At 42.3% G+C, this 69,468-nt stretch overlaps 2 protein-coding genes and 1 long non-coding RNA gene across 3 annotated transcripts; 1 reads left to right on the forward strand and 2 right to left on the reverse strand.

Moving 5' to 3' along the window:
• Window positions 1–6,129: 6,129 nt before the first annotated feature.
• arl14 (ADP-ribosylation factor-like 14) lies at window positions 6,130–7,075 on the reverse strand. Its single transcript, XM_035787782.2, has one exon. It carries the CDS (start codon window positions 6,972–6,974, stop codon window positions 6,360–6,362), a length of 615 nt encoding a protein of 204 aa, XP_035643675.1. The 5' UTR covers window positions 6,975–7,075; the 3' UTR covers window positions 6,130–6,359.
• A 6,120-nt stretch (window positions 7,076–13,195) lies between these two features.
• LOC118394531 (protein phosphatase 1L) lies at window positions 13,196–46,218 on the reverse strand. Its single transcript, XM_035787785.1, has 4 exons — window positions 45,336–46,218; window positions 18,240–18,414; window positions 16,087–16,248; window positions 13,196–15,410 (listed from the first exon to the last, which is right to left on the reverse strand). Exons 1-4 carry the CDS (start codon window positions 45,732–45,734, stop codon window positions 15,058–15,060), a joined length of 1,089 nt encoding a protein of 362 aa, XP_035643678.1. The 5' UTR covers window positions 45,735–46,218; the 3' UTR covers window positions 13,196–15,057.
• A 14,818-nt stretch (window positions 46,219–61,036) lies between these two features.
• Window positions 61,037–64,658, forward strand: LOC118394532 (uncharacterized). Its single transcript, XR_004827780.2, has 3 exons — window positions 61,037–61,188; window positions 62,349–62,440; window positions 63,322–64,658. It is a non-coding gene; the product is annotated as an uncharacterized LOC118394532 (long non-coding RNA).
• Window positions 64,659–69,468: the final 4,810 nt, after the last annotated feature.

Consider the following 69,468-nt stretch of genomic DNA (forward strand, 5'->3'; position numbering starts at 1 on the left):
TACGAAAGTATACGGACACCTCTTAAAATTAGTGGATTCGGCTATTTCAGCCACACCTGTTTGAGAGGTATAAGATCGAGCACACCGCCATACAATCTCCATAGACAAACATTGTCTGTAGAATGGCCTTACTGAAGAGCTCTGTGACTCAATGTTGCACCGTCATAGGATGCCACCTTTCCAACAACTCAATTAGTCAAATTGCTGCCCCGGTCAACTGTAAGTGCTGTTATTGTGAAGTGGTAATGTCTGGGAGCAACATTGGCTCAGCCACAAAGTGGTAGGCCACACAAGCTCACAGAACGGGACCACCGAGTGCTGAAGAGCGTAGTGTGTAAAAATCGTCTGTCCTCAGATGCAACACTCACTACTGAGTTCCAAACTGCCTCTGGAAGCAATGTAAGCACAATAATTGTTTGTTGGGAGCTTCATGAAATGGGTTTCCATGGCCGAGCGCTACTCTGGATCAATGGAAATGCGTTCTCTGGAGTGATGAATCATGCTTCACAATCTGGAAGTCTGACAGGCGAATCTGGGATTGGCAGATTCCAGGAGAACGCTACATGCCCCAATACAAAGTCCCAACTGTAAAGTTTGGTGTGGGAGGAATAATGGTATGGGGCTGTTTTTCATGGTTTGAGCTAGGCCCCTTAATTCCAGTGAAGGGAAATCTTAACGCTACAGCATACAATGACATTCCAGGCGATTCTGTGCTTCCAACTTTGTGGCAATAGTTTGGAGAAGGCCCTTTCCTGTTTCAGTAGTACAATGCCTCGGTGCACAAAGCAAGATCCGTACAGAAATGGTTTGTCGAGATCGGTGTGGAAGAACTTGAATGGCCTGCACAGAGCCCTGACCTTAACTCCATTGATGAGATGGTTTTGATTGAGCTGTTTTGTATAAACTGCTGTACATTGAGCTACAGTACCGCAAGAGTTTGGACTTCTGTTTTGAAGACATTGTTAATTTTTATAAAAGGTACCGATGATAGGTGTAGTGTTGCTTCATGTGTGGTATGCGTGAAGCAACACTAATACCCAGTAGGAAACACTTCCCGTCGGCAGGCAGGTTGATACATCACTGGTGCACTGGTTGCAGTTTTATTGACTTGTCGTGCAGCCCAATCAGTCACGCAAAACGGTCTTGAGTGGCAACAATTCTGCCCAATTAGCTGATTGATTTTCCATACATACATACACACACACACACACACACACACACACACACACACACACACACACACACACACACACACACACACACGAACACAGTTTGACACACCCACGAACACAGTTTGACACACCCACTCGCCCATATTCTGGTTGCCATATTGGGCCGCCTCTACCCATACTTGGAAGTAACGGGGCGTGTTTCTCTGCCAAGGCGTTGCTGACGCCTGCCAGATCTTACAACGCCTGGATAGAAGTTATTAATTATTATTATTATTAATCTGCGATTGCTACAGTCGTAGCCAAAATATGGGAACCCTTGCATTTTTTTCAAGTAACTGCAATCAAAATAACTGCAATCAAGCGCTTCCTATAGCCATCGATGAGCTTCCTGCACCTCTGTACTGGCAGTTTGGTCCACTCCAAACTGAGCAAACTGCTCTAGTTCTCACAGATTTTAAGGGTGCCTTCTCCCAACTGCTGTTTTCAGATCCCTCCATAAATGTAATAGATCTGGACTCAGTGATGACCACTTCAGAACAGTCCAGCGTTTTGTCTTAAACCATTCCTGGGTGCTTTTTGAAGTGTGTTCGGGGTCATTGTCCTGCTGGAAGACCCAATACCTTCAACTGAGACGCAGCTTTCTGACACTGGTTCTGACATTTCACTCCAAAATGCCTTGGTATTCTCCTGATTTCATGATGCCATGCACACGTTCAAGGCACCCAGAACATCTCTGATTTCATGATGCCATGCACACGTTCAAGGCACCCAGAACATCTCTGATTTCATGATGCCATGCACACGTTCAAGGCACCCAGAACATCTCTGATTTCATGATGCCATGCACACGTTCAAGGCACCCAGAACATCTCTGATTTCATGATGCCATGCACACGTTCAAGGCACCCAGAACATCTCTGATTTCATGATGCCATGCACACGTTCAAGGCACCCAGAACATCTCTGTTTTCATGATGCCATGCACACGTGAGAACATCTCTGTTTTCATGATGCCATGCACACGTTCAAGGCACCCAGAACATCTCTGATTTCATGATGCCATGCACACGTTCAAGGCACCCAGAACATCTCTGATTTCATGATGCCATGCACACGTTCAAGGCACCCAGAACATCTCTGATTTCATGATGCCATGCACACGTTCAAGGCACCCAGAACATCTCTGTTTTCATGATGCCATGCACACGTTCAAGGCCCCCAGAACATCTCTGTTTTCATGATGCCATGCACACGTTCAAGGCACCCAGAACATCTCTGATTTCATGATGCCATGCACACGTTCAAGGCCCCCAGAACATCTCTGATTTCATGATGCCATGCACACGTTCAAGGCCCCCAGAACATCTCTGATTTCATGATGCCATGCACATGTTCAAGGCACCCAGAACATCTCTGGACCTTCATGTCTGACTGTAGGGAAGGTGTTATTTTCTTTGAAGGCTTAATTTTGTTTGGTCTAAACAGAGAAGGTGTGCTTAACAATATAGCTCAAATTTGGTCTCATCTGTCCACATCAAGGTCTCTGGAGATGAACTTGTAGCCTTGAGATTGTCCATGCTTGGCTACAATCTTGTCTGACTTCTTCCTCAGATAATTCTCTGGTTTTATTTATTTTCTCTATGCTCATTGCGGTACATACAGTGACACAAAACAGGAGAATGAGTCCTTTTCTCTATTCAAACTGGTTGAATTAGTCATTTTATATTGCACCTGCAACTCACCACAACTGACAAAAATATTGTCCTGGCCATTTTAGGATTTCTTTGTGTAATTAGCTAACATTTAGAAAATTCAGTTTTTTTTGTTTTGTTGAACTGCAAACCAAAGATGTACGTACATACAGTATGTGGATACCAAAATATTGTTTTATTTCAACAGTTTTCCGAAAGAAATGGTGCATTATTTGAAAAAAGTGCAACGGTACCAATACTTTTGGCCATGACTGTACATTATTTTTTTTATTTTTTTTAACCTTTAATGAACTATATGTAGCCATTGATTCTTGGATAATATAGCTTATAAATAATAACGTATTAGTTCAACTGTATACACCATCAGAACCCTAAATATCATCTTGTTTTACTCCATTATTTGTAAACAATGAAATTGTAAACAAACACTGTAAAGCTTCAAACATTGTTTAAACTATCGTTTTGATCTCATGGATGGTCAGTCCTTGCATCCATAGCTTTATATTGGATTTCTCCAGCTTCAACCCTAAACTATTTACTCAAAAGGTGGCGCAGAATCTGTTTTGTTTGATGTGCAGAATGCACCATTAAATCCTTGTCATGCAGGTTGTTGATAGCCTACGAATGGAGACGCAGCATTACTTCTTCCCATCTTTTCTACATTGCATGGAAGACTGGCCTACGCTGTTTCTAATCTCTATAGAACATTGGCCTGCGCTGTTTCTAATCTCTATAGAACATTGGCCTGCGCTGTTTCTAATCTCTATAGAACATTGGCCTGCGCTGTTTCTAATCTCTATAGAACATTGGCCTGCGCTGTTTCTAATCCCTATAGAACATTGGCCTGCGCTGTTTCTAATCTCTATAGAACATTGGCCTACGATGTTTCTAATCTCTATAGAACATTGGCCTGCGCTGTTTCTAATCCCTATAGAACATTGGCCTGCGCTGTTTCTACTCCCTTTGGAACATTGGCCTGCGCTGTTTCTAATCCCTATGGAACATTGGCTTTAGCGGTTTCCACTCCCCTTTTAACATTGGCATGTGCTGTTTCTAATCCCTATAGAACATTGGCCTGAGCTGTTTCTAATCCCTATGGAACATTGGCCTGAGCTGTTTCTAAAACCTATGGAACATTGGCCTACACTGTTTTTAATCCCTATAGAACATTGGCCTGAGCTGTTTCTAATCCCTATGGAAAATTGGTTTTCACTGTTTCCACTCCCCATTTAATATTGGCCTGCACTGTTTCCACTCCCCATTTAATATTGGCCTGCACTGTTTCTAATCCCCATGGAACATTGGCCTGCGCTGTTTCCACTCCCCATTTAATATTGGATGCTAGAGTGCTTGTTCTAAACAGGTAGACAATTGTCAAGAATGAGAACGTAAAAACAACACACATGAAAATATACTTCTGGGTAACCAAGATTAGACTACTACTAAACGGGTGTCAGGACCGTGGAGAGCCAGCCAGTCACTCACGATCGCCGTCGTAGGCCTATATCGGATAGGCTTGTTGTAGTTGCACCAGAGTTATCACTCATCTACAACAAGACCGAACATAAACTGTAGCCTATCGATTTCTTGGTTTATCATTACTGATCTTGAGTACAACTCAGACAACAAATGGATCTCTCCGTCCGCCGGCGCCAACTGTTTACCTGTTACAGTTACTGTATCTAATGACAACCCTCCAACAATTGGCCATTGGGTGCTCGCTAACGATTTAATAGCAGGCAGATAATTGTTCATTTGGATTTAATGCCCTGAAAGTGGACACTGAAGTGCACTCTAAAGGCACTTAGTCTTCGGATGATGCAATGAGTTGACTATTTCAACCAAGCACATTTTTAAAAGGTCCGTAGCCTAGATATGTATTCCAGTCAATACTATCTACAATGGTCTGGCGATGGTTGTTTTGAACCAAAAGAGAAATTGACCAAAATAAACGCTCTATATGCATAAAAGGCCTAATTTGATAAACCACAACCAATTTTGTACCCTAGTGATGGAGGTCATCCGTTTATAATCAGACACAGAAATTAGATTACAAGCATTTGGCTCTGAGCTTGCTATGTAAACACGTTCGGAGAGACAATATGGATGACAATTCCAGATTCATTTTTCAACACCGCATGTTCAGATGCTACCGCTCACCCAGTGCCATCGATCTATGGTTTTGGCTCATTGCACATTGCCTCTAGTAAACTATAGCGTACGTCGTTCCAACCAACTTAACATGTTTACAATCAAAACAGAAGACTTCTAGCATTTTCTTTAAGAATAATGTGTCTTTATCTCAAAGGTCACACGCCGAGCTTGGCATTTTTCTCCTTATTTGTTATAAACATTGGACATGCGCTCCGAAACTGTGGAGAGATCCTTTGCAGAGACGACCAAATATGCTGCGCGCACGGTAACGACAGTGTCGTCGTCGGCTGTTGCAGACACACGGTTCACAGCACCTTCTACAACATCGCAATGGTTACGCGGAAACTCTCCGGGGTCCTCCTTTTGCTCCTTCTGTTTGCCCTGGGCTACTTCATCCAGCGGATTGCCTGCTCGAGACCCAGGCGACAGCTTGACAGCCATGATCCGCACCCGCTCCTGAACGGACGGATAACCGTATCTCAGGACCCGCTCCTGGAGAGCTACACATCGCATAGCCTTGCTACTGACCTAGCTCCCCCTGTCTCTCTACCCGCCTACGATGAGGTGAAGTACTTGCCAACATATGAGGAGACCGTGCGGGAGGGGGACAGAGGTCGGTTGGAGACCACGGAGCATTCGGGACAAGAACAGGAACCGGACACGTCCACCTGCGTCTCTCCAACAGTATGTCATCGCTGAGAGAACCAGGCTAACTGACCTTCACTGTCAGCATAATGACGTTTGATAACTCTCACAAGTGTTGTTTAGAGCCTATTATGTTAAAGATTAATCAAATCGGTCACTCCTGAGTGTTAGTACGCAAGAAGTGCCATATAGCCTTACGCAAAAATGTAATACGTGTGAAAGAGGCCTTACATGTTTAGGTGGGAAAAAGATATAGCGTGTAGGGAAGACATTTTATTAGATACAAGACATATATATTAGGTTATAGGTCTACATAAAAGATGAAAAGTGAATTTGACCATTTGGGGTGCGTTTTTACGCATTGCTCCCCAAAGTCCATAATGACATGTTCATTATTAGGTCTATAGGCGACTTAACATTATTTATGACCATATTTCTCAGAGGAAATAATCTGATACAAACGTATTAAACTTAGTTGGAAAAAATGTCATAGGCTGATTTAAAGTCAATTGAATAGCTTCGTGGATTGATTTTGTTTCCATGTAGTCTATTGCACTGTGACAACCTTTTCAAGAAACACATTGATCATAGTGAAATGTGATCTTCATCCGTAAACAATAAAAACAAATTATCATCATTTGTCAATAACTTTTGACATATCCTATCATTGCAAACATTACAAACCCCTTGACGTGACTGATTTTGATCGTAGATACTGCACTGTCTCTGTAATATTGTCTTGAACGTCCTCTGATGGTAGTTTGAGCAGGTGTGCCACCTTTTGGAAGCCCTCTATAAGCCCAGCACCGGTCACCGCAGAGCAGGGCTGAACGAACCAGTCCCGCTCAACGCTCATCGTCCTCAGGTGAAAGCGCTCTGTTATCTCCGTAACGGATACGGCCTCGGGAAGGTCCTGCTTGTTGGCGAGGATGACCACAGGCAGACCCCGTAAGAATTCACTCCTCAGGGCGTGATCTAGTTCCCGCCGGGCCTCGTCCAACCGGCGCCTGTCTGAGCTGTCCACCACGAACACCAGTCCAGCAGTGTCCTGATAGAAGCTCTTCCAGTAGTGCCTCATTGTATTCTGGCCGCCCACGTCCCACACGGTCAGAGCAACTGTCTCCCTCTTCTTCTTGGCTTCTATCATCTCCACATTGAAACCGATGGTGGGAACGGTATTGACCGATTCGTTATATTTCAGTTTGTAAAGAAGGGTTGATTTCCCCGCTGAGTCGAGACCCAATAGGAGAACTCGGGCCTCGGGTTGGGGTCTCGATCCCCGCTGTCCCATGTGTGGTAAAGCGTAACCCGACTACTTGGCAAAGACGCAAGTCAGGGAGAGGCAGTGATATCACTGTTCTCTGCCTCGAGCTGCGGTGTTTACCCAGTGCGTTGCCTTTCTGTTACCAGGTAAGCGATTACATGCTACCTATAAACCTTTCGTTCACCGATAAGCAAGGGTCAAAGTAGGTCCTATATGAAGCAAGATATGACTGTTGTTTGGTTAGGAACTTATCCACCAAATGAGCCAGTCTAGCGTGACTCAAATCAGTGTGCTGTTGACACAAACAATACAACAATGTGACACATGCGCAGGTTTGATAGCCTAATGTTTTTATCACACTTCACATGGTAAAATCCCCCATGTGCATGGTATTTAACCTGCTCTAAAGACACATTGAAGTGTCACCTCGAATGGTCTGACCTTTACGTAAAGTTGAACAAAGTGTACGCATGGAGACGAACGCACGCACCCTCTATATCATCAGATAACAGTATATCATTATGTCATTCAGATGTACTTAAGGCCAAGGCAACCATTGGTTATGTCATGTGTAGCCTAGCCTATAGCTAAAATAATATATCAAACAATGGAGAACAATTCCAAAGGTGTTTAGATGAAAGAGAGAGAAATAAAGAAATAACACATTTTTGCTTGGTTCTCAGTTGCTGCCTGTAGCCTTCAGGCCTAGTATTACATTTAAACTAACTGGTCATATTCAGTTGCAACACAATCTTACACTCAATTAGTGCAAATATGTACAAAAAGTATTTCAGCAGATTTTGTGCGTTTTTGTGTGGCTTAATAATTAGTGTGAAAATACAAAAAAAATTGTGTGACTTAATTCGTAGCAAAAGACACATTTTTCGACTTCATTCATAGGAAAATTCATTTTTTTAGGGGCAAACTTAGGAAAAATCTTTTGAAAGTTATTGGAGCAGTGCATTTGGGGCAGTGGTGTTCCACACTGCTTATTTTTGTCCCACATTTATATATATATATATATATATAACAATATTGGGTTGTTAACGTTTTATATATATATATATAGGCGAGGTTATCAGGTTATCACTGAAATACTTATAATAAAATAGTAGCTTAGCATTATGTTTTATTTATTTATGCCTATGATGTTTTCTATGCTTTGGGATACTGGTGCTATGTCAGATTTTATGAGGGTTGCCAGATTGGAGAGAAGCTGTATTTGCCGGTTTTTTTGTGGTATCGATAAAGGTATTTGATTGAAGATGGGGATACATTTTTATGATGGGAAATTAATTAATCAATAAATGTGGGGAAACATAATACCTGCAAAGAAAAACATGTTTGGTTTATATTCCCCTGGTGCAGCTGCATAGTATTTGCAACTATAACAAGTCTGGACTATGATCAATTAAGCCATATCATTGCAGTTGAACAGGTTCATGTAAAATAATGAATTATGTTGGTTTACACTTATGTCACTTCCAAGGCCGTTTCATGATGATTATTACCATCATGTCAATCATGGTATGTACTTAGGCTATTGTAACAAGGCATTATAGGCCTACTGCCTCTGCCCAGCGGAATACTAGGCTTTCATGGTAATGGCCGTTAGAGTTCACTTTGCCACGTATGAGCCCTGTCTAGAGTCCCTGTTGAAGCTTTCACTTTCTTCTGCTATATTGGTGGCAGCGGTGGGATCACGTCCAGCTCATGCCTATTTATGTGATCTAGTGTTGGGAAGCATTCTGTTTTTCAACATTGTGTTGGGTGTAATTACATTGATATACTTAGTGAACAATGGTTAAGAAACAATGGGTGTGACGGATAAAAGTAGTAATTACAGGTGTGATCAAGCCTTACATCAAAGTTGCCCGAAGCTGAATGGAAAGTGCTTTGCCCTGAACAGTTATTCATAAGAAAATCCCCTGTGACTGTCTCATTTAAATAAGTTAACTTACTAGTGTGGACCCAAAACAAACATATTTTACACATTTACAAATTACCTGTTTAAAGTGCTATTACAAACCATGGTGTTCTGTTGTTATTGAAGCTTATAGAGCTAACAACCTGACAATGATCCACATCATATGGATAGACAAATAATGTAAGTGTGTTATGCAGCAAAACACAACTATCCTTTTAATTGGATGCAAACCAGTAATATGAATCACTGTTGATCCATCCTGTTATGATCTAATGAGATGGCTGTAGGATTTGCTACGGCCTAGAATGGAGGCCTTTCCCAGTCAGGAAGGACAAAGCTAGGTCCCGTCTTGGTTTCTCATTGGTGAAGACTGAACTCAAGTTAGGGGTTATATGTCAAACTCCCCTATACCACTTTGCTCAACATCTTATACCCCTGAGGTTATAAATAAAACATTTTTTTAAGGTGATTTAATAACTTGTATCAGTATTATAGGCCTGTGAAACTCATATCCCAATAATGGCTTTCAGACTGAGAATTTCTCACTGGAAATAGCTGCTGACATTGAACATAGCCTAAAGTTAGGGTATTTAATTCATTTCATATTCTCCTATGCCTCTATTCCCAACAGGTTATACCCCATAGGTTGTAAATAAACCCTTTTTTAAAGTGATATAACTTGTATCATTATCATACTGTAGGGCTGTGAACCCCATAGCTTTTTTTATGGAGAGCAATTTCCGTGTTATAACAGGCTGTGTCCATTTATTTACAGTAGTGTTAGTTAATTATTGCTTTCTTCAGTGGAAATACAGAATGTGTATAAAAATGCCAAATATACCAAAAGCTAAATCAAGCAGAGATTTACGACTATTTAACCATGTTAATCATTACTGAAAATTGCAAACTACAAACATGTAACCAGTTATAGATAATGCATACATGACAACTAGATACAGATATTTGATAAATTATTCATACAAAATTCTAGGAGTTGGCTATAACATGAGTACAAACAATGTGAGTGTGTGTGAATGTGTGTAAATGTTCGTGTGTGTGTGTTTTATAATTTCCCATCATTAAAATGTATCCCCATTCTCCAATCAAGTATCTTCATCGATACACACAAAAAAACAATTAAAAAGTGGAGCCTTGTAACATAGAAAACAGTATTGGTATATAAAAGAAAAAATAAGAACATAAGGCTACTGTTATATTACAATTATTTTGGTGACAACCTGGTTGATTGTGTTGTTAACGCGTTACTATTGCGTTATATTGTGTTGTTAACGCGTTACTTTAAATATATAAATAAACGTGGGACACAAAAAAAGGCAGTGTAGAACACCATTGAACATCATCTCTCTAACAACTTTCAAAAGATATTTCCGAAGTTTGCCCTCCAAAAATGTATTTTCCTATGAATGAAGTCGCACAAAAATTTGTATTTTCCTAATAATTAATTTGCACAAAAAAGTGTATTTTCACACGAATTAACACACACAAAAACCCACAGAATCTCCTGAAATAGTTTTTGTACATATTTGCAAGAATTGAGTGTGAGATTGTGTTGCCAGATTACTTATGCTTGGTTTAAATATACACGTGATCTTTCCATACTCACTGGGCGCAGTTGTCAACTAATGTGAAATGTCAATGTGAAATCAACAAAAAATGTTCCCATGTCATTGGATTTAGGTTAAAAGATGTGTGAAAAAATACGAAATTCCCTTAAATCCAATCCGTTTCCCACGCTGATTCAATGTCATCACATTTCATTATTTGGTTGAAATGTCATGGAAACAATGTTAATTCAACCAGTTTTTGCACGGTGGAATTTCTATCTTCATATTACTGTAAATGCCAAACGGTCCCATCAAGTTGCTGACTACAAATACAGCCCACCACAAAACAGAAATAGATGAGTGTATTTCCAAACTCAGGCTGGAAAGAGAAAAAAAATATATCACAATCAAACCCTGGTTGTGTTGATTGATTTCGATGCAGTAGTAGGCTGGTAGCCTAAAAAGGTAAAGTCGAAGTTCATGCATGGGTGTGGCTCCTGCCCTTGGCATATCTCTTCAGTTTTACTGATACCATTGTTTCGCTTACAAAAAAAAGATTGCAGTCAGAGTGCAGTTTAACTGCAGTATGCTGAAAATACTGCATCCAAATAATACCACAGTCGACCGCAGTTACTGCACTTTTACAGTTTCAAAACTGCAATCTTTTGGTGTAAGGGTTGCGATGAGAAGACTAGTAACATAAATAAATAAATAATTACGTATCTTTGCTGTAGTCATTGTGGACATAAATGTTCTCATCCACATTACGGCGGCATTGTTCCTTTTTCTGCCAGCAGGTGGCATAGGACTGCATATGTGCCAAGATAATCCACTTTATCGAGCCTATTATGAAGTCCGTTCCACAGGGTTTTAAATAGTTGACACCTGAATTGTGGTTAAATATGTTTTCACTGAATAGGCAGGCCTATGAACATACTGGTTAAAATGAAACTTGCTCATGCTGGATAACACGTCAAAGAAAATGTAGGATAAATGTGCGCAAAGAACAATGGCACAATGAATGGACTAAGGCGACTCCAGAGTGGAGGCACCTGATTAGGCTGTGCTTCCAAGCATGCATTTTCATCCACAAGTGTTAGATTCATTAATGATAATACAACGTTTGGTGTATTAACCTTAGGACAGTGGATGATAACAATCTGCTGGATAACATACACCCAGAGAGTAATCAATCCAATGTAATCATTTTTCTCACTGGTCAGTGCAATGTGGTGCGGTCAAGCACATCCCCCTGAAACTTCTCTCAATCACTGATCTTCTGTCCCCTTGAGAGAAACACCGCACAAGTACGCCGCGGCGATTACACACGATTGCGCAGAAGCCGAGAAGCACCCTACTAGGGAATGCTAAACTTTCTCACGAGAGAAACCAATTTAAAACCATAGATGTCACTATGTTTCAGGATCTTGTCCATTTCTCTCGCGGCTTCATCCAAACTCCACCCGTCGGGTCATCCATTACATATACGAGTCCCGTGTCCCGGCGGCTGTAGTGCCATGAGTGGGGTCGCGTACTCCTCTCATGAATCCCGGCGTCATACGAGAGGTCCGGCCTCTTCACCGTCTCTTGGAACCGGATAGTAAGGGCACGCGTGGAGCTTTCGTTCATTTTTTGATACACTGAATTGCGTTTCACCGGCGCCTGAGCACCAAAGCACTGGAACAGCTCCCACACCTCTACTACAGTGGGCTTGGAACCGCGCTGACCCATTCTTCAAAACTAAGACCAAATTCACCTCAAAAGCAGATATGAGTCAGCTCCGAAAGAACCAAAGCTCAGATAGAGACCCTAATTGCAAACACCCTCAAAGGTCCTGTCTTTCCTCACTTGTGCTGTTGTTTGCTACACACTTGTCTCGCTTGGCCCAATGACCGAATACGTCTTATAGAGAGAGGCTCAGTATCCCAAATAATGAGCTTAGCTTTCCTGTAAGGCGGCGTTAAGTACAGTGACTTTGGTTTACGGAAAACCTGTTGAATGTTACCACACGTCTCTGGCATTTTGCACATTCGATAAGACTATTTTACAAATGTAGACCTACATGCTATTCTAAGGCCGGTTCCACCTGGCACCGGCCGTCAGTTTTGACTTGGCCCCTAGCTTGCGCGCTGTCTAGGCGAGGCACGCCAGCAACTGCCAAGCCTCTGTAGCTAGTGGTAGGGTGTTTGGTTACTAGAGTTATAGCGCAGACAGAACTATGTGTGCCTGTGTATAGCAGTCCCAGAAGTGTATCAACAACGTCATATGTTTTTTTTCTGGCTGTGATCTCACCAGCCCGAACATTCTTATGCTTGTTGTCATCATTGAGGATTTTCAAATAAAACCCAATCAATTGTTTAGTGTCATGACGTGACTGATGGGAAACGTATTCAATGTGTGACATTCCAGCACACTGGTGAAGCAAGAAACATGAATACAGAGATATGATTGTTCGTGCGTCATTGTGGTTTCTTACGGGCCCCAGAGAATAGTGCACAATACTGTTTCTTGGCGGCCATACTTGGTTTGTAGGCTACAGAAAGGTCACATACACATTGCCATACATGAATAAGCAACAGAGGTCAGACAAACCCGTTTATTAATCCCTTTTCTGTATTATATTTTCAATAAATTATTGGACCTATAATGTTAAAAAGTAATTTACTGTGTTAAATCACAGAGTGCAGTGGCAGCTAAATAGACTGTCTGCACAGTCTGTCAAATTGGCAGGAATAACAAACAGAAAAACAGCAACATTTGACATGGTAGCATTGGATTTTAATACTGACAGACAAATTCATACATTTTGTGTTTGGCAGATTATATGAGTGACTTGTTGGTGAACTGTCTACAAGTGATGCTTGTTTCATTATCAACATATGCATACTGTATGCACAGGTGAACAATAAACATCTGTGTATGTTTTGTTTTGACAAGATTAAAACAGAAAAAACAAGGCAATTAAGGTACATTGTTAAATGATAAACGGTTTGCCACATCATAGGGCTGCAGGTAACTTACCTGTTAGAGCGTTGTGCGAGTAAAGGTTGCTGGTTTGAATACCCGACCAGACAAAATAAAACATCTGTCGATATACCCTTGCGCAAGGCACTTAACCTTAATTTGCTACAAGGGCACCGTACTATGGTTAACCCTATAAATAACACCTATTCGGTGTATATGATAATATAACATATATATATATATATATATATATTTGAATTCAAATGATGTACCTATGAGATAAATACCAGGCAGGTCACCCCTTATACAAGTCAGTATTCAATGTCCATCCACGTCTGAGGACTCCGGGAGATAAAAGAGGAAACCAGCCACTAAGGACAACAGTCCCCTGTTCCCTTCCAGTAGGTTTGGGTTTTGCTAGGACGTTGTGAATGGGGATGGCGGTTGGGTGTAAACATCTGCATTTGGTTCCAAAAGTTGCATATTCGAATCCAGCGATAGAAAGCTGTTTTTATATTTTGGTTTTAAGCCTATCCCAAACCTTCATTCTGAAAGGTTCATGTATAACCGTAATAATTCTGAGTTCATGCCTAAACATTACCCTAACCTAAAAAATGTGGAGTTAAAAAAACCTTAAACACTTTGAAATTTTATGTTATGAACAACTTCGAAATTTGACGTTTGAGAAACATGAATGAACGTCAAATTCTGAGGTGAGCCTGTGAGAAATAGTTGGAAATACAGTCGTAATAGTAGTATTCAATACAGTAGCACACTTGTAAAACTAACACACGGGTGGCCATATTACTGTCAATTAGCCTTCCTGTTTCAGCTGCGTAGCCTTTAACTCAGTCGCCATGGGTAACGGTGCTTTAATAAGCAGTCTGAGATGCACCTCCCAGTCTGTACGATTCCCATGATCGAAGGCATCAACACCTGAGTGCTAAAATCCACAGATCTTTCCTAAACACGGATAGGCTAAACAAATGTCCTATACAGGTCCACTACCATAATACAGTAACTTAACATCAGCCCTGTTAAGACTATGTTGATGAAAAAGGCAATGGCTGGAACTAGATCAGGGTATAACAGATCCTGTATATGACCAAGAACATTTTTATGGGCCGATACGTAAGGGCTTATCATTCCACCAAAATGAAAAGTCTCATCAGGTGCTTATTCTTTTACAATTTTCTTTAGGACAGTATCAGTCCTGTGACAGTACAACACACTGCAGCAGGGCATGCAGAGAACACTAGATCAGTTTGCTTTACGGTTTGAGTCAGAGAGTCATCTCAGTGATGAAAAAGAGGATATCTCCAGTTGTGTGTTCGTGCTGAATGCCAATGTGTGAGACGGCAGATGGACGTGTGTATGTGTGAGTGTGTCAAGATGATCAAGCACTCCAGCTTCCGAGTTAAGGCCATAATTCAAACAAAAATACTTCTCTATCCAGTCAGAAATGTCAAACAAACTACATAGTTTAGGATGTTGGTGTTGGTGTGGTTATACATGCGTTTCAAAGAGAATGCCAGGTATGCATGTTGCAACAGTTCCCAATCCTCCCCATTGATTGCTTGCTGCACTATCCATACGGGGGGAGAGTCTATCTATAACATAATAACCCCATCACAAACTTGTGACATCACCGCCTCTACTCCTCAGCCTTGCTCCCCACGGGGCCGCTCTTGAACTTGACCACCATGACGGTGATGTTGTCGGGGCAGCCGCGGTAGAAAGACTGCAGCACGATGCTCTTGGCACCGTAGTGCGGCTCGTCCAGGCGCTCACGCACGAAACGCACTGCCTCCTCGTTGCTGAAGGCATCCCACAGCCCGTCCGACGCCAGGATCATGAACTCGGGCTGCAGCTTGTCCAGGTCAAAGGTCAACACGTCGGGGTCGGGGATGACCACGTTGAGGTTCTTTAGGGGGTAGTCGCCCAGCGAGCGAGACATGGCCAGGATGCCCTGGACGCGCCATGAGCCGTTGAAGCTGATGAAGCCCCCTGGTGGTGAAGGAATGGAAGTGCAATGCCCTATGATTAAACTCTCAGTAACTTTATTATCTCACACTGGGACATTGGTCATTGATTGTGTACACGGAAAAAAAGTGCAGATGGAGCAAGGGAATTTCTGTATCACAGTCAAATGACATATCTACATTTTTATAGATATTCTATTTACCAAATCCACCTCAGCATATCAGTGCTTCCTATCATTTGTCAGACCAAGTAATGTATTCAACTTCTCTTGCACTTCAAAAGAGGGCCAATAGGTGGTGAGTCAAGGCTGCAATTCTGCAGTCTCTCCTTTTGACACTAATTCGTTCTAGTGAGTCATCCTAGCGTGCCATTGTCATCTGCTCAAGTATGGGAAACATTTTATGTCGCCATGACGTTTTTCACTGCCTTCCACAGCCAAGAAAATGGTATGTGTGTTTTGTTTCTGTGCTGAACACTAAGGGCCGGTTTGCTGGACACAGATTAAACCTGGTTCTGGACTAAGAAACAGTTCTCCAATTAAAGTGGTCTTTAGTTCATGAGTAGGGCTAATCTGATTCAGGAAACCCACCCCAATAAGTGAGTTCACTATGTTGAGTTTAGCTAGGTTTGACACAAACACATATTTTTAACGCCCCCATAGCGTTGTGGTGCTGTTCACCCATGCTAGTGGTCCGCTCACCTGCCCTCTTGATCCTCTTGCGCTCCTTCAGCTGGTATGGCTTGTGGTCATGTGACAATGCCACAGCGTTTCCGTCCTTGTCACACAACACGCCTCGTGAGTCCCCAACGTTGGCCACCGTCAGCTCCCTGTCCGATAGCAGGGCCACCAGACATGTCGTACCTGAGAGAGGGAGACAGAGGTGATATTTCAATTTAAAGGGACATTACATTCCAAAACCATAGATGATCTAAACAAGCGATGACCTGGGACGGGGGCTCATCTTGACATTAGACTACTGTTATTATCTGAAAACATCTGAGTGTAATTAACCTTTACACGTTTTTCACCTGTGATTCTCATTCTCAGAATACCACAAGTGTATCAAAGTCCGCTAACCAACCACAATACCGAGAGCCATACTGTATTTCCATCACAGCTATGAAAGTCCAGGTAACAGGAGAAGGTCCAAATAACGTATCTGACAAAGGTCTACCTTTTCATGTCCTCCTCCTCCATTGAAAAATCCAGTGGTTTATAAGGTACTGTTTCCATTAAATTCATCTAATCCATTTCTTAGGGCTGACAATAAATCTCTCAGGGCAACAAAGCAGCTTCGTGTACTCCGTGACACTGACTTTGTGTCTTGACCTTCCAAAGGTTGTCTCCATGGAGACATTTCACCCCCGCCATAATAAATAATACTACATTTGATGTATACAGCTTTACTTTTACAGACCAAATCTGTAAAAAAATCAAAAAAGTACTTTACATTTCCATTATTTTTTTTCTCCCTTTAGGCATAAAGTGATTGGGATATTTTAAAGAGGGTCAACTCTGACCTGTTTTAACCCTTGTGTTGTCTTAAGGGTAAAAAATGACCCGCCACTATGTTTAACAGCAGAGAAAACTTGAATTTGATGACTTTTCCTAGAGTGACCCCAACATTAGAAAACGTGTTTAATGTTTCAGTGCCCAGGTCGTATATCAGATTTTTTTCAGATGTCCAGGAGGAACAAGAGAACAATCACTTAGAAGAGGAGGAGGTATCTGAAGAAGAAGATGGGGAAGAATACAACCCAGAGCACGATGCATAATCTTCAGATGAGGAAGAAATCCCCCAAGCTGAAAGAGAGACATTTTTGTCAAAGAACAGCAAAATAACATGGTCCTTGTCACAATATGACAGCCAAGGGCAGGATGGAAGCACAAATGGTTATAAGGATGACCCCAGGGCCCACAAGACATGCATTTGCCCATGCCCAGGACATCTACATCACACCAGCCATAAAATAAATCCTCCTGGAGATGACAAATTCATGACATCAAGATATGGGTGGCCTGTGACGCACAATCCAGATACGCTTGGAAGATGCAAGTCTACACAGGGAAGCCGACCAGTGGAGGACCGGAGAAGAACCAGGGGATGCGGGTTGTGTTTGATGTGACAGATGGACTGAGGGGGCACAATGTCATGTGTGAAAATGTCTTCACCTCTTATGAACTCAGCCAGCAGCTCATAAAGAGGAAGATCACCATGGTTGGCACAGTTAGAAAGAACAAGCCTGAGCTCCCCCCTGCACTCCTTGCAACAAGGGGAAGACAGGCCTTCTCATCAAATTTTGCCTTCACCCCCACCACCACTCTAGTTTCTTACCCCCCAAAGAGGAACAAGAGTGTGGTCCTCCTGAGCACACTGCACCAAACGGCTGAGATCAGTGATGGTGAGGACAGGAAGCCAGCCATCATCCTGGACTACAACCACAACAAAGGAGGTGTTGACAATCTGAACCTATGTAGTACCCATAGCAATAATAAACCTCTACTTTAGTAAAGAAAAAATTATGACAGGTGTGTTGTAATAAAAAAGAGTGGTGTCCACTGATTAAATGCAGTCTTTCTGCATTGTAAAGAGGCAAAACCCAGATATTCAAAGTTTGTGATGAATGACAGGTTGTTTCTTCATACAAAATAGATTTGGGGTTTAAAATTTGCCTCTCCCCCTCTGACCCATCTCTGTCCAAGTGTATCGGACTTAATGTCTTAACCAATCTGCAGTATTGCCACATTTTTAACCCGTCCGACCTCGTACTCAAACATCTCAGAGAAGGAGTGCTGATCCAGGTCCTAAAAGGCTAAACTGATCTTAGATCAGCACTCCTACAGTCCCTCACCTGCTTCATCGTGATTGGCGGAGAGCTTGTCCACCATGTCTCGGTCTACAGCCAGGATACGCTGCTCCAGGATGCTGGGGTAGGAGGGAACGCTCTCCCTCTTCTCCCTCTCATAGGACAGCAACTGCTGCCTCAGAGCCTCCGGAAGGTGGGCCTTTACATAGTCCGCTGCAGCCTGTGAGAGATGGAGAGAGAGAGGGGAAAAGGGTGGAGAGAGAGAGCAATATAAGTATTTCGAACGTTTTTCATCACGGTTGTGGTTGAATTTCAGTTATTTGACCGGTCAACTTTCTGATGATTGGTTGATACAATTCTGTGCTTTTACTTGTACAGCGGTACAGAAGGCTTGTTTTTTTGCCCGTAAATTAATCCAGATTAAATGTTTGAACGAGGCACATTTATTTTTTCTGTGTTCAGCAGTGTGGTGAGCCTCCGATGCTGTAAATGACTGATAGCCTATTTCTCAAGGACACAGGTTGTCTTAGTGCCCATATTTAGCAAGAATACAGCCAGGAGATAGCCGCCAATGTAAACAGAGACTATCAGACGTTTAGTTTAAAAATGTCTGTTTATATCATGTAAATTGTTCAATCTGAATTCAAAGTCCAAACAAGTTCCTCATCTTATAATACATTGAGCCCAAACTACAAGTTTAAAACACAAAAAACTATTATTGAAATACACACCAAAAGGCATGACACCAATGTTTTCTAGGACCTACCAGAGATATCCAAACAAAAGCTATACATAGTGCAAGACCAGAGAAATTATACTTGATGAGCACATTTTATACCGTATGTAGAAAGGGTTTCAATGTGGCAGGCTGTCTACAGATAATTCATGTGTCTACATACAGCACTGGGTGAATGGAGGCAATATGTAAGAGATTTTAAAATGCATGCTCAAATGCACACTTGGTGGCTTTGCTCATTTCCAATATGAATGAATGAATGAATGAATAATGACTAATCAATTACCATGGGCCAAACCCGGGGGGCATGAAGGTTAACACTGGTTTCCAGTGCTGTTAAAGAGATGGTCTGTTTCTCTTTATATATTCAAATTAGAACAGTAAATATCCTTGGTTTTACTACACGTAGAAATGTGATTTCAGTTGGATTTAAAGAGGTGTATTTTCAGTATTTGACTGATTATTTCTATTCTGATACGTGGAAAAGAAAACGGAGAAGGAAGGTTCGCCAGGTGTTCTGTGTTGAATTATTCAACATCCTCTCTTCTCCATTCCTCCCTCCTTCCTGCTCTCTTTTTTAGCCCTTTTCTTTATGTTCACTGCCTCCTTTCTCCTCAGATCATGTTCATCATATTGAATATGAATTCAGCTGCTGGAAGTTTATATATTTCATTATAGAAGCGTTCAAAACTCTTAAGACTTGAGACTCGACACACTCATGTCATCGTTTGCATATTCTTACACTTTGCAATCAATAGTTCTTGTGTTTTAATCAGTCCTGTAATCAAGCCATCCAATTAACCGAGGCAGATGAGATATTAACGAACAAACTCATTTCACTCATGGTGATAATTGTAGGAGCAGATTTATTTGAGAGAGAGGAGAGGAGCATGTAATTAGGAAGTGAAATTGAATAAAATAAATGATTAAAACAGTCTTCATTAGTCACCAGTGTGAGTAATCTCTCACTCTCTCTGAGTGTAATCATTAATTACTTCAATTTGTTTGGGAGGAACACAGGGAGCCTTGAATAGTGAATGTAAAGTTACCCATCCAAGAGCCCAAATGACTAAGCCATGTAAAAGTACATTTACCATTCAACCTTTTTTCATTCAATTCAATGTATATTTTGCATCTTGAAATTATCTGACTTTGGTGATGAAGACCATTAAACTGCGAAAAGATTGAAAAAGGATAGAGTTGAGAATTTGCTACATATTTGTAGTTTAAGGACACACTGCTCAGACAGAGACAAGCTGTTCTGTACACGATATTTGTTAAGGAGACATTTTGCTCCTTTTGATACCTGTCACGGTTCTCTTGACTTGAAGGAGAGCCAGACCAAAATGCACCGTGGCTATTGAGATTCATGTTTAATGAAACAAAGTAAACACGAATCAAATACAAAAACAATAAATGTAACACGAAAACCAAAACAGCCTAATACTGGTGCAAAGTAACACAGACAGGAACAATCACCCACAAACACACAGTGAAACCCAGGCTACCTAAGTATGATTCTCAATCAGAGACAACTAATGACACCTGCCTCTGATTGAGAACCATACTAGGCCGAAACATAGAAATACCCCAAAACATAGAAAAACAAACATAGACTGCCCACCCAACTCACACCCTGACCATACTAAATAATGACAAAACAAAGGAAATAAAAGGTCAGAACGTGACAATACCAGGGGAAAGCAAACATTTATTTTAACTCGCAGAAAACAATTTGTAAAAAAGCAATTGAGCATGTGTCCTCACATTGACCACAAACCCCTCTTGCGACTTGAAGGCGGACTTCTACAGACTTGGGTAACCGAAAGATTCATACTGAAAAGGTGAACATTTAGTCCTCTGAGTGTGTTGGGTTTGGTGCTCTCTCCAACTAACACATCTCTGTTACTCCCACCACATGTTTGCCAAAAGAGCTCAGCTCAGGATAGGTTAATTCAACACTCCCCCCAGCCCCTTCTGATAAAAAGTTCCACAACACAAACCCATATGCATGAGCTTATAACTCATTCACTCAGCAACCTAGTCTACTGTGCATGTTTCTCTTGACGTGCCTCTGGCAGTACTGACAATGTTGTGGAACCTTCCCCTCGTGATTTCTCAGCAGGACCAGGCCTTCCTTGTGAACCAACTCTACAATCAAGGGGGCCTGCCCGATGTAGGCATCGACGACTCCCTCCTGCGGTATTCTGGGCTCAACTCGTCGGTCGTGCTGCAGGACCACTCTGCCCAGCTGCTGGCCTTTGTGGGCAGCCAGGCCCCATCCTACGTGGCCAGCCTGGGTGCGGTTCTTGCCGGCCTGAGCAGTGTGCCCAACGCAGTGGGCATTGGTGCTCTGGTGGTCTCCATGATCTTAGAGATCAGCGCAGCAGGTCACGGGGAGCCCCAGCGAGACGTGTCCCACCTGCTCCGCCGTGTCTTTGCTGAAGAGAAAGCTTCAGAAGTGCGTGACCTGATGGAGGAGTACCTGAAGCGCTACCGGATGCATGTGGGGGCTAGTGAACACCTGCTGAAGGACACGCGCCGTCTGAAGGCTGAGCTCAGCGTGCAGCTGACTCGTCTGAAGAACTCCATGCTGCACGACGGCCACATTAGCACGCGGGCACTCAAGCACTGGGTCAACGGAGCCGCCTTCCACTCCCAGATGCTGGTGCACCAAGCCCGTCTGGAGCAGGACAATGGGACAGCTGCCCATGCAGCTCTGGGCTCCTACCTGCAGGAACTACACCCCCTGCTGGCCGAGTACAGGAGGTACAGAAGCTCCAGCCTGGAAATGGTGAAAGATTATAATATAATATAATAATAAGATTGAAAGATAGAAAGATTGTTATGGTTCTTGTCACAAGCGGGAGCGAAGGAGGAGGCAGATGTGTTCCGGGGATTGTTGGCCATCATGTTCAGTTTGTGACAAAGAGACTGGCGAGACACGAAGCGTTCCACTCCTAAACAAAGATTCATGGTATCTACCAAGAAGCTATTGCAAACAGATCAAAGAGGCCTACATCAATCTCACAATCTCACATTCTCAAACTATGACCAGATCACAGGTATGAAGGGTTATTTCACAGCCATCCAGGTGAACCTTATAGCTCAGCGTGGCATCTTCCATGTTCCCACACAACTGTCTCTAGCAAACCAAACCCAACCCAGGCAACAGGGTTGGAGTCGATTAACTGGTGTACAGATGGAAAATCATTAATAAAGATGATCAAGTTACCCAGAAACCCCTGGATTTCAGATAAGAAGTTCTGACTTGAACGTGTGTGTGTTTGGGGGGCTCTGATTTGTGTGTTCCTGGCAAAACTCCCACTGAGAACAAGGTCCACCTTCATAGTCATAGCTCATGCATGTCACTCAGTCACCATGACCACAGGAAGGGTAACAGGATCATGCACGCGTGCACACCCACACACACACACACCCACACCCCCACACACACACACACCCACACCTACACACACACACACACACACACACACACCCAGCAGGGGTGGTAAGGGGACCCGACAGGAAGGTTAAATATTTAAGGATAGGAATAGTCTGAAAGTTCCAGATAGATATGTAAACAGCCTGCCCTTACAGACTCCACTACACAAGGCCAAGCACGTCCCTTATCTTAAAGGGTAGGTAGCATAAACGTAACCACATGTAACATATGGGTTTGCATTAGAATATGCATTAAAAGTCCCAATGCAAAGTTACACCTCACTTTTCTATTTGTTTTAGTTATTATATTAAAAAAATCAGAATTCTGAATGCTGCCTACTCCCTATAAAGTAAACTAACAGAAATAACTTCAAATTAAACCAAATCGATTACACTCAGCAAACTTACAAGCAAATACTTTGTGTATTGTTTCTTGCAAGGTTGCTAGCCAACTAGCCTGCTAACGTTACATTGCTATCAACACCTAGCGTACAGCGACATTAAAGTAAACCAAAGTTTTCTAAATATATAACGGCATCTAACCAGTTAATAAATAATGTTACTGGTATATGCAGTTATCTTAGCCAGCAAGCCATCCAGCTAAAGTTAGTCATTTTAGCCTGCTAACTAACCAGCTAACTAGCCAACCACCACGGTCTATGTAAGTAGTAAACCAGAGAACAACTAGTCTAGCACAGAAAGGAACTCCCATTCCAAATCCTGCCTTCAACTGGTTAAACTAAACCATCAAAGTCCGTCTGGGTGAAATGATTACTGCAGTACAGTAGACGTGCGCAGGGTTCCCATGCTCGAAACTACTCGCTTCAACCTGACAAATCGTTCCGACTTCAAAGCTTGCTTCTCAGTTTTGAGCCACAAATGAGTCATAACCCCGTCATTGTGGGTATTACTGCACTATGTGGGTATTACTGCATTAGCTACAAACAACAGAAAACGACTACAATACTCACTCGACTACCGATACCAAACGCACAGGAGAAAAAGAGTTGCAGTTTTTCCACATTATTGCATGGTTTTTGTCTTTGTAGATGTACATAGTAGCTCACCAGCGCTAACACTTGGTCAGAAATATGTAAAAACACTAAAACATAACTGTTTGTAGTTATAGGTAACCAGATTGTGACTACAACTCAGTTACAGAGCCTTTGACCACACTGTGTTGTTGCTAGAAATTCATGCTTCCTTCCCTTTAACAGGATCTATTTGTAAATGTTTTTTTTTAACCTTTATTTAACGAGGCAAGTCAGTTAGGATCAAATTCTTATTTACAATGACAGCCTAGGAACAGTGGGTTAACTGCCTTGTTCAGGGGCAGAAGGGCAGATGTTTACCTTGTCAGCTTGGGGATTCGATTGGGTTACTGACCCAGCACTCTAACCACTAGGCTACCCGCCTCCAACCACTAGGCTACCCGCCTCCAACCACTAGGCTACCCGCCTCTAACCACTAGGCTACCCGCCTCTAACCACTAGGCTACCCGCCTCTGACCACTAGGCTACCCGCCTCTAACCACTAGGCTACCCGCCACCCCGTATTAGAATGTCATAGAGTGGAACTTTCAATGGTTGAAAGCAGGGCCTGGAACCGGTTCAGGGTATACAACCGAAAACCGGAAAATACAATTTTTCAAGGAACAGAAATGGTTAATAACATTCTGTCAAGGCATTTTCTTCTATTCCCACAAAAAACGCCTATCCAAAGCCCTCAATCTGTCACTCAGAAAGTTATCCCCCCCCCTCCCCCCAAGAAGTATAGTCTACTGTACTGATGTTACCATAGTCTACTGTACTGATGTTACCATAGTTTACTGTACTGACTTACCATAGGCTACTGTACTGACGTTACCATAGGCTACTGTACTGATGTTACCATAGGCTACTGTACTGATGTTACCATAGTCTACTGTACTGATGTTACCATAGGCTACTGTACTGATGTTACCATAGGCTACTGTACTGATGTTACCATAGGCTACTGTACTGACGTTACCATAGTCTACTGTACTGATGTTACCATAGTCTACTGTACTGACGTTACCATAGTCTACTGTACTGACGTTACCATAGTCTACTGTACTGATGTTACCATAGTCTACTGTACTGACGTTACCATAGTCTACTGTACTGACGTTACCATAGTCTACTGTACTGACGTTACCATAGTCTACTGTACTGACGTTACCATAGTCTACTGTACTGACGTTACCATAGTCTACTGTACTGACGTTACCATAGTCTACTGTACTGACGTTACCATAGTCTACTGTACTGACGTTACCATAGTCTACTGTACTGACGTTACCATAGTCTACTGTACTGACGTTACCATAGTCTACTGTACTGACGTTACCATAGTCTACTGTACTGATGTTACCATAGTCTACTGTACTGATTTACCATAGTCTACTGTACTGACGTTACCATAGGCTACTGTACTGACGTTACCATAGGCTACTGTACTGATGGCTACTTTACTGATGTTACCATAGGCTACTGTACTGATGGTTACTGTACTGATGTTACCATAGGCTACTGTACTGATGGTTACTGTACTGATGTTACCATAGGCTACTGTACTGACGTTACCATAGGCTACTGTACTGATGGCTAAATTACTGACGTTACCATAGGCTACTGTACTGATGGTTACTGTACTGATGTTACCATAGGCTACTGTACTGATGGCTACATTACTGATTTTACCATAGGCTACTGTACTGATGGTTACTGTACTGATGTTACCATAGGCTACTGTACTGATGGCTACATTACTGACGTTACCATAGGCTACTGTACTGATGGTTACTGTACTGATGTTACCATAGGCTACTGTACTGATGGTTACTGTACTGATGTTACCATAGTCTACTGTACTGATGTTACCATAGTCTACTGTACTGATGTTACCATAGTCTACTGTACTGATGTTACCATAGTCTACTGTACTGATGTTACCATAGTCTACTGTACTGACGTTACCATAGTCTACTGTACTGATGTTACCATAGTCTACTGTACTGATGTTACCATAGTCTACTGTACTGATGTTACCATAGTCTACTGTACTGACGTTACCATAGTCTACTGTACTGACGTTACCATAGTCTACTGTACTGATGTTACCATAGTCTACTGTACTGATGTTACCATAGTCTACTGTACTGATGTTACCATAGTCTACTGTACTGATGTTACCATAGTCTACTGTACTGATGTTACCATAGTCTACTGTACTGACGTTACCATAGTCTACTGTACTGATGTTACCATAGTCTACTGTACTGACGTTACCATAGTCTACTGTACTGACGTTACCATAGTCTACTGTACTGACGTTACCATAGTCTACTGTACTGACGTTACCATAGTCTACTGTACTGACGTTACCATAGTCTACTGTACTGACGTTACCATAGTCTACTGTACTGATGTTACCATAGTCTACTGTACTGACGTTACCATAGTCTACTGTACTGACGTTACCATAGTCTACTGTACTGATGTTACCATAGTCTACTGTACTGATGTTACCATAGTCTACTGTACTGACGTTACCATAGTCTACTGTACTGACGTTACCATAGTCTACTGTACTGACGTTACCATAGTCTACTGTACTGACGTTACCATAGTCTACTGTACTGACGTTACCATAGTCTACTGTACTGACGTTACCATAGGCTACTGTACTGACGTTACCATAGTCTACTGTACTGACGTTACCATAGGCTACTGTACTGATGGCTACTTTACTGATGTTACCATAGGCTACTGTACTGATGGTTACTGTACTGATGTTACCATAGGCTACTGTACTGATGGTTACTGTACTGATGTTACCATAGGCTACTGTACTGACGTTACCATAGGCTACTGTACTGATGGCTAAATTACTGACGTTACCATAGGCTACTGTACTGATGGTTACTGTACTGATGTTACCATAGGCTACTGTACTGATGGCTACATTACTGATTTTACCATAGTCTACTGTACTGATGTTACCATAGTCTACTGTACTGATGTTACCATAGTCTACTGTACTGATGGCCATAGTCTACTGTACTGACGTTACCATAGGCTACTGTACTGATGGTTACTGTACTGATGTTACCATAGGCTACTGTACTGATGGTTACTGTACTGATGTTACCATACTCTACTGTACTGACGTTACCACAGGCTACTGTACTGATGTTACCATAGGCTACTGTACTGACGTACCATAGGCCACTGTACTGATGTTACCATAGTCTACTGTACTGATGTTACCATAGGCTACTGTACTGATGTTACCATAGGCTACTGTACTGATGTTACCATAGTTTACTGTACTGATGTTACCATAGTCTACTGTACTGATGTTACCATAGGCTACTGTACTGACGTTACCATAGGCTACTGTACTGACGTTACCATAGGCTACTGTACTGACGTTACCATAGGCTACTGTACTGATGTTACCATAGGCTACTGTACTGATGTTACCATAGGCTACTGTACTGATGTTACCATAGGCTACTGTACTGATGTTACCATAGGCTACTGTACTGACGTTACCATAGGCTACTGTACTGACGTACCATAGGCTACTGTACTGACGTTACCATAGGCTACTGTACTGACGTTACCATAGGCTACTGTACTGTTACCATAGGCTACTGTACTGACGTTACCATAGGCTACTGTACTGACGTTACCATAGGCTACTGTACTGACGTTACCATAGGCTACTGTACTGATGTTACCATAGGCTACTGTACTGATGTTACCATAGGCTACTGTACTGACGTTACCATAGTCTACTGTACTGATGTTACCATAGGCTACTGTACTGATGTTACCATAGGCTACTGTACTGATGTTACCATAGGCTACTGTACTGACGTTACCATAGGCTACTGTACTGACGTACCATAGGCTACTGTACTGACGTTACCATAGGCTACTGTACTGACGTTATCATAGGCTACTGTACTGACGTTACCATAGTCTACTGTACTGATGTTACCATAGGCTACTGTACTGACGTTACCATAGGCTACTGTACTGATGGTTACTGTACTGATGTTACCATAGTCTACTGTACTGATGTTACCATAGGCTACTGTACTGACGTTACCATAGGCTACTGTACTGATGGCTACATTACTGACGTTACCATAGGCTCCTGTACTGATGGTTACTGTACTGATGTTACCATAGGCTACTGTACTGATGTTACCATAGGCTACTGTACTGACGTTACCATAGGCTACTGTACTGATGGCTACATTACTGACGTTACCATAGGCTACTGTACTGACGTTACCATAGGCTACTGTACTGACGTTATCATAGGCTACTGTACTGACGTTACCATAGTCTACTGTACTGATGTTACCATAGGCTACTGTACTGACGTTACCATAGGCTCCTGTACTGATGGTTACTGTACTGATGTTACCATAGGCTACTGTACTGATGGTTACTGTACTGATGTTACCATAGGCTACTGTACTGACGTACCATAGGCTACTGTACTGATGTTACCATAGGCTACTGTACTGACGTTACCATAGGCTACTGTACTGACGTTACCATAGGCTACTGTACTGACGTTATCATAGGCTACTGTACTGACGTTACCATAATCTACTGTACTGATGTTACCATAGTCTACTGTACTGATGTTACCATAGGCTACTGTACTGACGTTACCATAGGCTACTGTACTGACGTTACCATAGGCTACTGTACTGACGTTACCATAGGCTACTGTACTGATGTTACCATAGGCTACTGTACTGACGTTACCATAGGCTACTGTACTGATGGTTACTGTACTGATGTTACCATAGTCTACTGTACTGATGTTACCATAGGCTACTGTACTGACGTTACCATAGGCTACTGTACTGATGGCTACATTACTGACGTTACCATAGGCTCCTGTACTGATGGTTACTGTACTGATGTTACCATAGGCTACTGTACTGATGTTACCATAGGCTACTGTACTGACGTTACCATAGGCTACTGTACTGATGGCTACATTACTGACGTTACCATAGGCTCCTGTACTGATGGTTACTGTACTGATGTTACCATAGGCTACTGTACTGATGGTTACTGTACTGATGTTACCATAGGATACTGTACTGATGGCTACATTACTGACGTTACCATAGGCTACTGTACTGATGGTTACTGTACTGATGTTACCATAGGCTACTGTACTGATGGTTACTGTACTGATGTTACCATAGGCTACTGTACTGACGTACCATAGGCTACTGTACTGATGTTACCATAGGCTACTGTACTGACGTTACCATAGGCTACTGTACTGACGTTACCATAGGCTACTGTACTGACGTTATCATAGGCTACTGTACTGACGTTACCATAATCTACTGTACTGATGTTACCATAGTCTACTGTACTGATGTTACCATAGGCTACTGTACTGACGTTACCATAGGCTACTGTACTGACGTTACCATAGGCTACTGTACTGACGTTACCATAGGCTACTGTACTGATGTTACCATAGGCTACTGTACTGATGGTTACTGTACTGATGTTACCATAGTCTACTGTACTGATGTTACCATAGGCTACTGTACTGACGTTAACATAGGCTACTGTACTGATGGCTACATTACTGACGTTACCATAGGCTACTGTACTGACGTTACCATAGGCTACTGTACTGACGTTACCATAGGCTACTGTACTGACATTATCATAGGCTACTGTACTGACGTTACCATAGTCTACTGTACTGATGTTACCATAGGCTACTGTACTGATGGTTACTGTCCTGATGTTACCATAGTCTACTGTACTGATGTTACCATTGGCTACTGTACTGATGTTACCATAGGCTACTGTACTGACGTTACCATAGGCTACTGTACTGACGTTATCATAGGCTACTGTACTGATGTTACCATAGTCTACTGTACTGATGTTACCATAGTCTACTGTACTGATGTTACCATAGGCTACTGTACTGACGTTACCATAGGCTACTGTACTGACGTTACCATAGGCTACTGTACTGATGGCTACTTTACTGATGTTACCATAGGCTACTGTACTGATGGTTACTGTACTGATGTTACCATAGTCTACTGTACTGATGTTACCATAGGCTACTGAACTGACGCTACCATAGGCTACTGTACTGACGTTAACATAGGCTACTGTACTGATGGCTACTGTACTGATGTTACCATAGGCTACTGTACTGATGGCTACATTACTGACGTTACCATAGGCTACTGTACTGACGTTACCATAGGCTACTTTAGGGGTTCCCAAACTTTTTCACCCTGGGTCCCCCTTCCAGCATTGGGGAACAAGTAGCGCCCCCCGTGCGTGCATGAGCCCCGTCAATTTTTATGTGCACAAGCACTGTTCATGACAAACTCTTCACACCCCTCTTGTTGGTGGAGAGAATTGTGCAGGTTTAAAGCTTATTTCATGCAATTCTACACATTTTGTCATGGAGTGCAAAGAAAATGTTGCAGTTTTGAAGAAAAATGTATTGCAATTCTATACATGTCTAACATGTATACATGTATTGATGTGATATTTAAGGCAACAAAAAAATGACAACTATATTTATGGGAAACCTAAAAAAACGTTAGCTGACATGGTCTAGTTGATCTGGACATTTATGACAAGTTATAAATAGCTCTCTAAGGTATGCAATGACTAACATGACAAGAGGAACTGATGTCGAAATTGCAGCTTGTGCATTCTACTATTCCAACTTTCACACTGACTGCTGCAGTAATTTAATTAGCTAACTACTGTTGATTTCACAGGTTAAAAAAGGACCAGAAAGGAACACTATAAACCGGTTTCTTTTTTTTGTCTCAAACCGGTTCAAAACATTATATTGCTGGTCAAAACAGTGGAATGGAATGGGAAAAAACTGTGGTTCTGTTAACAACAAAAAGATTGGAAAATAATTTTGGTTCCAACCCCTGGTTGAAAGTGAAAGTTGGTTTGTTTAACTGGCTTTGGTTTTCAGAGTGCTTTTTAAATTGTTAGAAAATGCAATGTAACAACAAGAATGCATGAAGCATGCATGAGAGCATCAGCTGTTCAGGACAACTGTGTGATCACCCTCTCCGTAGCCGATGTGAGTAAGACCTTTAAACAGGTCAACATTCACAAGGCCGCTGGGCCAGACGGATTACTAGGACGTGTATTGCGAGCATTCGCGGACCAACTGGCAAGAGTCTTCACTGACATTTTCAACCTGTCCCTGACTGAGTCTGTAATACCAACATGTTTCAAACAGACCACCATAGTCCCTGTGTCCAAGAACATTAAGGTAAGCTGCCTAAATGACTAATGACGTCTATAGCCATGAAGTGCTTTGAAAAGCTGGTCATAGCTCACATCAACACCATTATCCCAGAAACCCTAGACCCACTCCAATTTGCATGCCGCCCAAACAGATCCACAGATGATGCCATCTCTATTGCACTCAACACTGCCCTTTCCCACCTGGACAAAAGGAACACCTATGTGAGAATGTTATTCAGTGACTACAGCTCAGCGTTCAACACCATAGTGCCCTCAAAACTCATCACCAAGCTAAGGACCCTGGGACTAAACACCTCCCTCTGCAACTGGATCATGGACTTCCTGACGGGCTGCCCACAAGTAGTAAGGGTAGGTAAAAACACATCCGCCACGCTGATCCTCAACACGGGAGCCCCTCAGGGGTGCGTGCTCAGTCCCCTCCTCTACTCCCTGTTCACTCATGACTGCATGACCAGACATGACTCCAACACCATCATCAAGTTTGTCGATGACACAACAGTGGTAGGCCTGATCACCAACGACGATGAGACAGCCTTTAGGGGGGAGGTCAGAGACCTGGCCATGTGGTGCTAGGACAACAACCTCTCCCTCAACGTGATCAGGACAAAGGAGATGATTGTGGACTACAGGAAAAGGAGGGCCGAGCACGCCCCCATTCTAATCGAAGGGGCTGCAGTGGAGCAGGTTGAGAGCCTCAAGTTTCTTGGTGTCCACATCACCAACAAACTAAGACAGTCGTAAAGAGGGCACGACAAAGCCTATTGCCCCTCAGGAGACTGAACATATTTGGCATGGGTCCTCAGATCCTCAAAAGGTTCTACAGCTGCACCATCGAGAGACTGGTTGAATCACTGCCTGGTATGGCAACTGCTTGGCCTCCGACCGCAAGGCACTACAGAGGGTAGTGCGTACGGTTCAATACATCACTGGGGCCAAGCTTCCTGCCATCTATACCAGGTGGTGTGAGAGGAAGGCCCTACAAATTGTCAAAGACTCCAGCCACCCTATTCATGGACTGTTCTCTCTGCTATCACATGACAAGCGGTACCGGAGTGCAAAGTCTACGTTCAAAAACCTTCTTAACAGCTTCTACCCCATAAGCCATAAGACTCCTGAACAGCTAATCATGGGCTACCCAGACCCCTCTTTTACACTGTTGCTACTCTCTGTTTATTATCTATGCATAGTCACTTTAACTCTACCTACATGTACATATTACCTCAATTACCTCGACTAACCAGTGCCCCCGCACATTGACTCTGTACCGATAACCCCTGTATATAGCTTCGCTATTGCTATTTTACTGCTGTTGTTTAATTATTTGTTACCTTTATTTTCAATTTTTTTACTTAACACTTTTCTTTAATCTTTTTTTTCTTAAAACTTCTTAAACCATTGTTGCTTAAGGGCTTGTAAGTAAGCATTTCACTGTAAGGTGAATAATGTTGCACACCCAATTTTTCAGTTTTTGATTTGTTAAAAAAGTTTGAAATATCCAATAAATGTCGTTCCACTTCATGATTGTGTCCCACTTGTTGTTGATTCTTCACAAAAAAATACAGTTTTATATCTTTATGTTTGAAGCCTGAAATGTGGCAAAAGGTCGCAAAGTTCAAGGGGGCCGAATACTTTCGCAAGGCACTGTAATAGATATGGTAGGAGAAGATGCAAAGAAAAACCAATCAGAATTTTTATTTTTGAGAGCCCATGCTCTTCAGAGAATCCAGCTCCCAGATTGCAATTCCTATGGCTTCCACTAGATGTCAACAGTCTTTGTTCAAGGTTTCAGGCTTGTTTAATCCAAAACGAGGAAGAATTCGGTGTTTTGATACAGGAACACAGAGCTGGAAATCAGTCTGTGTGCGCACGATGAAGAGGATGCGCACCTGCTAATATCACTTTTCTATTGAACATACTTCTTTCCGTATGAAATATTATCGTTTAATTACATTTTAGGGTACCTGAGGATTGCATAGAAATTTATTTTGACTTGTTTTAACTTCTTGACGCTACCCATCCCTTAAGCGGGATAATTGTCATCAGAAACCGCTGAATAGCATAGCGCCACAGTCAAATAATATGACAAAAATATTCATATTCATTAAATCACAAGTGCAATATTGCAAAACACAGCTTAGCCTTTTGTTAATCCACCTGTCATCTCAGATTTTGAAATGATGCTTTACAACGAAAGCAATCCAAGCGTTTGTGTAAGTTTATTGATCGCATAACAACTTTAAGTACACTTAGTATCAGGTAGCTTGGTCACGAAAATCAGAAAAGCAATCAAATTAATCGTTTACCTTTGATGACCTTCGGATGTTTTCACTCGCGTTATGTTCAGAAATCCACAAGAAAGAGCGGTCACGACAACGCAGACGAAAATTCCAAATAATATCCATAATGTCCACAGAAGCACGTCAAACGTTTTTTTTTAATCAATCCTCAGTGTGGTTTTAAAATATATATTCGATAATGTATCAACTGGGAGTTTAGGTTTTTCAATGGGACAGGGAGAAACAATGGCCGCTTTACTCTGTTGCGCAAACCTCACTTTGAGGGCCCCCACCTATCCACTTACGCAATGTGATCTTTCTCGCTAATTTTTCAAAATAAAAGCCTGAAATTATGTCTAAAGACTGTTGACACCTTAGGGAAACCATAGAAATAGGAATCTGGTTGATATCCCTTTAAATGGAGGATAGGCATGCATAGGAACAGAGAGGTTTCAAAATAAGAGGCACTTCATGATTGGATTTTCCTCAGGTTTTCGCCTGCAATATCAGTTCTGTTATACTCACAGACAATATTTTGACCGTTTCGGAAACTTTAGAGTCTTTTCTATCCTAATCTGACAATTCTATGCATATTCTTGTTTCTGGGGCTGAGAAATAAGCAGTTTCAAATGGGTACGTTTTTTAGCCAAAAAACAAAAATACTGCCCCCTACACGCAAAAGGTTAACCAAGTTTAGTTTTTGGATTGCTTTCTCTGCATGTGGAATGAATGGATTACTCAAATCGATGGCGCCAACTAAACTGACTTTTTGGGATATAAAGAAGGATTTTATCTAACAAAACGACACTACATGTTGTAGCTGGGACCCTTTAGATTGGAAATCATAGGAAGATTTTCAAAAAGTAATATTTAATCGCTATTTGTAAATTTATGAAAAATATTTTAATGTGGGGCACCGTCCTCAATTGCATGGCATGCTTTCGCTGTAAAGCCCATTGTAAACCGGACAATGCAGCTAGATTAACAAGAATTTAAGCTTTTAACCGATATAAGATACTTGTATGTAAGAAATCTGAGTGGTAGATCTTGGCTTGCATTTTGACTCAGAAAGTGATCTTGACTCCAATGATTCCAACAGTTGTGTCAAGTCCATTCTTGATACACACAGGAAACTGTTGAGCGTGAAAAACCCAGCAGCGTTGCAGTTCTTGACACAAACCGGCGCGCCTGGCACCTACTACCAAACCCTGTTCAAAGGCACTTAAATCTTTTGTCTTACCCATTCACCCTCTGATTGGCACACAGACAATCCATGTTTTAAGGCTTAAAAAACCTTTAACCTGTCTCCCCCTTCATCTACTCTGATTGAAATTGATTTAATAAGTGACATTAATATGGGATCATAGCTTTCACCTGGTCGGTCTATGCCATGGAAAGAGCAGGTGTTCTTTAGGTTTTGTCCACTCAGTGTAAATCTTTTAGTATTTTGATTTGGTGGAGATAGACACAGTCACAATACTAAAGTGGCATTTGTTACTTCTAAAACACAGATGTGTAACAGTGTGTAATAGAGTAATAGTATTGTAATAATGTGTAATAGTGTTTGTGTAATAGCTTTGTTATAGTGTGTAATAGCTTTGTAATAGTGTTTGTGTAATAGCTTTGTTATAGTGTGTAATAGCTTTGTAATAGTGTGTAATAGGGTGTAAGAGCTTTGTAATAGTGTCTGTGAGAAAGAGAAACCTGGCTACAAGCTCAATGTGGACACTGAATTGGCAGATGGCTCCCTAGACATGTGGTCTGAAGGCTACCTTGGGCATTCCCTGACCCTTGACAGTCAAAGGAAGAAAAAATGGTTTACACCATGTGCGACACACAAAGCTTCAAGACTGGTTCTTTGTGTGGGTTTGAAATTCAATTCCTATGTCTTTGAGCTGAGGACAACACACAAAAACACAGAGGGTGATTCTAGTTTCATCAAAGGGTAGTAGTGGTAGGCGACATACACAGGGCCTTCTACTAAATAGTGAATAGGCCAGCGGAGAGACCCTGTAAATGGTACTGCAGAGGATTTAGATGCTGCCTAAACTTAGATTCTGGTCATGGTTAGGATGGTCTAAGACCGTGTGACTTTTAAAATGCTCTGTTTGATAGTTTTATGTACCCTGAAAGCTGAAGTGGGAAGATGTTTTGTTTGGACTTAACTCTCTCATTCCAAATCCAAGGATGAGGATGCTGTGCTGACCACAGACGCTAATGATGTTCAACAGCATCCTTTGTGTTTTAAAGCTAATATTTCTAATTAATGGTGATAAATATATAGGCCTCTTTTACTAGGCTATGGATTTGAGAAACACCTACCCAGTGGGACCCATCATTCAGGGCAAGTGGGGCAGGGCCCCGCCTGTTTTGAGACCCACCTGTTTAGCTAAAAAAAAATAATGGGTTGCCTGAAGTTCTGTCACACATGGGGACACTACTTCACCGCAAAATCTACGGGGAGAGCTCATAAATTCAAGCCCCTTGGGTGCTGCCGTAGATTTACATTAGAATTGCCCATCCAAGAAGGCTCAAGGTCATTGGCCACAGATAAATTACGTCAAATCCCGTTATATCTGCCATAGCTTTGGTTGGACTGATCATGTCAACATCATACTTTCAAAATCTTAGCTAGCAAGCTAGACAAGCAGTCATCATCATGAATCAAGTTGACAATCTATTGGAAAATCCTTTTCAATCCTTGTCATACGAAGAGCAATTATAGATCAAACGTATTGGTGCTCACTGGCCACAAGTTGTAAATCGCAAATTCAACAATGAGCGGTTTGGAAGGAGTCAGTGGCTAACTGTGAGTGTTGCAATCACTAGCCTGCTATTCAGTGGAGTGGGTGTGTGTTCCAAGTCTGAGTTGAATATGGCTGCAGGGGCAGTATTGAGTAGCTTGGATGAAAAGGTGCCCATTGTAAACAGCCAGCTCCTCAGTCTCAGTTGCTAATATATGCATATTAGTATTGGATAGAAAACACTCTGAAGTTTCTAAAACTGTTTGAATTATGTCTGTGAGTATAACAGAACTCATATTGCAGGCAAAAACCTGAGAAATTCCACTTCCTGTTTGGATTTTTTTCTGGGGTTGGCAGATTTTCAACCAAGCTCTCATTGAAATTACAGCGAGATATGGATGAGTTTTCACTTCCTACGCCTTCCATTAGATGTCAACAGTCAATAGAACTTTGTCTGATGACTCTAATGTGAAGGGGGGGGGAGTCGAATGAGACAGGAAATAGTCACCACTGCCACGAGTTGACCATGCTTTCATTATGCGCGTTCACAGGGGAAGGACCTGCGTTCCACCGGTCATCTGAAGTCATTCTAATTCTCCGGTTGGAATGTTATTCAAGATATATGTAAACAACATTCTAAAGATTGATTCAGTACATCGTTTGACATGTTTCTGCTGACTGTTACTGTCACGCCTTGGTCATAGTATTTTTGTGTTTTCGTTATATATTTGGTCAGGCCAGGGTGTGGTTTATATGTTGTGTTTCGTATTGGGGTTTTGTAGGCATTGGGATTGCGGCTGAGTAGGGGTGTAGCATAGGTTTGGCTGCCTGAGGCGGTTCTCAATCAGAGTCAGGTTATTCTCGTCGTCTCTGATTGGGAACCATATTTAGGTAGCCGGGGTTTCACTGTGTATTTCGTGGGTGATTGTTCCTGTCTCTGTGTAGTGTTCACCAGATAGGCTGTATTAGGTTTTCACGTTCCGTTTGTTGTTTTTGTATTTATAAGTTATTTCATGTATCGTCATTTGTTTCATTAAAGACATGAGTAACCACCACGCTGCATTTCGGTCCGACTCTCTTTCGACAAACGAACGCCGTTACAGTTACGGAACTTTTGGACATTTCGTCACGTTATAGTGGACGCGCTTTGTGACTTTGGAATTGTTTACCAAACGCGCTAACCAAAGTAGCTAATTGGACATAAATAACGGACATTTTCGAACAAATCAAGCATTTATTGTGGACCTGGGATTCCTAGGACTGCATTCTGATGAAGTTCAAAGGTAAGGGAACATTTATCATGTATTTTCTGGTTTCTGTTGACTCCAACATGGTGGCTAATTTGGCTAATATTCTGAGCTCCGTCTCAGATTATTGCATGTGTTGCTTTTTCCGTAAACTTATTTTGAAATCTGACAAAGTGGTTGCATTAAGGAGAGCTATATCTATAATTCCATGTGTATTATCATCTACATTTATGATGAGTATTTCTGTTGAAACCATGTGGCTATGCAAAATCACTTGATGTTTTTGGAACTAGTGAATCTAATACGCCAATGTAAACTCAGATTTGTTGATATAAATATGAACTTTATCAAACAAAACATGTATTGTGTAACATGAAGTCCTATGAATGTCATCTGATGAAGATTATTCAAGGTTAATGATACATTTTCTCTCTATTTCTGCTTTTTGTGGATGCTATATTTTGCTGGAAAATGGGTGTGCTTATTGTGGTTTGGTGGAGACCTAACATAATCGTTGGTAGTGCTTTTGCTGAAAAGCATATTTGAAATTGGACACTTTGGTGGGATTAACAACAAGATTACCTTTAAAATTATATAAAACACATGTATGTTTTTGGAATTGTAATTATGAGATTTCTGTGGTTTGAATTTGGCTCCCTCTATTTTCACTGGTAGTTGTCATATCGATCCCGTTTGCGGGATTGCAGCCATAACAAGTTATTAACTTCTTCGATATAGGGGGCGCTCTTTTAATTTTTGGATGAAAAACCTTCCCGTTTTAAACAAGATATTTTGTCACGAAAAGATGCTGGACTATGCATATAATTGACAGCTTTGGAAAGAAAACACTCTGACGTTTCCAAAACTGCAAAGACATTGTCTGTGAGTGCCACAGAACTAATGTTACAGAAAAAACCCAGATAAAAATACAATCAGGAAGTGCCACATTTTTTAAAACCGCCTCATGGCAATGACTCCTTATATGGCTGTGGAGGAGCTAGGAGTCAGCTTACTTTTTTCACGTTTTCCCCAAGGTGTCTGCAGCATTGTGACGTATTTGTAGGCATAACATACAGGAACTCAAATCCTTCTGTTCACCTGATTTAGAATTCCTCACAATCAAATGTAGACCGCATTATCTTCCAAGAGAATTCTCTTCGATTATAATCACAGCCGTATATACCCCCCCCCCCAAGCAGACACATCGATGGCTCTGAACGAACTTTATTTAACTCTTTGCAAACTGGAAACCATTTATCCGGAGGCTGCATTCATTGTAGCTGGGGATTTTAACAAAGCTAATCTGAAAACAAGACTCCCCAAATTTTATCAGCATATCGATTGCGCAACCAGGGGTGGTAAAACCTTGGATCATTGTTACTCTAACTTCCGCAACGCATATAAGGCCCTGCCCCGCCCCCCTTTCGGGAAAGCTGACCACGACTCCATTTTGCTGATCCCTGCCTACAGGCAGAAATTAAAACAAGAGGCTCCCACGCTGAGGTCTGTCCAACGCTGGTCAGACCAAGCTGACTCCACACTCCAAGACTGCTTCCATCACGTGGACTGGGACATGTTTCGTATTGCGTCAGATAAAAATATTGACGAATACGCTGATTCGGTGTGCGAGTTCATTAGAATTTGCGTCGAAGATGTCGTTCCCATAGCAACGATAAAAACATTCCCTAACCAGAAACCGTGGATTGATGGCAGCATTCACGTGAAACTGAAAGCGCGAACCACTGCTTTTAATCAGGGCAAGGTGTCTGGCAACATGACCGAATACAAACAGTGCAGCTATTCCCTCCGCAAGGCTATTAAACAAGCTAAGCGTCAGTACAGAGACAAAGTGGAATCTCAATTCAATGGCTCAGACACAAGAGGCATGTGGCAGGGTCTACAGTCAATCACGGACTACAAGAAGAAACCCAGCCCGGTCACGGACCAGGATGTCTTGCTCCCAGGCAGACTAAATAACTTTTTGCCCGCTTTGAGGACAATACAGTGCCACTGACACGGCCTGCAACGAAAACATGCGGTCTCTCCTTCACTGCAGCCGAGGTGAGTAAGACATTTAAACGTGTTAACCCTCGCAAGGCTGCAGGCCCAGACGGCATCCCCAGCCGCGCCCTCAGAGCATGCGCAGACCAGCTGGCCGGTGTGTTTACGGACATATTCAATCAATCCCTATACCAGTCTGCTGTTCCCACATGCTTCAAGAGGGCCACCATTGTTCCTGTTCCCAAGAAAGCTAAGGTAACTGAGCTAAACGACTACCGCCCCGTAGCACTCACTTCCGTCATCATGAAGTGCTTTGAGAGACTAGTCAAGGACCATATCACCTCCACCCTACCTGACACCCTAGACCAGGGGTGTCAAAGTCAAATGGACGGAGGGCCAAATAAAAAATTTAGCTACAAGCCGAGGGCCGGACTGTTCGAATGTTCATTGAAAAATTTTTAAATGACGCATATAGTCTAGTGAACCTAATTGAACCTACTGAAAACCTAACAAATATATTCCAATATGATCAGATAAATAAAGCAATATTTTCTTATGGCTCTGTCAGTAATCTTTAATTTTCAACAGACACAAAAGACAAATTTCCTTTATATAAAAATCCCCATAACATGAACATTAAATGAAAGAAACCGTATTCAAGGCACCATCAGTAGCCTATATTTTCTATTTTAGCAAAAGTGGGCTAAATTTACTTCAAAGAAAAAAACAATAATAGCAATTTTCTATCATCCACTCAACTGAAATATTTTAAAAATATAATTGGATTGAAATACAATAAAATAAAGTGCAAAAATCTATTAATCAAAAACAACACTTTGTTTAAGGAGAAGTAACATGCAGTGAAAACAAATATTAAACTTTAACTTTTAAACTTGAACTGAGTAAAAACTCTAAATATGTGATTGCACAGTAATGTTCACTTGTTTGAGGTTGAGGGTGATACTTGGTGGTGTCCCATCTTTTCCACAAGTTCATCAATGTTCGGGGTAAGGCTCTGAGCTGAGGAAATCCTCAGAATTGAGTGGAGGTGTTCAGCAGTAAGTCGACTTCTGTGTGATGTTTTGTTCAAGTTCATCAAAGAAAACAGTTGTTCACACAGGTATGTGCTGCCAAACATAGACAACGTTTGAGCAGCCTGGATGCGCAGCTGGGGCATTGTGTCGGGAGGAAACAAACTCCGCAGCACCCACTGCCGCATATTTTGCCCTCAGTGCATCATTGCATTGGAGGTCAATCAACTCCATTTGGAGGTTTGGTGGTGAGCTTTCCACGTCAACAGCAAATGGGTTACAGCAGTTCCAACCTGCTTTTTGTGCTTCAAAGTCAGCAAATCGGCGTCGAAAGTCAGCGGCAAGCATACCTATTTTATCAATAACTGTGCGCTCGGGAACGCACTGGTAGAGAGCTTCTCTTTCATGGTCTGGCAGCTGGGAAAGTGGCTCAAATTTTCTTTCCGCATCTGCGTCTCCCACAGAGTCAGTTTGGTTTTAAATGCCTTCACTGTACTGTACATATCAGAGATGACACGATCCCGACCCTGCAGCTGCAAGTTCATTGCATTCAGATGACTCGTAATGTCACACAGAAAAGCCATTTCACACAGAAACATTTCGTCTCGGAGTTGTGTTGTGTCTTTCCTTTGCTGTCCAGAACAGACAAATCTCCTCACGAGAAACATCTTTGAAGCACCTTTCCCTGGCTTAGCCATCGAACCTCTGTGTGATAAGGCAAATCACCATGCTCCGTTTCTAACTCCGTCAGAAATGCCTTGAACTGGCGGTGATTCAAACCTTTGGCTCTGATAAAGTTAACTGTGCGCGATGATGCTCATTACATGCTCCATTTTCAAGGCTTTACCGCACAACGCTTCCTGGTGTATGATACAATGATAAGCTGTCAGCTCACCTGTCGCGTTTTCCTCTTGCATCTTTTCCCGTATCTTCGCCACCAGTCCGCTCCTGTGTCCACACATCGCAGGTGCTCCGTCGGTTGTCAAACCCACGAGTTTTTCCCAAGGCAGCTCCATCTCATTTACACATCTTGACACCTCTTCATACAAATCATGCCCCCTAGTTGTGCCATGCATAGGACGTAAAGCCAAAAACTCCTCTGTCACGCTTTTAGGCTGGAGTCCACTCCGCGGATGAAAATTGACAACTGGGCAATGTCAGAAATGTCGGTGCTCTCAACAGCCAAGGAATATGCAATGAAATCTTTTCCCTTTTTCACAAGCTGCTCTTTTAGATTGATGGACAACTGGTCTACTCTCTCGGCAATGGTGTTTCTGCTCAGACTCACATTTAAAAAGAGTTGCCTTTTTTCTGGGCAAGAGCAGTTTTGATGAAATCCCCCTCCGTAAATGGCCTGATTTAGCGATCTCTTCTGCCAAAATAAAACTGGCCTTGACAGCAGCCTGGCCTTGTGATTTGGCTTTTTTGAACAGAGCCTGTCGAGATTTGAGGCCTCGTTTTAAGCCTTTTGTAGCCTTTGTTCCATGTCCATATTCTTGTTTTTGTCCGCGTGTTTCGTTTCATAAGATTATACTCTTTCAGTACCGCCACACTTTCTCCACACAGAAGACACACAGGTTTTCCAGCTACCTCCGTGAACAAATACTCCGACTCCCACCTTGTTTGAAACCCCGGTTCTCAGTGTCCACCTTCCGTTTTGCCATTTTTGATGGGTATCTGAAAGTTAATTTTACTGTGATGCTGACAACTGCTGTGCCAATAAATATTGAAATGAAGCAGACTGCTCGGTGCGTCACCGTTGCATTGTGGGAAATGTAGTATTGGTGCGTGTAAAAGATCTGCGGGCTGCCGGCTATTCTAATAATAAATCAAGATCATCCCAGGGGCCGTAAAAAACCTTCTACCTGTGGCCCGCGGGCCTTGACTCTGACATATGTGCCCTAGACCCACTCCAATTTGCTTACCGCCCAAATAGGTCCACAGACGATGCAATCTCAACCACACTGCACACTGCCCTAACCCACCTGGACAAGAGGAATACCTATGTGAGAATGCTGTTCATCGACTACAGCTCGGCATTCAACACCATAGTACCCTCCAAGCTCGTCATCAAGCTCGAGACCCTGGGTCTCGGCCCCGCCCCTGTGCAACTGGGTACTGGACTTCCTGACGGGCCGCCCCCAGGTGGTGAGGGTAGGCAACAACATCTCCTCCCCGCTGATCCTCAACACGGGGCCCCACAAGGGTGCGTTCTGAGCCCTCTCCTGTACTCCCTGTTCACCCACGACTGCGTGGCCACGCACGCCTCCAACTCAATCATCAAGTTTGCGGACGACACAACAGTGGTAGGCTTGATTACCAACAACGACGAGACGGCCTACAGGGAGGAGGTGAGGGCCCTCGGAGTGTGGTGTCAGGAAAATAACCTCACACTCAACGTCAACAAAACTAAGGAGATGATTGTGGACTTCAGGAAACAGCAGAGGGAACACCCCTATCCACATCGATTGAACAGTAGTGGAGAGGGTAGCTAGTTTTAAGTTCCTCGGCATACACATCACAGACAAACTGAATTGGTCCACTCACACTGACAGCGTCGTGAAGAAGGCGCAGCAGCGCCTATTCAACCTCAGGAGGCTGAAGAAATTCGGCTTGTCACCAAAAGCACTCACAAACTTCTACAGATGCACAATCGAGAGCATCCTGGCGGGCTGTATCACCGCCTGGTACGGCAACTGCTCCGCCCTCAACCGTAAGGCTCTCCAGAGGGTAGTGAGGACTGCACAACGCATCACCGGGGGCAAACTACCTGCCCTCCAGGACACCTACACCACCCGTTGTTACAGGAAGGCCATAAAGATCATCAATCACCCGAACCACTGCCTGTTCACCCCGCTATCATCCAGAAGGCGAGGTCAGTACAGGTGCATCAAAGCTGGGAACGAGAGACTGAAAAACAGCTTCTATCTCAAGGCCATCAGACTGTTAAACAGCCACCACTAACATTGAGTGGCTGCTGCCAACACACTGTCATTGACACTGACCCAACTCCAGCCATTTTAATAATGGGAAATTATGTAAATATATCACTAGCCACTTTAAACAATGCTACCGTATATAATGTTACTTACCCTACATTATTCATCTCATATGCATATGTATATACTGTACTCTACATCATCGACTGCATCCTTATGTAATACATGTATCACTAGCCACTTTAACTATGCCACTTTTTTTACTTTGTCTACACACTCATCTCATATGTATATACTGTACTCGATACCATCTACTGTATGCTGCTCTGTACCATCACTCATTCATATATCCTTATGTACATATTCCTTATCCCCTTACACTGTGTATAAGACAGTAGTTTTGGAATTGTTAGTTAGATTACTTGTTGGTTATCACTGCATTGTCGGAACTAGAAGCACAAGCATTTCGCTACACTCGCATTAACATCTGCTAACCATGTGTATGTGACAAATAAAATTTGATTTGATTTGATTTGAAGATTGACCCTAAGAGACTACATTTACCAGGTGGTCGCTTGGTGTCCTCCGTCGCAATTATTGCGTAATCTCCAGCTGCAGTATTTTTCCGTTTTCTTCGGAAGAGAAGCCAGCTGCCACCACTGATAGATGATCAAATAGATATGTGAAAAACACCTTGAGGATTGATTCTAGACAACGTTTGCCATGTTTCTGTCGATATTATGGAGCAAATTTGGAAAAAAGTTTGGCGTTGTAAGTGACTGTATTTTCGTTTTTTTTCTTAGCCAAACGTGATGAACAAAACAGAGCTATTTCTCTTACACAAATAATCTTTTTGGAAAAAATGAACATTTGCTATCTAACTGAGAGTCTCGTCATTGAAAACATCCAAAGTTCTTCAAAGGTAAATTATTTTATTTGAATGCTTTTCTTGTTTTTGTGAAAATGTTGCCTGCTGAATGCTAGGCTTAATGCTATGCTAGGCTATCAATACTCTTACACAAATGCTTGTGTAGCTTTGGTTAAAGCATATTTTGAAAATCTGAGATGACAGTGTTGTTAACAAAAGGCTAAGCTTGTGTTTCAATATATTTATTTCATTTCATTTGCGATTTTCATGAATAGGAAACATTGCGTTATGGTAATGAGCGTGAGGCTATGATTACGCTCCCGGATACGGGATTGCTCGACGCTAGAGGTTAAGGGTCTCTTTTCCAACCTTAAAAGGATAAACGTTAATATGCCATGGGACAGAAAAGGTTGAATAGATTGTCCATGCTGTCAATCCAGCATTACTTCTGCGGCGCTCATAACAACTGGAAACTGGAAACTGGGAAATCTCATTCTTCAGTGAGTTCAAGACAACTGCGGAACTCTGGAAAAAAGTGAGCTCTGACTGGGAAAATAAGTTTTGAAAGGTCACCCAACTCGGAATTCCAAATCAGGAACTCGGGCCTCTTTCTACAGCTCCGAACTGAAGTTCACCGACATCATGATTGTTTTTTTTCAGTTCCCAGTTGTCTTGAAAGCACCATAAATCCAGAGAACGGCAGTCATTGATTACAAAATTTGGCCACAAGAAGGACCGCCGTGCCAACTTCCTGTTTAAGCTAGCACAGCAGGTGAGTCCAAAAATGTATTTTATGCTGCTGCATAAATGATGTAATATGAAAGTAATACTAAGTGCATGTTGTGTAGTAAGCTGTTAGTAGCCCATGTGCCTCACCCTAATAATTTGGTCCCTTTCCCCCTCATAATTTAGCCTACTGTTATGACTTGGTGGTGCACATGTAGCCTATAGCCTGTTTTAGAGAAATGTCATCAATCATTGTAAGAGCTTTCATTGTCTGCTTATATGCCCCCTTTATTTATCCTATGATTCTGACTTGGTGTACAGGGAGAACACTGTAAGAACGGCCCATGTTCTGAATTCTGTTGCTGTACATTTCAAAAGTACTGAACAAATAGTTATTGACAATGACAGTCCTAGCTCGGATTGCCTCTTATTCGCTCGTTGTTCCCTTATGCCATAGTTTGTACATCTCAATTGTCAGTAGAAACCACATTTGTTTAAACAAGTCATATCAGTTATGTTTTTTTAAAGGCATTAAAGGAGGCTGAATGAACTGTTTCGCTGCCAGACAAGACTCCGCTGATAGCCAGGTGTAGCGGTGGAGAGGATTCATTCACTCCATAGTGCTGAATAGAAAGCTATGCTGTTGGGACAGCTTTATGTAGGCCCTAATGGTTGTGGTGCAATTAATGTATTGTTTAGTGTTGTGTTGTGGCTGCATCTAAAAACATTTGGGGAGTTTGCCCCATCAAGATTTACATGCTAAAATAGCCACTGCACCTACCTCACCACCGTGACCGTCAAATATCCCGAATATAGACGGGTGACTCTTGTTGGTGATGTCGGTGAGCACCTCGAATCGGTCCTCCATGTGGTCGCGCCGCCCCTGAATGGAGTACACTGCTACATTGTTGTTTTTGAAGTCCCAAGTTTTGGAGAACTCCGCATCTAGGACATTCAGGCCCCCCAACCTGTCGTTTTGCATCATCTCCGCCACTTTCCCCTTCACCATGTTCACGGCATCCCGGCTGGACTTGACGATGGTCTTCACCTCGTCCGTGTGGAAGAAGTAACTCCATAAGGCCAAGCTAATGCATAGCAGAAACAATGTCTCTGGCCTGAGGAGGAAATAACGCATGATCCGACCCAAAAGAGACAACAGCGTCATTGTGTCTCCTATCATCACACGCAAGAAAACTGTTGACGGTTGCCTCTCTCTTGCAGGTCAATTCACTTCATTATATCCGTTCACGGGAAAAATTTAAAACGTCCACCATCAATGTTTGATGTCAGAACTGCTATAAATATATCAAACTGGCTTTAAATGGTCAATGCAGGCTATTTCCAGCCTTAACACTCAACGGAATGTATCACTGAAGAGCAAGAGCGAATGACGAAAGCGGGCAGAGCCATTGGCTTGAAAGACAAGTGAGACTGTCCTGGCTCGCGAAATAACAGCTGAAGCACGAGGATTCGCCGAAAAAACTCGTAATGAAGTCGCTGTAGTCTGTAGCCCATTGTAGGCTTCGCGAATAACGGGAGACGACCCACCGGAATGTGAGGAGGAGTTGTCACCAGGGGCGGAGTAGGGGTTTCAGTTTCGGTGGCCTGTTTTTGCGGTGACCCCGTTTCTTGTGTGGGAAACGCTCCCATTCAGCCTCTACTCACCCGCGTCAACAACAACCCCCCCCACCCGTCTTCAACTCTATAGTCAGTGATGACAGTGTGCGCAGCTGCTGCACAATGTCCTATGATGGATCATGATCACAACAGCTGCAGCAAGCGAGGGTGTTTATAATAGTCTTAATATTCAGGATTTGTAATGCAGGTCTGTCTATAGCGTTCCTCTTTGCACATTTTATTATCAAATGTATTTTTTAATTATTAGGCCTAATAAGCATATTACACTGGTATCAGTTGTTAGTATTAGGAGGGAACAAAAGCCTGCACGCCCACCAAAGGCTGCCCGGGAAACGGTTGGTGACCATTGAATAGCCACTAGCCTATAAACTGCACCCAAAGCACAACACGAGGAATGTTGTAGCTCTCTGGCGGCTGACTCCAGTCCTATTTTTTATTTATTTAGTTAACTAGGCAAGTCAGTTAAGAACACATTCTTATTTACAATGACGGCCTAGGAACAGTGGATTAACTGCCTTTTTCAGGGACAGAATGACAGATTTATACCTTGTCAGCTCGGGGATTCGATCTAGCATCTTACTGCCAGCAGCATACCACTGCTGACTTGCTTCTGAAGCTAAGCAGTGTTGTTCCTGGTCAGTCCCTGGATGGGAGACCAGATGCTGCTGGAAGTGGTGTTGGAGGGCCAGTAGGAGGCACTCTTTCCTCTGGTCTAAAACATATCCCAATGCCCCAGGGCAGTGACACTTTCGGATGGGATGTTAAATGGGTGTCCTGACTCTCAGTCATTAAAGATCCCATGGCACTTATCGTAAGAGTAGGGGTGTTAACACCGGTGTCCTGGCTAAATTCCCAATCTGGCCATCAAACCATCACGGTCACCTAATAATCCCCCGTTTACAATTGGCTCATTCATCCCCCTCCTCTCTCCTGTAACTATTCCCCAGGTCGTTGCTGCAGTTGAGCATGTGTTCTCAGTCAACTTACCTGGTAAAATAACGGATAAATAAATAAATAGCAACCTCGCCCAACACTCTAACCACTAGGCTACCTGCCGTCCCACAATTGGGATGAAACAGAACTGGTCCCACTTTAAAACCTATGTATTTACATCGCAATTACATAGACATATACATTGCATATTGTTGCATAACTCCTATAACATATATACCAGTTTGTGGCTTGCACAATTTCAAAGATGTGCAAATAAGCTCACAGTGGACATAACTGTAACCTAACCAATCATTCTCAAGTAAAGGGAGGTCTTACCACAGCTAATTTAACTATTCTAATAAACATAAACAAATGATTCTGTACTTCCACAAACTGCAAACAAATTTTCACAGGCTAATGTACTATGCAACAATGTGACTGTGAACATACACATTGTAATACTGGCCTATGTACCATGTGAATATAGTCTCTGAAACATAGACCTAGGAGCAACAGGTACATTGGTACATTGTTTTGGGAGGTCTAGAGAGACTAATCTAGAGAGACTAATGTGAAAACACACTTTTTAGCACCATCACGTAATGTTATATGGGACCACATTATTAGGAAACAGTCATTGACATATTGGGGTGTCAAACTCAATTCCTGGAGGGCAATTTTACACGGCACAGTGGTCACACAGGCATATGCATCAGACATTCTTACTTGCAAGAATAACATATTTAGGCAAGAGGCACTACATGTCAAATGTGGGCCTAGATGTTTTGATAAAGGTCCCTCAATGTTAACTTCCTTCCTTTGGACTCTCTTATTTTCTCCCTCTCTGTTGCTTGAAGAACATAATTCCAGAAAGTCAAAATAACATTATTTTGTTGAATATGTTTGGGCCTACCCCCACCCTGTAGTACATGGCTAGTAAACATTCAGAGACTGTAGTAAAAAAGCACATTGGGAATGTGATTAAAAATCCATGTAGGTCGACCCAAGGCTGGTACAAAAAATTCCTTCACCAGGAGACTTCACCAGGAGACTTCACCAGGAGACTTCACCAGGTGGCTATCCCATGAAATATATAGAAAAAGGAGCACTATGTGTCTGCATTGATCATGAGTTTTTTCATGGGACAAACAAGTCATATATGAGGCTTTCATCTGAGTCTTAAATAGGACCATAGATATAGAACACAGTAACATAAACAGTGCATTCGGAATGTAATCAGACCCCATGACTTTTTACACATTTTGTTACGTTGCAGCCTTTTTCTAAAATGGATTAAAAATAAATAAAAAAGCTCATCAATCTACACACAATGACCTATAATGACAAAGTGAAAACAGGCTTTTAAAAATGTTATCCAATTTATATAAACTCCCCAGAAATACCTTATTTACATAAGTATTCAGACCCTTTGCTATGAGACTCAAAATTGAGTTCATGTGCATCCTGTTTCCATTGATCATCCTTGAGATGTTTCTACAACTTCATTGGAGTCCACCTGTGGTAAATCCAATTGATTGGACATGATTTAGAAAGGCACACACCTGTCTATGTAAGGTTCCACAGTTGACAATGCATGTCACAACAAAAACCAAGCTATGAGGTCGAAGGAATTGTCCGTAGAGCTCCAAGACAGGATTGTGTCAAGGCACAGATCTGGGGAAGGGTACAAAAACATTTCTGCAGCATTGACGGTCCCCAAGGACACAGTGTCCTCAATCATTCTTAAATGGAAGAAGTTTGGAACCACCAAGACTATTCCTAGAGTAATTTGGGGAGAAGGGCCTTGGTCAAAGAGGTGACCAAGAACCTGATGCTCACTCTGACAGAGCTCCAGAGTTCCTCTGTGGAGATGGGAGAACCTTCCAGAAGGGCAACCATCTCTGCAGCACTCCACCAATCAGGCCTTTATGGTAGAGTGGCCAGATGGAAGCCACTCCTCAGTAAAAGATACATGACAGCTTGCTTGGAGCTTGCCAAAAGGCACCTAAAAGACTCTCAGACCATGAGAAACAAGATTCTCTGGTCTGATGAAACCAAGATTGAAAAACTTTGGCCTAAATGTCAAGCGTCACGCCAGGAGGACACCTGTCACCATCCCTATGGTGATGCACGGTGGTGGTAGCATCATGCTGTGGGGATGTTTTTCAGCAGCAGGGACTGGGAGACTAGTCAGGATCAAGGAAAAAATGATCAGAGCAAAGTACAGAGAGATCCTTGATGAAAACCTGCTCAAAAGCGATCAGGACCTCAGATTGGGATGAAGGTTCCCCTTCCAACAGGAAAACGACCCTAAGCACACAGCCAAGACAATGCAGGAGTGGTTTCAGGACAAGTCTCTCAATGTCCTTGAGTGGCTCAGCCAGAGCCCGGATCTGCAGAGAAGAATGGGAGAAACTCCCCAAATACAGGTGTGCCAAACTTGTAGTGTCATACCCAAGAAGACTTGAGGCTGTAATGTGGTCACTGCCAAAGGTGCTTCAACAAAGTAAAGGGTCAGAAAAGCTCATGGAAATGTGATATTTAAAAAACATATATTATTTTATACATTTGCAAATAATTCTAAAAACCTGATTTTGCTTTGTCATTATGGGGTATTGTGTGTAGATTGACGAGGAATAAAAACAATTTAAATCTATTTTAGAATAAGGCTGTAATGTAACAAAATGTGGAAAAAGTCAAGGGGTCTGAATACTTCATATATATGGTATATCTCTATGTGTAGGACCCTGTCATGAGGCACCTATACAGCCTCAGAGGGGTGTGTTGTGTACCTATTGAGGAGGTGGTGTTGGGTTCACTGACCAGGCCACAACGCAGCACACTAGGGGGCTCAATTGTCCAACTTCAAGCCACACCCAACCAGTGTCAACATAGAAGGTGGACATCCTATCCATAATGCCCTCTGAGAGGAGTTGTAAAAGTCAGCAGTACTGGAGCTAGACAGCCCGTCATGCCACTTTGTGGACAACGACTCCCACTGCTAGGGCGATGAGACATGTATCTTGGCAGTATATCCATAATCTTTGGTTTCCTAAAGGTTGGTAGGATGTTGCATCAAGGTGGTCACTGGTCATGGAGGCTCGTTTGAGACATTCATCCCTCCCTCTGGGGTTGTGTTTTGGACCCTTCCACTTTGAGGTGGTGCCAGCGTGGTGTGGTCGTTGTGACGCCTGAGCGTACAGGTCCTGCCTCCATCTCAGGTCCAGCCAGACACACCTGCTGGCCCAAGCCTCAGAATACCAAGAAGTGCCATCACGGAGGTGGCACTGGAAGAGGAGGTGGTGGAGTGGGAGGTGGTGGTTCACTGCCGGCCCGTCTGGGCTTCAGGCAGACCACCACCACAGAGTTCCAACCAGATGCCATGTTGTCCCCTGGGAAGGGCCACAGGGGAGAGGGGACCCCCAGGGCCGAGAGGAGAGAGGGGACTTCCAGGTAGACTAAAGAATATACATTGTGTTTATTTCAGTATAGGTTGACTAAAAGTATACATAGTACTGTAGTGGCTTGTGACCATGACTCTAGGTTGTGTGTGGTGTGCTTGCAGTTATATTGTCTTCATGGTGTGTAATCCTAAATATCTCCTCATATCCCCATCCCTCATACATTTGCTCTTCCCCTCCTTCCCCCTGTTTTCTTTCAGGTGTACCTGGAGTGACAGGGGATGTTGGACTCATGAGACCTCCTGGACTGGATGGAATGGCTGGAGCTACTGGACTGGAAGGAGATAAAGGTAAGCTTGTCAATTCTCATGTACAACTTTTAAAGGAGGTAATCTGGGTTTATACATTTACAGTCCAAAGTGTGAGCTGCTATGCTATCTGTTATCTCATTCCTGAATACGTCGTTATCTGGTGCTGTTTTTAATCAAATTGCAAATTTTGATCTAAAATATAATATTCATGCTTGAGACTGATATCTATCCTCATATGTTGACATGTTTCAGATACCAATCCTTCTCTCTTTCTTATGATAGGTGAGAAAGGAGATCAAGGAAACATGGGTCTGCCTGGTGCTCCGGGGCTACTTGGGAGACAAGGGGAGAAAGGTCTACTCCAGAAGCGAGAACGACAGCATCTTCACCGTCTTCCTGCTCTATGCCGACTCCAAGGCCTGACCTACGACTTCGTCTGTGAACCCGGCTTGACCTCTGCATGAGTTTTATCTGACAACTTATGCTGACTGGATCGCCTCCAAACTCTTTTCACTACTCTGATAAATCATCTCTTTCAATATAGCTACTGCTGCTAACTTTGTTCCTGCTTATTGCTATCAAAATAATCTGACCAAATGCTTGCTGTATTTTGATGGTAAAGGCTGTAACACTGTATCCAGTGGTTCCCAAACAGTGGAAACACTTTTCAGTGCACACTTAAATGACTAAAACCAAATAGAATGTATGTATAAAAGATAATGGACCTATATATTTTTCAATAATAGCCTATAATCTTTGAGAATTTACAATCAAGAAAATAGCGCAAGACAATCAGGCCCCCGTTGATTTAGTTAAAATGCTTGAGTATAAGAACACCAGCCATGTCAAAATTTGGAAATTAGCTTAAAAACAGAAAACAAATTATCTCAGCTCCGTGGCAAAACACATAGAATTGCAGGGAATTTACTTTAAAATTGCTATTAGCTTAGCTTTGATTAGCTTTGAAACTGCTTCATTTTCTTATCTAGATGCCAAGATAATATTTGTTACTTATTCTTTGGTCTGTGTATGTTTTTTTCTTTTTTAACAGTTCAACCCTTATGTTGGGTCACGACTCAAAAGACACCTCAATCGGTGGGTCAGTTTGGGAACCCCTGCTTTATACAACGCTTACCGTTTCTATCAATGCAATAAAACACTGCTAATGCTTGAAGTTAAAATTGCTTGAATTTTGTGAGTTTAGGTCTGAACCTATCTAGACTTTACTACGACTGATTTTAGTTTTGTCAACTGCCCAATCCCAGCTCTGCTTAGGGACAATCTCACCCATTACTACTTGAATGTGCTCCTAAGAGTAAAAAGCCGTCATCATTGTTGTGCCATAGAAATATAGCTCCAAGGTCTGTGGGTGATGGTGAGTGATGTATGAATGCATTATGTTTTACAGCCCACTGATGTACTAGTCACCACCAAAATATATCTGACTGAAACATGCATGTTATTTCCCCCACTAGAGGGCACTGGGACATCACAGTTTGAAGAGGAGGGCTGAATGAGGATTGTATTAATTCTACAGCATCATGTAAAATACATTTTTAAATACAGTAAAATAATGTTGATATTCAAGCAAATGTAAAGGGGGAAAACACACACATGCTATAATTATTTATGTTACACCACCCAATCACAGATAGACACATACATTTAAATCAAAATAAAGCAGGTTTGTACTAGCACAATTCCCCCCTGGCATGCTTCATCCCTGTGACCTGTGATGTTGCCTCCCACCACTCAAGCCATTGTTTGATTCTACCAAGACAAATTAGCTTCAGCTCCATCCTTGACTTCCTGATTTACTGTTTTTGTTTAATTGTTTAATGACTTGTATGTGTTGTATACGTAATTCATGTTTTAGCTGCCATCTACCACGGCCTACATGTAAATGTATCAAAACTACTACTACTACAAAGTATGTGATATTGATAAAAAACTAAGAGGAGGCCTTCTACAGTTAGAAAACGTGAAGTCACAAAGCAGCACTGTGATGTCACTGGCCCTCTTTTAGAAGAGTAAATCTCCATGGAAACTACAAGTTATACAACATTCTAGAATTCAGTAGCAATCACAGTGGCAGACAAACATTTGATTTCTATCAGTTTTCTCTACTGTGAGACCTTTGAGAAGTAACATAATGTTTATATAAATATTATCTAATCTTCACTCCATAGGGATGGTAAGGACAGGTGGATGGGGAGAATCCTGCCCCTGAAGAGTCCCAAGAGGGGAGCAGGATCATGACAAACATCCTATAAGAGACCACCATGAAGATGTCAGTGAATCACCATCTTCTCCAATAACATCTTGCCAAGATGATCAGCTGGACAACCAATATGACACTCAGTCAGTCAGCCTGCATCTAGACCTCCAAAAAGGTGGCAGGTCTAATCACCAGCAAGACATGCATGCACGTTATGAATGATCCAAAGCAAGTTGAAATGCAGAATGATCATCAAGACATGCACCAGGATGTCCAGCAAGATGCAATGCCAAATTACCAGCAAGACATGCAACAAGACCAACAGCAAGATTTAAGCCCTTCCCTTCCAATAATGATGGCTTTCTCACAGCATGGCTTAGAAGTCTGTTGATATCCTTCACTTCCCTTACAGACACCATCATCACGGGATGAACTAGAAGACTCATGTGATGCCTCACCTCCTACTCTGGTTCCCATCTTCAGGAATCACTATGTAGAACTAAGTGTTTCATCAAGTGTCAACAACTCATCTTGGTCAGCGAGTCAGGGGGAATATAGCGACTCTTCCACATCCGAAAGAGGGGAGCATATAAGCTATACCTGCCCCACTGATGCCAAAGAGTGAGGATGGCACAATTGATTTGGCCCCACTTCTACAAAAGAGCTAGCTAGGGTGGTATTAGTGAAGACTCCACAACCAATTATGCTTCCATAATGCCTAAGAGCAAAAGAGATCTCAGCAATTTGGACTTCTCGACATCGGAGAGTGAGGTGGACATGATCGAAGCTGCCACCCAAACAGTCAGCAGAGATGCTTTTCAACTGGCTTCTGATGGCTTAACCAGGGACCAAGATCCCTCCTGGAAGTGGTGTTGTTCACCCTCTCTTCTGGAGACCCTAGCCCCAGCCTGGAGGAGTCCCAGCCTGGCTGTGAGGCTGTGGAGGACAGTGGCGGTGTCTATCGCCTCTGTGGGAACACCAAGACCCTCAATTTGGATCCCAGTCTGTCTGTGGATGATGCCCCACCAGTGGCCCCAAACACTGCTGCTGACTCACCCCTGGATGGGACTGCTCTACCTGGGCAAGCAGGAAGCAGTAGTAGCCCCCGGCGTGGTGTAAGGGCAGGTAAACACACCATCAGATGCTGCCAAAGCTCCTTGAATTGCTTCAAGAGGAAGGCCGACATCCAGCAAGAGACAAAGCCAGAAAAGACCCTCTGAGAACTGAGCCGAGCACAGAGCAGGGAGGAGAAGCGAGCTCCGAGCAGGGGAACGGACAGAGCTCTGAGGAGACACTCTTCCCCAAAACAAGAGGAGGAAGTTTTCATCAGATGGAAAAAAGAAAAGGAGACAGTTATCAGGTGTGGCCTATGACCTTCCAAGACCTCCATGATGTTTGTTATCTCTTTGGAGTTGGATTGAGGGAGAGCAGAATATTATTAGATTAACTATTTAAATAGGTATGGAAAAAAGCCAAACATCGATGTGTGGAATATAATCTCAGCAACATGATAATAGTGTTGTGTTCTCATTCGGATTAATTTCATTTCAATTTCACATATTTTTGTTCTGAATATTTAAGGTGATTGTGTAATATAATAGTTTTATACACTATTTTACAATGGTGGACTCACATGCATGTATATAAATGGTACATTGGGAATATGTAGTATGGAGAGCGTTAACACATTGGCAAGACGTCTTGCAGATGTATATAGAATGTCGGCATTCTAAATTCTACAGTTCTACATCGTTTATACGTCGGCCAGACATCAACATTCTATTCTGATGTTTCTGTGACATTTTACCAATGTGCAAACTACATATTCCCTACACATTTTGATTTGTCGGCTGAAGGTGTGCGTTCTGACTGGGTAAGAGTTATCAGTGACTATAATGCTCATCATTAACTTATCAACTCACTGCATCAACTTGCCTAGACCGTCAGATTTGGACATGACAGACATGTCTTTGTCTTATCTCTTGTAAATAGCCGGTCTTTTTCGTATATATCTTAATCTCACTTTCTATCTACGAACTAAATATACTTAACTGCAACCAGCCTCACCCAATGTGGTACGGATCTGCTATTTTTATTCCTTATAACTGGAACTTCCATCAGAAGCTAGCCAGCTAATTAGCTACTAGTCTTTGTTAGCCACGGCTAGCGGTCCTCGCCTTTTTCCACCAGCATCAGCCAGCCTTAGCTCAGACAACACCTGCCAGTCTTGCACAGCGCGATATGCACAGCGCGATATCAATCCAGAGCATATCGGACTGCTTCTCTTTACCATATCACCGGATTCCTGCAACCCGCCTCACCCAATGTGGTACGGATCTGTTATTTGAATTCCTTATAACTGGAACTAGCCAGCAAACTAGCTACTAATCTTTGTTAACCATGGCTAGTGGTCCTCACCTTTTTCCCCCCGGAATCAGTCAGCCTTGAACCGGACAATCACCGGCCAGTCTGCACAACGCAATATCAACCCAGACCATACCGGACTCCTTCTCTCTACTATATCACCAGATTCCTGCCGCTCTGCATCATTACACCAAATCAATACTCAGGATCATAGCAGCTAGCTAGCTGTCTACTGTTAGCTAACGCCTCTGTCCCAAAGCAAGCAACGGCTAGCTTTGAGCTAGCCTCGAGCTAGCACTTATACCAGCTAATTCAAGGGCTACAACACCTCCTTTGCCAATTGGTCTGGACCCTTTATTGTCGACACGGAGCCCCGCCGATCCATCACGACTGGACTGCCGACGTGATCGCCCGATGTGGTCTCAACAGGATATTCTGTTACGATATCGCCGAAGAACCATCTACCAACCCCGGCCCACTAGCTTTTCTGAACTGTGTCTCCTGCTCACTTAGCGTAGTAGTGACTACCGAACGGCACCCTGACTCACCTATTGCTGCTCTTTTGACCCTATGATCACTCGGCTACACAGCTGATGCCCCCTGGACTGTTTCAATAACACAGTACCTCATTTTGTTTACCTGTCAGCCCCAGCCTCGAACTCAGGTCCTGTATGTATCTAACTGACCCGCTCTGCCCATTCATCGCCATTTACCCGTTGTTGACTTAGCTCTTCTGATCAACACCTGTGATTGCTTTATGACTCTCTCTAATGTCAGTATGCCTTGTCTACTGCTGTCCTGGCTAGTTTGTATTGTTTTATTTCACTGTAGAGCCCTCAGTCCTGCTCAAAATGACTAAGATAGCTCTTTCGTCCAACCCCACACACATGCGGAGACCTCACCGACGTTAATTGATGCATCCAGAGACAAAATCTCCTCCACTGTACTCACATCCTACCATACCCTTGTCTGTACATTATGCCTTGAATATTTTCTTCCACGCCCAGAAATCTGCTCTTTTTATTCTCTGTCCCCAACGCACTAGACAACCAGTTCTTATAACCTTTAACCATACCCTTATCCCACTCCTCCTCTGTTCATCTGGTGATGTAGAGGTCAACCCAGGCCCTGTAGCCCCCAGTAACACTCCTATTCCCCAGGCGCTAGCATTTGTTGACTTCTGTAACCATAAAAGCCTTGGTTTCATGCATGTTAACATAAGAAGCCTCCTCCCTAAGTTTTTCCCCCCACTGCTTTAGCACACTCCGCCAACCCTGATGTCGTAGCTGTGTCTGAATCCTGGCTTAGGAAGGCCACCAAAAATTCTGAAATGTCCATCCCCAACTACAACATTTTCCGCCAAGATAGAACTGCCAAAGGGGGTGGAGTTGCAATCTACTGCAGATACATTGGTTCACTCCAGACCTGACTCCCCTTGACCAGCACAAAAACATCCTGTGGCTTACTGCATTAGCATCGAATAGCCCCCGCGATATGCAACTTTTCAGGGATGTTAGGAACCAATATAAACAGGCAGTAAGGAAAGCAAAGGCTAGCTTTATCAAACAGACATTTGCATCCAGTAGCACAAACTCCAAAAAGTTTTGGAACACTAAAGTCCATGGAGAATAAAAGCACGTCCTCCCAGCTGCCTTCTGCACTGAGGCTAGGAAACACTGTCACCACCGATAATTTCAATAATCATTTTTCTACGGCTGGCCATGCTTTCCACCTGGCTACCTCTACCCTGGTCAACAGCTCCCACAGCAACTTGCCCAAATCCTCCCCCATTTCTCCTTCACCCAAATCCAGTTAGCTGAGGTTCTGAAAGAGCTGCAAAATCTGGACCCATACAAATCAGCTGGGCTAGACAATCTGGACCCTCTCTTTCTAAAATTATCCACCAAAATTGTTGCAACCCCTATTACTAGCCTGTTAAACCTCTCTTTCGTAGATCCCCAAAGCTGCCGCGGTCATCCCCCTCTTCAAAGGGGTAGACACCCAAACTGTTACAGACTTATATCTAATCTACCCTGCCTTTCTAAGGTCTTTGAAAGCTATGCAATCTGGTTTCCGAGCTGGTCATGGGTGCACCTCAGCCACGCTCAAGGTCCTAAACGATATCATAACTGCCATCGATAAATGACAATACTGTGCAATACTGTGCAGCCGTATCTGTTGACCTGGCCAAGGCTTTCGACTCTGTCAATCACCGCATTCTTATCGGCAGTCTCAACAGCTGTCACGGTTCCTCTCCTTGTTTGGGCGGCACTTGTAGGTCGGCGTCGCCGGTCTACTAGCCATCGCTGATCCACTTTGTTTTGTCTCTGTTTCTACACACCTGTTTTTTATTCCCCTAATTATTGTTCATGTACATATATAACCCTCTGTTTCCCCCATGATGTTGTGCGGGATTGTTTTACGTCATGTTCGGTAATGTTGGTGCTATTTATTTCGACGGGTGCTTTTTTTTGCCCGTGCGTAAAAGTTGATGTTTGTGTATTTGTGTTTGGGCAAGTGTAATGTTTTACCTTGTTTTACCTTGCACCATTCATTATTCTGAGTAAAGTTACGTTACTCCCAATTCTCTGCTCTCCTGCGCTTGACTGCATACACCAGCTACACCCACCATTATGACAACAGCCTTGGTTTCTCAAATGACTGCCTCGCCTGGTTCACCAACTACTTCTCAGATAGAGTTCCGTGTGTCAAATCGGAGGGCCTGTTGTCCGGACCTCTGGCAGTCTCTATAGGGGTGCCACAGGGTTCAATTCTTGGGCCGACTCTTTTCTCTGTATATATCAATGATGTCGCTCTTGCTGCTGATGATTCTCTGATCCACCTCTACGCAGACGACACCATTCTGTATACTTCTGGCCCTTCTTTGGACACTGTGTTATCTAACCTCCAGACGAGCTTCAAAGCCGTACAACTCTCCTTCCGTGGCCTCCAACTGCTCTTAAATGCAAGTAAAACTAAATGTATGCTGGCTACATTGAAGAATTTAAAATATAAAATGTATTTGGATTTGTTTAACACTTTGTTGGTTACAATATGATTACAACATGTGTTATTTCATAGTTGTGATGTCTTCACTATTATTCTACAATGGCGAAAATAGTCTAAATAAAGAAAAACCCTTGAATGAGTAGGTGTTTCCAAACTTTTGACTGGTACTGTACATTTTACATTACACACCACAAGATGGAATTAAAATGCATATAAATTCAAAGCAAGAATGTATACTGTTGTTGATGCACACGTGCACATGTTGATGATTGAGCAGCAACTTCAGTGCTTGATGTATATCTGTGAAAATGGGAATATATCAAATATATTTAGTGCTTACTAATGTTTCATAGTTATTCATTTGTTGAAAAATCATTATTTAAAAGCATAGTTTTGTTGTTGTGGTTGTTGTAATAATTATCATAAGTAGCTGTAGCAATAGAACCAGCAGAGCAGAGTAAAGGTAGCTAATATAGAAAAGTTATAAACATACATATGTAACACCCGGGGTGTAGCGGAGGAAGAAGTCAGGCGCAGCAAGCAGAGAGTTAAGGGTAGCAATACTTTTAATACACCACACCGGTGAAAACAACGCTAACCCAAACAAATGCCCCAAACACGGGGAACTAAATCAGTACAGCATAAACCACACACACAGACAACCTTGACTTACAGGCGTGTACAAATGTACACTGAAAACAATCCCGCACAACCAGCAGGCGGGCTGGCTGGTAAATAAAGCCCAACCAATTAACCTAACTAAACACAGGTGCAACTAATAAACAGACAAGGGGGGACAAAAGGATCAGTGGCAGCTATTAGGCCGGTGACAACGACCGCCGAGCGCCCCCCGAACGGGAAGGGGAGCCACCTTCGGTAGGAGTTGTGACATGAGAGAATTATCACATTTCCAACTTGGAAAAAACAGTTTGAATCTATGATGTTTCCACTTTTAACCCCAAACAATCAATGTGATGACGTTAAATACACGTGGAAAACTTATTTGGATTTGCAATAAGTCATCAACCTATGGACACGAATTTGAACTTGATTGATAATTGTTGTTGAGTTCACGTTGAATTCACTGTTAGTTGACAACTCAACCAAATGTAAATCAAAACTAGACATTGAACTGAAGTCTGTGCCCAGTCGATAACCTCCTGTCAGTGACATTTAGTCTACTAAAACACAATGACAACAATACTCCTCTGGAGAACTGATCCTCGGTCACCCCATGGGTAATATTACACGTATTCCTCGACTGTAACAGTCCCTGAATGCAGTCTTTTCTCATTTAACAACGCACAGTGAGCAGGATATACAGTGAATTCTGAAACTATTCAGACCCCTTCCCTTTTTCCACATTTTGGTACTTTTACAGCCTTTTTCTAAAATGGATTAAATGAAGAAAAACAAATCCTCATCAATCTACACACAATACCCCATAATGACAAAACTCGTTTTATATTAGAGTCCACCTGGGGTAAATTAAATTGTTTGGGCATGACTTGGAAATACACACAGCTGTCTATATAAGATCCCACAGTTGACAGTGCATGTCAGAGCAAAAACCAAGACATAAGGTCAAAGGAATTGTCGGTAGAGCTCAGAGATAGGACCGTGTCGGAGGCACAGATCTGGGGAAGGGTACCAAAATATTCCTGCAGCATTGAAAGTCCTCAAGAACACAGTGGCCTCAATCATTCCTAAATGGACAAAAGGGAAGGGCCTTGGTCATGGATGTGACCAAAAACCAAATGGTCACTCTGACAGAGCTCCAGAGTTCCTCTGTGCCTCGACACAATCCTGTCTCGGAGCTCTACGGACAATTCCTTCGACCTCATAGCTTGGTTTTTGCTCTGACCTGCACTGTCAACTGTGGGACCTTATATATACAGGTATGTGCCTTTCCAAATCATGTCTAGTCAATTGAATTTACCACAGGTGGACTACAATGAAGTTGAAGAAACATCTCAAGGATGATCAATGGAAACAGAATGCATCTGAGCTCAATTTCCAGTCTCATAGCGAAGGGTCCGAATTTGATGGGGTATTGTGTGTAGATTAATAAGGTAAAAAATAAAATAAAAAATCTGTTTTAGAACAGGGCTGTAACATAAGAAAATGTGGAAAAGGTCAAGGGGTCTGAGTACTTTCCGAATGCACTGTAAATGCATAGTACTTATTTCATATAATGTTTTGATACATTGGTCGACTCCCATGCATTTGCAGCTCCAGTTAATTATGTCTTCAGTACTGCTAACTTGATTACCAACTATGGGGAAAAAAGGCCTTGATTCATATGAGAATGCAAACATTGGTGAAATACTGAGACGATATATTAGCCACTAGAGTAATAGACATTCCAACAGCTAATATTGCAACTGGGATATTTCCTGGAGATTTGCGTCCCTACGCAATCAGAAATCATTCAATAGTGCTTGCAGCATTGAACAACCACCGAGAAAAAGTCACTTTCTTTTGGTTTCATTTCATAGAACACAGTAAATCTTTCTTTTTTTTGACATAGGAAATTGTGGCAAAGTTTTTTTTTATACCAAAATCAGGGAAGTCCCAGTCAGGCCAATCATGAACACACACGTACAGTCAGGTTCTTTCAGAGACCAATCATGAACACAGGCCCACAGCCAGGAAACAGGTTTCTATAAAAGCTTCTTGAGTCCAACATTCAACATTCAAACAATTTTACATTCAAAGAGCACTAGCCCAAAGCTAATCCTGTGATTTGACCACCTTCAGGTAAATTATTAATTTCATTATATCAAGACTGCATTTTATTACACTGCATAATATATATTTTATTATTGCATTGTTTATATCACACTAACAACGTATGTGTGACGTAGGCCTAAATATGGCTGATGGGGTGAAATTCGAAGCAGAAACCTTTTCTGACTCTGAGCAGGTGACAAAGATTAATTACAAACGCAAATGTTGCTCTGCAAGTGAGAACACCGAGTACATACCAAGTATATACCAGGTATACATGATGCAGATTATAAAGCATTAAGAGTGAAAAAAATGTTGTGCAGCAACTCACTGCTTTCCTGAATACAAATAATGTATACAAAATGCTCTAGTAATGCTCCATTAAGAGTAAAAAACAATGACTTCTCAGCACTGTCCTATCAGTGTAATGAACACGAGGGGAGACAGAGAGCTGGTTTCAAACGCAGGGCGCAGCAGGTGTTTATTGAAAAGGACCACAGGAGGAGCCAGATAGCTGGATCCAGGGACAGGCAGAAGGTCATACACATGGGTCCAAAGGCAGGGAAAAGGCTAGTAACGTAATCCGGGAGATCAGGCAAATAGGTAGATAACAGGAAATCTGATAGGCTAAAGTACAGGTAGGGAATAGGCTTAAAGGCGTTGTTAGTGAGGCAGGCAAAAATGATCATACATGGGAGGAGTAAATCAGAGGAAAGACAGAGCTCTGAAAGACGTATGTCACAAAACAAACAATATCTCACAGTGATGGGGGGCAAAGAACTGAACTAAATAGGGTGTGATAATGATATACAGTTGTGTGAACAGGTAATTAGAATTCAGGTGATTGGGATCTGGAGAGTGAGCTGTGTTCAGGGGATCTAGGTGTTTGAGAGTGTGAGCTGGAAAGTGGGCTGGAAAGTGAGCTGTGTTCAGGGGATCTACGTGTTTGAGTGTGTGAGTCAGAAGCAGATGTAATAATCAGATTCTGATATTTTGGAGACTCAAACGTTTGAATAGATAAAACATTCCACCACGTTTTTGAGTGAAGCTGTGACATGTATACTAGAAAATATATATGCTTTAAGTATACTTTGGATATACAACAAATCTAATAAAGTCTTCATGATGCCTTCATACTGTCATGCAGTCTTACATAGCTGGTTCAATTATTATTATTTCCCTTTCAACAGCATATCATCAGACCTACTCCTATCGGCAACATGTATTAAAACACCATGAAAACAATACAGTTATGGACGTGTGGTCCTCGGCCTCCCAATGGGTAAATATATACATGTTTCTCTACTTTAACTGTCAATGAACTCTGTCTGGTCTCTTTTGTCAGGAAGACTATCAATAATGTTATTCATTTTTCAAGGCTTCATTCTGTTGCAAACACTGCATTCAGGCTGTAACACAAAAAACTGTGGAAAAGTCAAGGGCTGTGAAAATGTTCTTTTCATACCCCATTACTTTTTCCCACATTTTGTTGTGTTACAGGCTGAATTTAAAATAGATTTGATTTTATGTCAAAGTGGAATTAAAATTGTTTTCAAATTAATACAAAATGAAAAGGAGTTGCTTACTAAGACGACATTGAATGTTCCTCAGTGGCCTAGTTAGTTTTGACTTAAGTATAGTCTTAAAAATCTATGGCAAGACTAGAAAATGCCTGTCGAGCAATGATCAACAATCAACTTGACAGCTTGTACAATCCAGTTGTGCAAAGCTTCACAAATAATTTGAAACGTACCCAGAAAGACTCACAGCTGTATTCGCTGCCATAGTTGTTTTTACAAAGTATTGACTCAGGGGTGTTGAATACTTATGGAAATGAGATATTTCTGTATTTACTTTTCAAAACATTTGCAAAAAAATCTAAAAACATGTTTTCACTTTGGCATTATGGGATGTTGTGTGTAGAAAAAAATATATTAAGGCTGTAACACAACAAAATGTGGAATAAGTCAAGGGGTATGAATGCTTTCTGAAGGCACTATTGTCAAGATTGTTATGTCAATCCTTATCATTACCTTTATATTCATTATCGTTATCATCAGCAAATTCATCATCTATAAATACCAAATACCATGCAAATCTAATTATTGATTGCTTAAGAGAGTAAACATATTTTTGAACTGAGAACCTTTCTTCACATTGCAGGGCTGGGGCCAGGGCTAAAGCAGGGGCCAAGATAGTGGATGGAGAACACACGGACCCCCTGAGGACTTATGTGCCATCGCTGCCCTCCTGTTACTGCTGCTGGAGGCTCCCGGATGGATAACACCAACCACTCCGCTTTCTCCCTCCCTCTGTCCCTATCTCTCTGTTTCTCTCTCTCTTTCTTTCATCATCCTGGAATTAAAGTGTGACTATGTTAATAACCTGTCAGGTCAGTTAAAAAAGATTGCTACTGGTGACACTGAAACCCGGTACTATCCTGTGTCAGTATATTTGAGATATATATGGTTAAATTCAAAAAGATTTGTAATATTGATTTTGCGCGTGACTTAAATATGTCCTTTGGAGTGGAACTTGAGGCAGAAGATTTTTCTGACTCTGGGCAGGCGACAAAGATTCTGTACAAACGCAAACGTCGGAGAAGCATAACGGAGCCTTTACATTTTAGCTCTGATACTGAGATCTTCATAAGTACAGCGGGTGCAGATCAGACATTGAGTGTGAAAAACAACATCATAGACTCTTCTCAGCTTTCCATCATATCAGATTCTGATATTTTAGACAGACGCAAACGTAGGAATAGCTTAGATATTCCACCAAATTTTGTAACATGCACACTGGAAAATATTCAGTATGTATACTTTGAAGTTTTATGTTTTATGCATACTTTGAAGCTACATAGTCACACTTTAAACCAGATATATCTATTAAAGCCTTCATGACGCCATCATAATGCCTTCATAATGTCCTACACTACATAAATAGAAGCTCCGCATATCATTTGTAAGCAAATGTCATGCTGGAAAAAGGAGGTGTGCAGATGCGGAAGCAGAGATGTGCCGACAGAAGCGAACTTTCGATGCATAATTCTGTTTAAACGAACCTAACGGACGGCGCAGAAGCTGCAAAATTAGGCTTTAGAGAGGTGGAAGGTTGCTTGATCAGTAGCCGGAAGGTTGCTGATTCAATCCATGGACAGGGTATAAAAACAGAACTGTGGGAACTGTTGGTCTATGATTCCAGGTACTCCCTCCTGCCGTTGTGCCCTTGAGCATGGGACTTAAACCCCAAAACTGCTCTCCATCCAGGGGTGCTGCTCTGTAGCTTATCAACTTAGCTGATCAATGATTTGTGCAGTGCCTATGAAATGTGATGAAGAAGATAATGAGGCTAAACAACTAACAATATTCAGTTAAGTAATGTACATTTAGAAGGTTATAATAGGGTCATACTCACATTGCTCCTATAAATATATTTAGCATTTCATTATCTTATATTCTGGCTTAGCTTTTTAATGCAATAAAAACTGTGACAAACTATTCAGTGATGCTTTATTTGTCCTAATACAATCCTCATTTTAAACGGTGTATTTAAACTTTGGAACAAAATGTCCTGCATCATCAGCCCAGCATTGTTAATGCTGTTTTTTTCATCCTCTTGAAAATGCACTCAGTAAATGTACTGGAATGGTCATGTCTTAAAGTAAGGTTGACACTAAGGAACAAAGTTCAATGGGATTAACACCTAAACCTTAATGGGTGACTGACTGGGAAAACAACTGTCACTGGAGGATGAGGATGAGAGATGAATACTGTAAATTAGACCAGTGTTAACAATCTGCCTGTTTAAAAACATTCCGGAACATGTAAACAGTTGCATGATACAAGCGTGTTAATCAGAGGACAAGAGAGCATCTCATTACAAACAAAACAGAAAATAGTACTTATTAATGCAGTCAATGAACACTTGATATTTATCGGTGTCAATTCTATATGTTAAACAGCTGTAAGTATCTGAGAAAATCAGTTGCGGTGCTTTTCTCTGGCAATTGTACAATGGCAATGATGCATTATTACCAACTGGGCAAAGATGTCCTTTCAATGTCTAGTTTTGATTTACATTTGGTTGAGTTGTCAACTAACAGTGAATTCAAAGTGAAATCAACAACAAATGTCACCATGTCATTGGATTTAGTGTAAAAGTTGGGTGAAAAAACCCCGAAATGCACTTATGTTGATGACTTTTACAAATCCAGTCAGTTTTCCACGTTGATTCAAAGTCATCACATGTTCTTGCATATTTATGTGGTAAAGTTCGACACTCAACACAAATACAGAAGTTAGACAATGGGGATTTACAAGAAGTCACGTGATTTTCAGGAAATTGTAGGCAGACAAGAGAAACTGATAAGATGCCAAATAAATGGTAACTGGGACATTTTTTACTTCACTGTGCTTGTTGAGACAAAGACTTTCACATGGTACCTACTTTTCCACTTAGGTATTATTTGACCCAGTTAGATTCCTCTCATTGTGTTATTGGTTCATGTTGCATTTAGAATGAGAGCACACAAAGACCCAAATGGGAGTAAACAAACCCCAAGCTCACTTTCCTTACCATTTGTATTTTGAGTAAATTATCTCTTCAAGGTGTTGTCTTTAATTAACTTCACTGCACTCTGTTTCCTCTAAAGGTTTCTTCTCTTGCCAGTGTTGCCCGGTTTTTGAGGAGTGTCTAAACTTAATTTGTGTAAAAATACAACATCAGCATAAAGACAGAGAGTGTGCAAGAAAAGATAGATGGGACTTTGTGACTTAAGTAACAAACCGGTTATATTAGTCATCACATCTACTCATCCATCTCATTTCATGTTTAGACTCAACTGTTTCTGGCTACTGACAAACTGTTTAAGTTGATTTATATTTGTGCACCATCACTGCCTGTGCTGTTGACCTTTTCCACTTTCACTGTGGAGAAAACACATACAGGAAATACTTGTTAGTGTGTGTGTGGCTCCCGTCCACAGTACACTTTTCCAAGGAGGTGTGTGGATGTTAGTGTGTGTGTGGCTCCCGTCCACAGTACACTTTTCCAAGGAGGTGTGTGGATGTTAGTGTGTGTGTGGCTCCCGTCCACAGTACACTTTTCCAAGGAGGTGTGTGGATGTTAGTGTGTGTGTGGCTCCCGTCCACAGTACACTTTTCCAAGGAGGTGTGTGGATGTTAGTGTGTGTGTGGCTCCCGTCCACAGTACACTTTTCCAAGGAGGTGTGTGGATGTTAGTGTGTGTGTGGCTCCCGTCCGCAGTACACTTTTCCAAGGAGGTGTGTGGATGTTAGTGTGTGATTTTCCAAGGAGGTGTGTGGATGTTAGTGTGTGTGTGCTCCCCCGTCCACAGTACACTTTTCCAAGGTGTGTGGATGTTAGTGTGTGGATGTTGGATGTGTGTGTGTGGCTCCCGTCCACAGTACACTTTTCCAAGGAGGTGTGTGGATGTTAGTGTGTGTGTGGCTGGCCACAGTACACTTTCCAAGGAGGTGTGTGGATGTTAGTGTGTGTGTGGCTCCCGTCCACAGTACACTTTTCCAAGGAGGTGTGTGGATGTTAGTGTGTGGATGGCTCCCGTCCGCAGCACTTTTCCAAGTGTGTGGATGTTAGCTCCCGTCCACAGTACACTTTTCCAAGGAGGTGTGTGGATGTTAGTGTGTGTGTGGCTCCCGTCCGCAGTACACTTTTCCAAGGAGGTGTGTGGATGTTAGTGTGTGTGTGGCTCCTGTTTCAAAGTTGAAACTCATTTACTGCATTTCTATACAATTAAAAGAGAAGAGCAAAGACATGCAAAAATTACCCCAGCAGTTATCCCCTTGGTTGCTTTAGATTCATTAACCGCAGTCGATCTGCAAACACATAACCTATTAGCTATACAATTGTAATGTTATACCCCAGAAAGGGGTGAAATATCAGAAATGATTCACTCTGAGAAAATATTTGTGCTGACACGTCAGTGACTAAACATAAACGGATGACATTTTTAGAACTGTATTGTTTGCATTGTAATGTATGCCGAGGCCTATAAGGAAGATAGGCCATGTGGAGATGTTCATTTTAAAACATATCTTATTTTTTTAAGTTCCTAACTTGTTTGATAAGATTAGTACAGATTTTCTCAGGGGACCACATGTGCCCCGGCCCCAAGTTTGGGAACCACTGTACTAAGCTCTCGCTTGCTTCCTCTCTCTATGTTTCCTCTGCTTCCTCCTGCATGCATTGCAGCTTGCCAGCCTCACCACTGAGCGCCACATCACTGTCTGTCTCAGTAGCCTACTCTCTGAATCAAAGTTAAAATGAGAATTTAGCAGCTTATTTTTTTCCATTTGCACAAAAAGTGTATTTCTCTCAAATTTTGTGCACAAACTTGTTTACATCCATCTTAGTGAGCATTTCTCCTTTGCCAAGATAATCCATCCACCTGACAGGTGTGGCATATGAAGAAGCTGATTAAACAGCATGGTCATTACACAGGTGCACCTTGTGCTGGGGGACAATAAAAGACCACTCTAAAATGTGCAGTTTCATCACACAACACATTTTGAGGGAGCTTGGAATTAACATGCTGACTGTAGGAATGTCCACCAGAGTTGTTGCCAAAGAACTGAATGTTAATTTCTCTACCATAAGCCGCCTGCATCGTCGTTTTTAGAGAATTTGGCAGTACGTACAACCGTTTTCTTATGTCAACGTTGTGAACAAAGTGCCCCATGGTGGCAGTGGGGTTATGGTTGGGCATGCATAAGCTACGGACAACAATCATAATTGCATTTTATCGACAGCAATTTGAATGCACAGAGTTACCATGACGAGATCCTGAGGCCCATTGTCGTGCCGTTCATCGACGTGCATGACAGCGTGTTTACAGTTCCCGCCAACATCCAGCAACTTTGCATAGCCATTGAAGAGGAGTGGGACAACATTCCACAGGCCACAATCAACAGCCTGATCAATTCTATGCTAATCCATGAGGCAAATGGTGGTCACACCAGATACTGACTGGTTTTCTGATCCACGCCTCTACCTTTTTTTTAAGGTATCTGTGACCAACAGATGAATGTCTGTATTCCCAGTCATGTGAAATCCATAGATTAGGGCTTAATGAATCTATTACGTTTTCGTTATATGAACTGTAACTCTTAAGTTGTTGCATGTTGCATATTTTTGTTCAATATATATTTACCAGTTGCACTCATTCTCCAAGAGTCGTTTTTTGTTTGTTTGGAGGATATCTGTAGACACGGCAGGAGTCACAGGGCGGTTTTAAAATGACCTTTTGTCTGACATCTCGCAAACACAGTGTAAGCAGAGCCGAGCTGTGGTATTTCAATTTATGTCTCAGGCCCTCGGGCTGTGCCACGAGAGGGCGGGGTTAGCCTTTTGAGAGAGTGGTGAATGTGCTACTGAAAAGGCAAATCATGTGGAGCAGGCGAACATAATGAACAAACCACTGTTCATGATTCCACTTGTTCGCGAATAGGCAGGTGCGAATAGAACAGTAATATCTAGACTATAAGCTTTATGGGCTATGATCAACGCTGGAAGCTAATTTTAGATGTTGACACGTAATTGATTTTCTTTCTTGTGTACAAAATATATTTTTTTATTATTATTATTTTATTTCTAATTAGAAAAAAATGTCAGAGGCCCGGACCTCGGTGTACTCATATGTAGTTTTGGCCATGTGCAGAATGAAAGCCCACAAACACCCAAATGGATGTAAACAAACCACAATCTCGCTTTCTCGACCCTCTAGGTCATAGACCTGGATTGGATTCGTTTAAAAAAAAATACACCTTCCCTTTTGTCCTCAGAACAGCCTCAACTCGTCGGGGCATGGACTCTACAAGGTGTCGAAAGTGTTCCACAGGGATGCTGGCCCATGTTGACTCCAATGCTTCACACAGTTTTGTCAAGTTGGCAGTATGTCCTTTGGGGTGGTGGGCCTTTTTTGATACACACAGGAAACTGTTTAGCATGAAAAACCCAGCAGCCTTGCAGTTTTTGACACAAACCGGTGCCCCTGGCCTAGCACCTACAATCATACCCTGTTCAAAGGCAGGTAGTCTAGCAGTTAAGAGCATTGGGTCAGTAACCGTGAAAGGTTGCTGGTTTGAATCCCTGAGCTGCCTAGGTAAAAAAAACATGTTGATATTCCCTTGAGAAAGGCACTTAACCCTAATTGCTCTGGATAAGAGCATCTGCTAAAATGCACTTAAATATTTTGTGTTGCCCATTAACCTTCTGAATGGCACACACTCACAATCCTTTTCTCGAGGCTTACAAATCCTTCTTTAACCTG

This window comes from Oncorhynchus keta, chromosome 15 (assembly GCF_023373465.1).
Source record: "Oncorhynchus keta strain PuntledgeMale-10-30-2019 chromosome 15, Oket_V2, whole genome shotgun sequence".
NCBI classification, from domain to species: Eukaryota; Metazoa; Chordata; class Actinopteri; order Salmoniformes; family Salmonidae; genus Oncorhynchus; species Oncorhynchus keta.

Coding starts and splice junctions, on each gene's coding strand:
- arl14 (XM_035787782.2), bottom strand. CDS start 6,974: ATGGGACAGCGGGGATCGAGACCCCAACCCGAGGCCCGAGTTCTCCTA.
- LOC118394531 (XM_035787785.1), bottom strand. CDS start 45,734: ATGATAGGAGACACAATGACGCTGTTGTCTCTTTTGGGTCGGATCATG. Junction 18,415..45,335: donor TTGACGGTCACGGTGGTGAG/GTAGGTGCAGTG, acceptor CATCTCTCACAG/GCTGCAGCGGACTATGTAAA. Junction 15,411..16,086: donor CAAGAGGATCAAGAGGGCAG/GTGAGCGGACCA, acceptor CTTCACCACCAG/GGGGCTTCATCAGCTTCAAC.